This window comes from Lichenostomus cassidix, chromosome 8, assembly GCF_008360975.1.
Source record: "Lichenostomus cassidix isolate B80296 chromosome 8, HeHo_3.0, whole genome shotgun sequence".
Lineage (NCBI taxonomy): Eukaryota > Metazoa > Chordata > Aves > Passeriformes > Meliphagidae > Lichenostomus > Lichenostomus cassidix.
In genome coordinates this window covers 22,085,701-22,157,789 of record NC_139489.1, presented here as the reverse complement: position 1 = coordinate 22,157,789, position 72,089 = coordinate 22,085,701, and the positions used below count along the sequence as shown (strand labels likewise).

General features: G+C 38.1%; 2 protein-coding genes across 17 annotated transcripts in view; one reads left to right on the top strand and one right to left on the bottom strand.

Annotated features, from left to right (window-relative positions):
- The first annotated feature begins 50,230 nt into the window (after positions 1-50,230).
- On the top strand, positions 50,231-65,711 carry LOC146434055 (beta-1,3-galactosyltransferase 2-like). Of its 11 annotated transcripts, none has more exons than XM_085068338.1 (6): positions 50,231-50,335; positions 55,775-55,876; positions 58,460-58,600; positions 62,304-62,358; positions 62,832-62,998; positions 63,948-65,711. In XM_085068338.1, the coding sequence occupies exon 6, from the start codon at positions 64,198-64,200 to the stop codon at positions 65,341-65,343; it is 1,146 nt and encodes a 381-aa protein (XP_084924464.1). In that variant the 5' UTR covers positions 50,231-50,335; positions 55,775-55,876; positions 58,460-58,600; positions 62,304-62,358; positions 62,832-62,998; positions 63,948-64,197; the 3' UTR covers positions 65,344-65,711. The 11 variants fall into 11 exon arrangements, with proteins under 11 accessions (XP_084924464.1, XP_084924461.1, XP_084924463.1 ...); XM_085068335.1 differs by having other exon boundaries at positions 62,234-62,358; XM_085068337.1 differs by lacking the exons at positions 50,231-50,335; positions 55,775-55,876 and having other exon boundaries at positions 58,452-58,600; positions 62,234-62,358.
- A 3,377-nt stretch (positions 65,712-69,088) lies between these two features.
- Positions 69,089-72,089, bottom strand: part of KCNT2 (potassium sodium-activated channel subfamily T member 2) — a 116,131-nt gene continuing 113,130 nt past the window's right edge. For 5 of the 6 annotated variants that reach the window (XM_085068330.1, XM_085068332.1, XM_085068328.1 and 2 more), the window contains one exon: positions 69,089-72,089. This exon is cut by the window's right edge and continues 101 nt beyond it. In XM_085068330.1, the coding sequence (XP_084924456.1) occupies positions 72,079-72,089 (11 nt within the window). In that variant the 3' untranslated portion in view covers positions 69,089-72,078. The other variant, XR_014853821.1, reaches the window with a different exon arrangement.

Sequence of the window (72,089 nt, the reverse complement as noted above, 5' to 3'; positions counted from 1 at the left end):
GATACTTGAATGATCTCAAAACAAACAAAAAAAAAAAATAGAAAAACAAGAAAAAACAGCAATTGAAACAAACAAACAAGAAGACCCCAAAAAATGATTGAATAAGTTTGAAGAAATTATTTGAAAAGTTATAAGAAATTTTGAAAAAGTTATACGAAATTCAAAAAAGTTATAGGAAATCCAGTAATGACAATTGAAAGGCAACAGAGTTGGATGAGATTAATCAAATTCACAGACACAGGGTGGGGAAGAACAACCTAGATAGTTCTGTGGGTTTTTTTAACTCCCATGGCATACAGTGTAACAATAAAAGAAACAATTAGTATGGAATTTAAATGTTCATTTCATTCTGCTGCATGAAAATATGAAGGTACCACTTTTGGGTTTGTTCTGTTTAAAAGGTTGGTTTGGTTAAAGCACAGTGAGACTTCCTGCCTACATTCAGTTACATTTTTTAACCTGAAAATGGAGTTTCAGGGTGAGCTGAAGGTGTCTTTTAGAGGAAGCAAATGGTCCGAGATGGTTGATGCAGTTACACCTTGTACAATGATGTTTATACAGTTTCCCAAATCTTATCTTCACAATACTGGAAAATTGAAATAAATCGGTAGAGTTTGAAAAACAAATCCTCAGTATTTTCATTAGCTTGCAAAAGTAAATTTGCAAAAACACTAGATACGTCACAAAAGCCTTTTTTGAATAGCGCACAGAAATATTAATTCATACATTTAATTTTAGTCCTGCAGATTTTTTTACATCAAAGATCATATCTAGTACTTTGCATGACTGCAGACCATGCTGGGCAACTAGAGGATGTTTTAAGCTGTTATGTGCAGTGCATAATATCTTATTGTGGCAAAAATAATTAAATTCTACTGTAAAAAAAAAAAGGTAAGTGAATGGTCCTAGTGATAAGATTAAACTGACAAAGAAGTGTTATAATTAAAGTAGATGGTTTAAGCTAAATAATATAGTGTTACCCTGTAAAGCACACAATGTATCCTACAAAAACCTAGGAATACTCCTTGAAAGAAGGCAATAATTCTTGAATGATAATCCAGAAACAATTTAAGATTGGGAATGCTTTGTGCTAAGGTTTGAACATGTTACAGTTATAGGTATTTCCTATCTCAATTTTTCTGTATTTCTTCCATAGACAGAAAGCTAGGTTTGCACAAGGCTGTTGGAATACATTTTGAAATCATTAAAGCAGAATTAAAAGTCGCCATGAAGAACTATATAAACATAGACTAAATAGAAGCTTTGCTGTTCACCATATCTGAACCTCAAGCTCTTTCACTGAAGTGTCTGTAGAAGTTTGGAGCATCCAATGTGTAAATTCCTCAGAACTTTCGTAGGGGCAGGTGGAGCTGTGGGACAGTCTGAGCTGAGAGCAGCCTTGTTTGTGTGCTGTGAGCCCTGCTTCATCCCAGCCCCTGGAGATGGAGCCACACTCTTTGGGGGGATCTGATGGGGTCTTTTTCCTTTGTGATCACCCCCTGGATTACTGCACCCTCCTCAGTGAGACCAAGGGGGTGTGTCAGAAAGCTGCATTTTGAAAGGTCTCATCTGTGGATTGTCCATCCTTGCAGGCCAGCAGCATTGAGCAAAAGCAAAATGTTCTACAAGTGCCTTTAACCCAACCAGGAGCAGCCTGGTGTGGAACTGCTGTTCCAGTGCTGCAGCAGCCCTGGAGACAGTGGAGAGGGCAGAGTAGAACCAACTCTTTAGGACGAAATCCTGAGCTTTTTCTTTCCTTGGGTGGTTTTATTTTGTTCATTTGCTTTGGGGGTTTTGTGGTAGTCATTGCTAATGCTGTTGCAGTGCCCTACCCCATTTCTCTCTAACATGTGTTCCTCAGTCTGTCTTGGTAGTTTAGTTCACCTTCTTATTTTTAAAACCAATGTATGTGTGCCCACTGAGATGCAGTCCTCCTCAGGGAATTCTTATAAACTCTTACCTTCACAAATAAAAGTATTATTTTGCTCTTTCCTTGTGCCAGTAAACCTTACCATATTTTTTCACTGAGGGGAAAAAATCTGTATCAATTTTTCCTGGTTTTTCCCTCAGAAGCTTTTTTCATGCTGATTAAGACCTTGAGATTTTAAACTGTGATGCATTTTTTTTTGTGATGAGGAGGTGTATATTCTGTGCTGATCACCTTTCTTTGCTGGCCCTTATCAGTACCTGTGGGCTGTTCCCATGAGACAAGGAGGATTTAGGCTGATTAGAAAAGCTGATGCTGTAATACTTGCTTAGCTCTTGAAAATAAATGAAGAAACATTTCAATCACTCCATGTGGAGGAGATTCTGTACTTATCTCTATTTATAAAATAGAAAATTTAAAAAAATTAAAGCTACAAGCTTTTGTTTTCAGGGAAGAAAAAACTACTTAAAACTGTATTGGCAGCTATGCAAAACTGGTAATTTCTTCAGAATAGCAGACTAATATTAATTTTCTCAAATTTACAACAAATTCTGCGGAGAAAAGCAATGCATGCAATTTCCTGACCAACCAAAATTCAGTTTTGCCATCAAACTTCAGAGGAATAATTCCAAGGTTATTCACTCCTTATCCTCACTGTGGGCAGTGTCATTATCCCTCTGCTCTGCAGTGACCCCATAACCAGGAGGCTGTTCCACACTGAGGAAGGTTCTGGGAGGGATGATGAGCCAGGGGTCATTCCTGAGCCCTGTGAACATCTGGAGCTTGATTGGCTTTGTGGTGACTCTCCCAGCTGGGCTCAGGGCAGGGCTCAGGGCAGCAGCCTGGAAATAGCAATGGCCATGCTTAATTATCCAGAGCTATCAATAACACCTTATTTAAGACAGATGATCTCTCGATCAGTCCATAGAAACTCAGGTGCACTCATATGATTGTGCTTGATTTGTCCTTTAACTGGATTTTTATTGTTCGTTTCCATTTGGGTTTTTCTCATACCACTGCAATAATTTTCAGTTTAACCTTTTAATTGGCAGCTGCTTTGCATTTTCAGAACTTAAGTCACAGTCCATGAATCTTTAAGATTCTTGTTTACATGTCATGAGTGAAAGGTGTATTTTAAGAGCATGTCTTTCCTCAGAATTAAATTGATTATAGATATACTCCTCCCCCTACATACACCAACATTAAAATGCACCATAAACTATTTATGTGATCATTTGTTTTACTGCCTTTAACATAGTGAGAGAGGAAAAAAGCACCGGCACAGTAATTTACAAGGTTTTGTGCTATACTTCTCCCCATTTCAGTAAGCCTGCAAATTGATTAGTGGTGGACACTTGCAAATTGTTAGCATGGTGGTCTCTTCTGCCCCTAAATAAATACCTTTGCTGCCATCCTAGGGAACTGATAGCTACTCCACTGAGCTCCAGGGAACAGAGAAAACAGAGCAGCTGAAGGAGAGATAGATGAATATAACCAGGCAGAATAAGAGGGTTTAGGACATTCAGTGCCCTGGCACTATTTAGTACCTGTTTGGCTTGAACTACACCAGTTTCACCTGAAAATGTGGCTGTAGGTTGGCAGGTTCTGATATTTATTTTTGTCCAGAATAATGTGATTCTGTGTAGTCTCCACAAAAAGTTGCTGGGTGTGCACAGGGCTTTGTGCATCATTTTATTTTATGTGTGTGTGTTCAGAAGTGATTCTCAGTGTTCTCTCAGGATTCTTAGAAGTGACAGATGTCTTTCACAAGCAAAAATGGTTTTCTAATTTTAAAGACCATCTCAAATTCACCTGTGAAATATTTTTTATTATTGCTATTATTGCCTAGTACTCTCAATTGATTTGTTCCGTAGTTTTCCTACTTCAGAAACTGAAATGACTCATACCTTTACATAAATGTTCTTGTTAAAATCAGTGAGGCTTTGAAGATCAAGCTTTTAATTTCTAATGTGCAGAGTAATCAGGTGTATGATTAAAGGTTTGAAAGATGAAATATTGCAATGTAAAAAAGCTTGTATTGAAAGGGCTGAAATTATGAGTTTTCCAAATAAAAGGCAAAATTTTAAAATCCTTTATTTCATCCCTAAAAGCAGAATTCTTCCCTAAAAGCATTGTCTAGAATCATGTAGAGTTTTGGTGTTAGGCATTTGCTTTTAAGCAGTGCTTTGAAAGTTTGTCCCCTTAGAGTGAGATTGGAATAAACCCCAGACTTTGTACTGATCAGAAAACCACTGAGGAAGTCTTTCACAATTTTGTGCTTTAATTCTGAAATGCACTCTAAACCCAGCAGGATGGCATCTGTTTCAGCCAAATTTTCAGAGACATGCACTGTCACCTGAAGCTGACACCTAAAGGAAAGTTTTCTCTTTGAAGGGACTGTAGAAAAGTTACTCTCTTAAGCAGTGTGTTTGGAACTTGTCTGTGAAGTATGAGAGATCAATTGAACCACAGTTTTCATCTCTTATGGCTGTGCACCTTTGAAAAGGGGAAAAAGCCCTCTTTGAGATGGAGAGGAAGGAAATGCACAGTCACATGTTTAATTTAGAGCCTAATGTTTAAGACCATCCCCTGAGAGAGAAGTTTCAGGGCTCTGTCCCTACCCCACCCTATTGTATGTTTTATTTAGTGATTGGTTGAGGTAAAATACATTTTAAAAACTGCTGTTGGAGCAACCAAACCACAGCATCCCCTTCCAGAGGTGAAAGCTCAACCTACTGATGCAGAAAAGTCATGAATGTTTATACTCACTTTCTGTCACCCCTGCTTGAAAATGGAGAATGTTTAGGATACACTCAGTCTTCTCCTTGGACATGTGTGCTTTTCCATGCTGGGGAATATCCATGAATTAAAGTTACTCCGAGTCTTATTTATTTGACAGAGCAGATGTGTGAAACAAACAGCTTTTGCCTTTTTCTTTTTTTTTTTTTTAGTCTTTCCTTCCTATCCCCACACTGTGTATTTCTGAGAACGATTTGAGCAATTCAAGCAAACATTTGGCCAATCAAAGAATTCTAGAGCAGTTCACCATTGCAGGTTGATAGAACCTGGCTGATCTTAAGCACTGAGTTATTTGCTCATGTGAGCTTGTAGAGATTTACAAAAAATACAAGTGGAATTTTAGGTGCCAGCAGATATTTAAGGCACATTTCTCAATTAATTTAGGCATCTCTAAGGCATAAGTGGGAACTTGCAATTTTGGATTTAAGAATTTAGATTCCCTTTTTAATCCCTTTTTAAGTGCTAAAATCCCATTATGGCTTTTAGCAGAATATCTAGATAAGGTCTCCTGTAATGTCTAGTTCTTACATTTATGCATTAACTGTAAAAGCAGTAAAGCAGTAATGACTGCATCCCATTCTACTGTTTGGATGATTTGTCCTCGAGCTAGAAACTATTGGTTTCGTGCTCTAGTAGAAAAAATAATTTGCTTCATTTTTATGGCCCTTTTATTTTTTTCACCAAAGTGTGTTCCATTTGTGGAAGCAGAATTGTTGATAATAAAGAAATCTATATTCAGCATGTCTGATTTAAAATCCAGGGAGGGGGGTTTTCATTTGACTTCTGCTGATTACTTTTGATCTGGTGCCACTCTTAGAAAACGCTAACATTAATCAGGATTACATGTTGGCAGCATTGAATTTGATGGGATTAGCCTGGTAATCCTAAAACATAAAGTGCCTGTTAGGAGCTACAGTATAATGTCCAAATTCTCAGCTGAGGGTGACTGTATCAGTCTAACTGCAGCAGCACAGAGTACAGCAATATAAATTGGCTCATAATGAGTTTCATGTTGCCCTGACCAGTTTACTGTCAGTGCCTGAAGTAAATAATTGAAAATGTGCTTTCACTTAAAGCTTCTCTGTGGTTTGCCTTGGTCCCACTGATAATGTCTAGTATAGAATAACTTGAATTTCTTTAAAAATGCACTCTAAAATACTTTTCCCCCAAACGTTTTGAGTGTGTGATGTTCAATTCTGGGCCATCTCAGGGAGGCCTGAGGCCAGCAGTGTCATTTCAGTCGCTGGCACATAAATGGTTATGGAAATTAGTTGTAGTTAAAATACCCTGTCTTCCTCTTCTGCTCTCTTCACTCCCAAGCTCTTGAAGTCATTATGATTATGAGACATTTCATTTTGTTCTTTTTACTATTTGTTTCACTTGTGATATTTCATATATGATATTCTTATGCCTATGATGACATTTTTGAGGGGACAAAAAAAAAGACAAAAGATTCATGTCTTGAAGTGAATTACTTACATCATTTGTCCTGTTTCTTACCCCTCTTTTTTTTTCTTTTGGCCCCTGGTGGTTACTCCCAGAGTCAGTGACACATGTAATTATTTAACTGACAAAACAAATGTTCCTTGATGGCAAGGAGAAAGCATGTTCTCTGTTGCCACCACTGGAAAGTAAATACATAGCTAAATCAGCGGAGATGAAAACTACAATGCAAAGAATTCTGAAAAAATAAGTAGGACATTAACTATTTGGAACATTAATTATGTGGAAATGCCAGTTTTTGGCTCGCTGAGGTAGTCCCAGCCTGTGATTGCAGTTTGATTTATAGCAGTGTAAATCAGGAGTAACTGCAATGCTGGAGTCAGCGGCACTGCAGGAGTGTAAAACAAATGGAACTCGCATATGCACTTTGGATTTTTCCCAGTTTTCCCATTAGTCAAACACCACCATGAGCCACACCAATAAAACCAGGATTTTTCTCTGCAGCTGAGCCTTACAGCATTGTAGCCACAGCTGCAGTTTCTATTGTGTCATGATGCTGAAGGTGAGAGTTAAAGTGCTCCCAAATTTTAGCTATTAACAAAGTATGACCACAAGAGCAAAAATACCAGAAAAGTATACTTTTGAAAGAAAGCCACATTAGACATGGAGGAATAAACATTAAGGTGTTAAAAGTATGTGTTTGAAAAGGCAGCTGTTTAGAGCTTATGGGCTATTAAGCTTTAAGGGGTTATGGTGAGAGTCGAGCACAGAAAATGGTGAGGGGACAATGATTTGAATACCATTCCCATGAGTGCTTGTAGCAGGTGTAGTAACATCACCTAGAGGAGAAGAGTAAAGGATAAAAGTAACCAATATCAGCTTCACAGAGAAATAGTTATCAAAAACCTAGGGAATTTTCCTTTTGTTTTCTTTAAAATTACTGGGTTTCAGTTTGTAGCTTCTGGAGTTAAACCCCCCTGAAACAGTGCTTTTTCTCACCCTGCTCATTGTCAGTGTTTCCCATCTTGGCAGGCATTTCTGATTTGTGCAAGAGATTCTAGCTTGAATCATTTAAAGTGATTATGAGCTCTCACTGAATTTACATGTCTGTACCCCCCCTCAAGTCTTGGAACTAGAAATATTTTGTTTATGGGCAGTGATGGACATTTTCCTCTTTTGTTAAATATTTTTTTAATTGGAGAAGCTTCTGTCGGTTCAACTGTGTGGATTCACTGGGCACATAAACTGTATATAACTGTTTGCCATTGCCAAACTAAAAAAGATGTGGGCAAAAAAACCTAAAAAACTGTGATATGCTTTCCTTTGAAAGTACATGCAATTGTATTTTTGTGCTTTAGTACAACTTTGTTCTCATTAAATTCAGTAGCAGTACTGAACTCACAATAATCTTTCACTGTACGCAGTATGTGCTCTTGCATGCTCAGTTACTAAGCCTCTAGGCCTCAGTAGTTGTTTTTACCGTAATTTATGACCTGGAGCATTTGCATCAATTGTCTGTTGAGGGCTCTGTTGGATAACATTGCCTATCCCAGCATAGTCACAGTTTAATGCTTTACTGGATCAGATGCAGCAAGAGTAGTGTCATTGCCTGTGCTGAAGCAGATAATTAATTTCTGTTCTAGATACTGCCAGGCTGAGTTGTTATTTTGGTTTTTTTTCCCCCTAAGGTTATGTTCAATATAATTTCCTACAAACAATTTATGGCCTTGACCTTTCATACTTTCTGTTTGCATTTGTTGAAGAGGTGGAAATGTTATTGGAAACTTCTGGATTGGAATTCAGGTTTAGAAGCTGTTCAAACACATTGCACTACAACTGCAATTAAAGTTATAACACTAAATTCAACAAAAGCCATTCCTTTAACCTCAGCCTACCAGCAAAACTTCTCTTTAGGCTGAACCAATTTCCAGCAGGGCTTATTCTGCCAGTTTATGAAGTGTCTTTTTGAAAGAGAACTAAAACTTTTGTGCTCATTCAGTCGTGTCCAGTACTGTAGTAGTCAGAACTTCAAAAGCTTAAACTAATGGAATTCATGTTATCAATTTAAAACCAGAAAATAGAATAAAAACAGAAAAGTGGAGTGATCTGCAGGCATAACTGGCTCTGCCAGTATTTGTCTTGAGCAATATGAACGGGGAGAAAGAGCCTACCTGTATTAAGATTTCCTTTAACTTTTTATCCTCCTCTATCTATCAGACTCATTTCAGGAAGAGAATTAACTAATTCATGGCACAAAATGCCATAGAAGCATGAATAGTCATAGCACTTGACCACAGAAACCACAGAGGATTTTCTAATTCATTCTTTTAATAAACAATGTTGTATGAGATACGTGATATTCAGGATTTAGTGAAAGTCTATCTAATATGCCTGTCTTTGAATACACTCCATTTATCATAGTTTTCAAAAAGTTGGAGCAATATGAGCTTCATCTAAAGTCAGTATTATTATCTAAAAGCTACTATTAAAGTTCTTACTAATCTATCATAGAGAGAGGGGAGGCAGAAAAAAGGTCTCACAAAAGTGTTGGAATTGTGAAGCCACTTGGCCTTCTAAGGTCATTTAATAAGTGTCATCATTCCCCTTATACATCGTCTTTCACAGATGTGGATTAATTTTTAGATAGTTTTTCTTCTTTTCATGTGACTTTGATCTCTATGAATGTTTTGTACATCTTCTGAATAGTGAGAATTACCAATGATTTTAGATACAGCCATTTGATTCAAAATACATTATCATGCTCAATTTCATTTGGTATTGGACTTGTAAAACACTTTAACACTTTTTTTACATTAGATAATAGTCTCAAATATTTGATTTTTATTGGAAGGTTACAGTATTTGATGGCTGTTTTAATGGAGGCTTTGAAAGTCATCTTTAACATGCTTGTGAATTTACCCAGTAAATGACTTGTAAACAGTGAGGATTTTCTTTCTGCTGTTTGGAATGGCTCCAGAGCAAATCAATGCAGTTTATGAGTCAGAAATGTATTTTAACTGCAGAGCCTGTAAAGCTTTCTTGTATGTGAACATGGAGCCCAATTCTCCCCTTGCTATATCTAGAATTTAGAAAATCCTCAGCACCTGAAACCACTGTGAATTTGTCCTTAAGAGGTGCAGTGGAAGCTCAGCTGCCCAGTTGAAAATGATCATATTTGCACAATCCTAAAGACAGAGCTTCCCTTGACAGACCTCGTTGTGAATGCGGTGAAGAAAGAAGCAACCGTTAAAATCTGTTTAATATACAGTTTAAAAAAGAAAGCTTTAAGATAGGAACCAGAGCTGCAAATCCTCGTTGTCTGCTAGCATGGTCCTGATTTGCTAAACTTGCAAGTTCTCAGTCTGTACCAATATCAGATTGCCAAGCAAGCTTTCTTCTTGCCTTTTATTCTTTTGGTGTGTCCAAGCCTGTGAAGATTGTGAAATTCTGGGGGGAATTCTCCCAGTTGAAAAACTTGCTTATTTTGAGAACACTTTTGCAAAGTCCTCCTTGCCCTTTAGTTTTGTAGGATGGGCTCAGTTTCTCTCTGATGTGCTGTAATGCTGCCTGCTGTTCCAAGGGATACATTAAGGCTTTTCTTTCGGTTCATGTTTTGATCTTTGACAACAAACTAAGTGTTTAGTCTCCGTAAGAAATAAGTGGAATTTTGGCCTGTTTACAAGAAGGCAATAAAGCAAGTCTGACAGGATGCATTTTCCACTTTTCCATCTTCCTTGTAAGTGGATCGAGAGAAATTTATACTGCAATGAGAAAAATAATGCCTGGAGCTTTCCACGTGACATGCACAGGAGTCAGTCTGTTTTCAGGTTTATAAAAGATGCTGGGAAATCAGAAACTGAACTGCAGACATTGAGCATCATTAGGAACTGACTTCTCCAGGTGTAAACACTGAACTAAATTCTTATTTATTGCAGCAACACTGTTGGTCAAGCTCTTCACATGGCACTTTGCAGGTTGACACAAGCTGGTGTGTGAAATGTAGAAATGCTGTGATAAACCACTTATCCAGAGGCACAGCTCCCAGAGGTGGCACTTTTTTTTTAATGTAAGTCCAGTAGGAACAAGAAGAAGGCAATTTTTAGTGTTTAGCTGTCCATTTGTGCCAGCTCTCCCTGTTCCACACACAAGGATTTACACCCAGCCAGATCCTGGAGTGTCTGGCCAGGAAATGCTTCCCCAGGAGTGGATTCACCTGCTTCGGTGGAGGAAGCAGAACCGCTGGGCAGCTATACAGAATCTCTGTACTTTATACAAAGAATTTCATTGGAGAGTCTCCCTGGAGCTCCCATCTTTTCTTGTGGGTGCTGGTGTTTTGTTTTTCATGCAGTAACACTGACTTTTTTTGGAGTGTGTCTTGACTGGCTAGAGGGTTTCTACTGGGATCCAGCTGCTTGTGATTTAAAATACTGGTGCTAGGTGCTATAGGGAAGATATTGGGGTGATAATTTTGGAGTAATGATGTGATTTTTTTTTTTTTTTTTTTTTGTGATTTCTGTGTCTGGAGGGTTTTAAACAGAAAATCAAGTAACATCATACATTATTTCTAATTACTGGTTTTGGCAAAGGTGACAATAGGAGGCAAAAGTGAGCAGTGCTCCCTACGTACAAATGCTGAGCCTTTGAGGTCCAGTTTTGTAGAGAAAAACAGTACATTTTGATATTTACCTGTTCACTTTTAGATCCCATGCACTTACCTAATTTTGGAAGCAAATTTTACTTGTGAGTTATTTTTCACTTGTTGATGTTTTCCAATTTTTCACTTTCTTCCTCTGAGTTTTTCTTCACATAGGAGTTTAAAGGAGAAAGCATTTTCAAGTACTTATGTTTTTAAATCCTTTCACTTTCTACTGTGTGGGATGCTGTAGGTCTTTGTTTCCATAATCTCTAAAATCCTGTATGCTTTGATCTCCCATTTCCCTGCAGGAACACATGAAGTGTCTGTTAAGCTCTTTGTGAAGCTCCTGACAAGGGAAGAAAGCACTGAGTCCCACAGCTTCTTCACACAGTTTTTTGTTGGTTTGATTTTTTTAAATTGGTTAAATGTTTAATTTAGTTTTAAAAATTGAAGAGGATGGAATGATGAGCAGTCATCAGAGTAACAAGAGTCCTTTGGCTAAAAGGCAGCTAAGATCTCAGTTTTTGTTTCTTTTAAGATAACAGCTGAGTTTCTAGGAAAATAAGATCTGATCTCAGAGCAGCCAGTTTTATCATTTGATAGAATGACAGATGTGCCACAATCTATAATCTATTAGAGCTGAGATTTTGAAGCTAAAAGTCGATTTTTTTTTTTTCTCTGGGGCAGTTAAAGTTAGACACAATATGTACAATTCCTAGAGCCTGAGGAAGGCAAATCACACTGAAACGAAAACGTTACCACCTTTAAACCTCACAAAACTCCAGGAGTTCAGCCTTAATCTATTTGGTGAGTCACTGTTGCTTCCACACTGCTCATTTCCTAGAATCTCAACATTGGTTTTGCCATCGATGGGGGGATATTGATAATTATGGTGAAATACTGATTTTGACTAGTAGCCAGATCTGCCAGGCCTCCTGAATGCATACACACCCACAGATAATACAGAAAAGGGGTTTTCAGTGTTTTAATCCCTTCAAAAAAAGTATTGTGCTCTCATCTTAGTGCCTGGTGTCCAAAAACCTAGAAAGTAATTTGAAGTGTTGAAATTTATTAAAAGAAGATAAATTCAAACTAAAGAGAAAAAAATTGCTAATTATCAAGTATCAATATCGGCATTGCTTTTTAGGATTTGTACCATAATATTATTATAATGACCATAAGGTAATGGAAATAATTAGGCTGCTGTTTTATAATACTAAATTAGTGTTTGTGGCTAGTTCATTATTTCTCATCTATGGCATAGCAATATGTTTGCTCATTTACCTTCAGAAGAAACCTGCAGAGGACAACATGAAAAAGCTGGATAAACACTGGTTGTGCTGAGTGGTTTTAGATGATCTCAACAGTTGTATATTCTGTGATGCAATAATATTTCATTTTATGCAAAGGTTGCATGGTAGAAGCAACTCCAGGCTGTTATAGTCTACTAGTTCCTGATAAGAGAACTGCTTCCCAGTACTGCAATGTATAGATTTCTTCCAGAAATTCCTTTTTGTTTTAGAGCACAACTATAGTTCAGTCTCGAGCAGCAAATGCTGAGAGGTGTGAAAAGCTGGATACACCAAGTTTGGTTCTCTCTAACAAGTTCGTTGAAGAGAGATGTGCTCTGCTAGGGGCAGTTACATGGTCAGGCTGATACCATTGCAAATCTTTCTTTTTATGGGTGAAACAGCAGGAAATGGACTTGTGAGAGGATTTTTGCCAAACTTAGACTGATACCCAAGTCTGACTTTGCCTGGGCCTTCAGCTTGCTGCTGGTTTAGCACTGTCTCAGGTGTGTGAAGTGTCACAGCTAATCCCATCCCTGCTCCTGCTCCTCTGCAGTGCATTGCCTTGGCAGCAGGGCCAAAACTGCTTTGAACCTCTTCAATCCTAAGGCTGCAAAAGCTTTGCTGCTGCCCCAGGCATGGTGCAGCTGGCTGACAGAAGATCCAGTGGCCTTTTCGAAATGCTGGGCTGCCCTCAGCTCCTGCTGCAGAAGGACACAGTCCTGTCATGTCTGTGAGATGCACACAGCCAGCTCTGATCCCCCAAGCAGCACTCAGGGCTGTGCTGGAGCAGCTGAACCCTGACCCCTGCAGCAGCAGAATTCATCTGACAACACTCTGGGCCTGCTTAAGGTATGCTTGACTCATGTCTGAATGACTGCAAACAGCTCTGCAGTGCCCAGCTGAGGGTCTGAGCAGCCTGGAAAATTCATGGCAGAGCAGAATGCACTGGGATGACATGAGCTTTGACACGAAAATAATATAAACAGACTTATACATGCTGGATCCAAGCCAAAAACAAATGGCTCTCCACTGTGCAGGATGGTTTTAAATTCTTTAGGTAGCTCTTTGTATGGTAGAGAAACACACTTTGAGAAAATCTGTGTGCTTGGTTGTGCTCTGATCCTGCCTGGCAGCAGTGAGGTGCATGAATGTCAGCTCCAGAGGAGTTTCCCAGCATTCATTATTGCCTTATTTCCTACAGCAGAGCAGCAAAACTCTTGCTGGCTTTCCATTACTGGTTTTGGAGCTTCTACTTCCTCCTTTTTTTTTTTCCTCCCTAATTTAATATGATGGCACTGTTAAATATTTTAAGAATGTTACATCAAATTTGTGTTCGTTAACTTGAACAATTAACAGGTTAATATTTGTGTACAGCAAAATCATAGTTTCCTTTCTATTTTATGACATGTTTTTATTCATTTAACCTGAGAACGTTTTCTTCAAACAAAACCAATCAATTTTGTACACTCCATGCCCAATCTAAGGTTATCTTGTCCTTGGTAAAGATTGTATAGATCTTAGAGTGGCTCATTTCTGTAGGGCATTCCAATGTCATGTAATTTAAGATTCTTTTGATTAGCCTATTGATTTGGGAGGACAAAGGGTAAACTACTTTTCATTTTCTTGTCTTTTTTTTTCCCCATGAGTTTTCTTTCTTTTCACAAGTTAAAGAAGAAAAAAGAAATTTCCAACAATTTTTTTGCCACTGCTATTAATATTTGAATAGGGTTTTATGCCCACTAGCTAAAAATTTTTAGCTAATAATGAAGTAGTGAATCCTTTAAAAAACAGCTAATGAATTCAGTTGAAATGTTTTTCATAAATACTGAGAATATGTAATCATTATGCTATATCATATATTTTTAATGATCTGTTGCCAAAAATTATAGATTTTCCTCCAAAAGAGCAAAGTGTTACAGATTTAAGGGGCTTTTAACATGCTGCTGAAAAGCCTCTAATGAAAAGAACTGTTGTGGTCCTTTTTTTCCATGGAGAGCACCTCAGCAGGTGGCATTACTGAAGGGAGCACTTCAAAGATTGGAAGAAACTGTTCAAAACCCTGGCTCAGGCTGCCATAGGATTTGCTGTATTAAAATGGAGTTTGTAGGGCCCAGACTCTCAGAAAATCCATTTGACCTGTAATGACAGCTCTCTGTTTTAAAGACCATCTTCACAGTTTCTGGAGATCGTAACTCTGCTCTGGAGGAGATAAATTGCATTAATATAATAACTGCATGGAGCTTCGAGCTAGGTTACATTTTATTGTTAATTGCTTAATCTGAAGATTGTTTCCAGGTTGTTTGCCACATACAGAAACTTTAATTCAGAATACATCCAGAGTAAATCCCAACCAGAATACAGTTATAGTAGAGTATACATCCATAATGATTAGGAATAAGCAGAATTAATATTTCTCAACATTTTGCCTGATTTTCAACATACCACAGTGTAATTCAACTATCAGTAATCATAAAAAAGCCATAAATGAATATAGAAAACAAATTAATTAAACAAACAAAATTAAAGGGGTTGTTTGGGTTTTTTTTTTAAGTAGGACAGAAATATAAAACAATTTGTCTGTGGGAGATGGGAGCAGGTGTAGCAATGGGCAGCAGTCATTTGTCAACATAAGACAACCATAATGGTAACATCGAGAAGAAAATTATGCTAATAAAGAAGTCATGTCTCATGGTACCATGATTAGCTGCCTGTGATACATGAATGGTAATGAGAATTACATCACTTCTTGAATTTCTAAACTGCTCTGCAACCTGTTTGTTTATATGTAACATTCTTCTTCACAGTTGGCTAATTTTCAGCATTCTCCCAAGATTTTAGATTGTAACATTGTACATCCTTTGCCTTAATTATACATGCAGATATTGTTTCATATTTTCATAAAACTTATGAACCTTTTCCCTGAGACTTATCCCCAGTTGTTCAGCATCAGGGACTAGGAATCCCTAGTTTGTGTGCTTTGGGTTTCATCCTCTGTGAGCTCAGAACTGGCATTTTCTTTCATCTGGGTCGCAACAGAAGTAGTGATAAGAGATATGTAAAATCAACCTTGTGACTCTAAAGCCTCACACAAATTATTTTATTTAATCTGACCCTAATCTGTAAATTCCCCACAGAAGTTTCTCTGGATTGTATCACACAGGATCCAAAATGCTTTTGAAGATGAGCAGAGCAAATACAGCATTTTGAAAACTGACGGATTCTAAATTAAGTGATGACCTGTTTACTTAAATACTGGTAATAATAAACCCTGAAATTTGTTCTATGGCCAAATAATTCAATTTAAACTACTTGACTAAAACTGGGCTAGATTTATTTTAAAATATTTTTCTCGTTTTAATTAATCCTTTCCTTAGCACTTAGAATATATACATAACTGGCACAATTCCAGTGAGGCAGTTCTAATAATTTGCTTTAAATTTAGAGTAGCTGAAGTTCATTTCTGTCCCATCATATGGCATTCCTGGTAATTCCAGAATGAGAGTCTTGAGTTGAATTACTCTTTCTTCTCAGAAACTCATAGTAGGGGCTTTAGGGGGTTAGTTTATTTGGTTGGTTTTTGTTTGTTTCTGTATTTGGAGTTATCTTTGTTTCCTTCCCTCGCTGTTTGCCATACCTGGTAGGTGTAGAGCCCATTGCTCTTTTCCCACCCAAGCTGATTCTGACTTGAAGAAATTCCATTTCTGCAGTTCCACACGACTGTGAAATTCTGCTTTGCTTTGTTAGTACTGTCTCTGAAAAATAACATCACTTCAAACTGAATCAGTGTCAGTTCTCTGGATTACTGGGGCTTTTTCTTGGAGATCCTTAATTTTCATCTTCTGTGGCTTCAGTTTGACCACAAGTCTTCTTCTTCTTTGCTCATTTGGAATTATCTATCTGACAGTCAATTTCAATGTGTGCAAGTGAGGCAAAACCACTTCATCTGCTAAAAATTATAAATTATAATGGAGGACCTGTCAAGAGCATTCACTGGTTTGCTCAGCTTCTGGAGAAGCTCACAATGGAGAGTGCACCTGAATATAAAACCCTGAATATTTGGCTAGAAAGGAAGGGCTTGTGCAAAATTCAACTACTTGGATAAGCTACACTTATCCTGCTAAAATTTGTAGGATAAAAATACTGAAAAATTATTGACCAATCATATTTTAATAGTTTTTTGCACCATAGAGGAAAAATTAAAGCTAGGTTTCAGCACTTCCTTTTCCTTTGTGTCATTTATAACTTTAATTATCTGTAGTTTAAGAGGCTCTCTCAGTGGAAAGCTCTCTCAGTGAAAGCAATCTGTTCTTCTCAAATCCTGACAAAACTAAAAACCTTTCTCACTGAATCTAATCAAATGGTTAATTTAAATTGAATAGCTCATCTTAAACATGTTTAACATGTGCAAACGCTGCCTCAGAACAGGTAAAGTATTTACCAAACTAGAAGCATTAAAATGTTCTTTGTGTAGCTGAGAAATGATGGTAACAAATAAAGAGGTGCCAAGGGAGATTCTTGCCCAGTGTCAGTTGGCACAGCTCCATCCAGAGACAGCACAGTTTGCTGGCATCTCATTACCTGAGCCTGGGGAAAGCCCTGCATTTGAAACACAGTGATTTGGTGACAGGCAGGAAAATACATCTGTGCTAGATGGATGTACTTGGTTAAAATTAAAAAAATCATCTTAATTTTGAGTGTAATTTTCTTTACGTTTTCCAAGGTAAAATATATTCCTGCTAGGGCATGCTGCATGTCATGTGGTGCCACATTTGTTTTCTGTCCTGATGCACAATTCAGAGAGAAACTTTTTGAGTAATTGGAGTGACTTTGGAACTTTAGAACCAGTGAAGATGTGCTTATGAAGAGGTTGTACAGAGGCAATGTGAATTTAGTATTCACTGCGTGCTCCTCAGTGGTCCCTGGCAAATACTCTGAGTTTTCACCAGGAGTGCATTCCTGTGCTGCAGCTGCCTACATGAGTGAGATTAGTGTGTTACTGACTCATAGCCTGGCTTGGCATGTGCTCTCTAGATATGAAGTCCTGGTTTTTATTTTTTCTTTCAAGAATTTTCATCAGTTTCTGGAGTTTGAAAAGAGAAGTCAAACTACTGGACTTTATTGCTTATCATTTTGCAATACACAATGTCCTTTACCAACCTGATTTATTAATATTTGTTGTTCACCTCTGTACAGTCAGGATGGTTCCATAAAACTCAAATATAAAAGATTTGTTCTGAGTCACCCTCATATTAATTGCAGCCAAAAGCTGCATTCAGAAAAAAGTTGGTGTTGAAGGAGCTCACCTGTCTTTACAGTGCATGTGAAGAGCACATGACTGTTCAGTTTAACTTAAGTCATGAATAGCAAATTTATGTCATTATAGCTTCATAAATCCGCAATATCCTCTTAATTATGTTTTATGGCTCTCTTAGGCATTTCATAACCCTTGCTGTGGCACAATATATTTTTCTTTATTACAATATGTAGCTTTGTAATACCCAAGTCTCACTTAAAATGCAGCTGCTTGTGTTTTTAGGGGGTGTCTCCTCGGAGGATGGCAGCAGGGATGTGCTGCCCATCTGAGGGCCATGCTTTCACATCCTGCCTGTCAAAGTTGCCATCAAGAAAAGGATGATTGCTCTCATTATGTCTTTCCAGACACTGGAAATCATGAATTTAAAAAAAGCCCATGCACACAGAGGAAGAGGGGAAGCATTCCCATAATCTGGGAAGTAACAGGAAAAGGGCAGAAGCAGAGGGAAATACAAATTTGTCTTTAATGTTCTGCACCTGGATTGAGCTGCACTTGGAGGCCAAACTGCCATTCCAGGATGCAGTTCCAGGCTGGAGCAAAGCGCTGTGTCTCAGCAAGCCAAACCCATTAGGGGGATGAGAAAGGACTGTTATGGTTTTAAAGCTGAAATGCTCAGTTCATAGTAAGATTTCTATTCAAAAAAGTCCTGTTAAAGAATTTAACTGCTCATGAAAGCATTATGTGAGTTTTGGTTTTTTTTTTTTATGGGCTCCCATGAAAATGTGAAATCACAGGCAATACCATCCACACACAAGCTACTTATGGGAATTTTGGGTGATACTGGTTTTCCATTCAGAACCTTCTTTCTTCAGCATGGTCCTTTGTGCTGACCTGAGCTCTTCCCTGAATGGTCAATCTTATTGTGATTAGCACCTGAATTGATACCTTGTAAGAGAAACACAGTTCTGAGGCACATTGAAACCAACCATTTACAGGTGAGTATCAGAAATGCAGCTGTTGATGATGAGTTTGCATCTTAAAAACAATAATTTATGGCTTAAGAATGGTGTCCCTCTTTGTTCACCTGCTGTCAAATCACACTTAATACCACAAAAAGATGTACTGGAAAATTACTCTGCCCCTAAATAACTCTCAGCTGTTTATTCTAATATTTAGACTTAGAAATTCAGGTTCTAACTGAGAATGAACAAGCCATTGGTGACAAAAAAATTATTCATATTAAAAAGACTCCGTGTTTGAAATTTCACCCAATTTGCAAGGGTGAAGACTGTCCTGTAGATGGTAAACAGTGGGATTACTATTTAGATATTCCTTGAATAAAACTCTGTGAAAAGTTTACATAAAATCTTTTTTTTTCTTTATAGTTTTCTTATTCAGTGGTGAAAATTTAAATGAAAATTAGATAGAATCTGAGGAATTTTTTTCTCTGTTTTTCTTGCAAAAGTGAGTGAGCTGAGTTTATCCCAAAGGAGATAACAGCAAGAATAAATCTTCAATTTTGTATATATTTCTGCAATAGATACCTGTGTTTGACAGTAATCTACTTTTTTGTTCATAGCAGGTCGGACAGGAAATAATAGGCTTAATTGGATAAGTGCAAAAATATCTAAATTAAAATTGTTTAAAACTTTCCAATTATAATAATATTGAAACATTGGAATTGAGAGGATGGAAGAGTAGAAGATAGTTCATTCCTGCCACCTTTAATGATGCATCAGCTTGCTAATTAGAATGAAAGCTCTGAACTGTGTAGGTGGCAGAAATGATTCTCCATGATTCTCTGCACCTGAGCATTTTCTGAAAGTGCACACATCTCAAAAACAAATTAAAATGACAAAATGACATCTGTTTCAGGCTTTCCAACTTTTCATTGTATCAGCTTGTTATTAAAAAGAGAAATTTTAAAATGTCTCTCTTGATAAACCAGTGTTAAGATAGTTTCATCCTTAAGTCCTGATGTCCAGAGAAAGCAAAATCTGGAGGTTTGGTGTTGGAGAGCAGTCAGGGAGGATTTGAGTGTGCATATAACGTGTAATTGTCACAAGAAAATGGGGTTAAGTGTTAGAGGTGAGAGAGAGTCATGTAAGCACCACTATTCTCAGAAAAAAAATGAAACTATTATCTAGAACTCAGAAAATCTTGTTGCCTGTCCTGTAGTTTTATATGAAAATGTGTGCTTTTGTGCAGTAAGACAAACTACCTCAAATTCCTGTTTGGGTTAAAATGTTACTTCAAACCAATTACATGCACTGGTTGGAATGTGTGTCAGGTGCCATATTTAATTTCAACCACATTAACATTATATGTGATTGTTAATAATTAAAACAACCAATAGAAAAGCATTGGCTTTGAAGGTTGAAAAAGCATATTGTCTGCAAGTGATCCACTTTGAAATTATCTCCTGCTATAAGAAAGCACAAAATTAAATCCATCTCTTTTCCCCTTTAAAAGTCAGCATAAAAAAACACGCAAAATACATTTAAATTATGTTTAGACAAATTCACTTTGTAGTTCAGTGCAGGCTACAGGCTAAATTGGTAGAACTACATCAAGTTAATTGCTGTCGAATGAAAGCTTGTTACCTGTTCTCACAGCCTTTGCATTTACCCAGTTTCAATTCATGCAACTCAAATTTAAAAAGACATTATCATAATTATGAACAATATTTTCAGTTTTAAACAATTTTTAATTATTTTTTTTAGAAAACAGTTATATCTCTGGAGTTGAATAACTCTTCAAATTAATGTAATGAAAATTGTTTCTCCTCCTCCTTCATTGTCATGGTATAGAGAAAGTGTTAATAATTTGAGGAAGAGATTCTGTCCTTTTCTGCCCCACACAAATGTTTTATCTGTTTGAATTTTGTAAAACAAAATTTATTGTGGATCTATTTATGCAGTTGTTAATGGATGTGAATCACTCTTAATGGAGTAAATAGATCCAGTGTAAATACTAGAAATATATCCAACAAAATTTGTGGTTTTTTCCCCTTCTCAACTACAAGGGGTTTTTTACCATCTACAAAGGACGTTGCTAAAATGTGTTGATTTTCGTTGTTGTGAATGTGGTTCTGGGTTTTTTTTATCTGCCTGAAAGCTGTCAGAATGACAATTTCTGTCTTGTTTTCACCACAAACCCTCCAGTATCACCTGAACACAGCGGTGAGCTTAAAGCAGCGCTGAGAGAGAACCTGATCAAACTCTGCTGAGATAATTGACTTCCCCCTTGGAAAGACACCTTGGATAAATTGTTACCTAAATCCTTCTTACACTCCTCAGTACTTTCTTGGTGTAGCTCTTTGTTTATGAAGTAATGACAAAAAGTTTCTGACATGAAATCATGCTGTAGGTAGGGAAGGCAGCTCGAATTAAGGTAATAAGGAAAAGGTATTGTATTTCTACACAATTAGAAGTGTTTGTCAACAGAAATACATGAAAAGGGAAGCAATCTCTCTGCTTTGAGAAAATCCCCTCTTGTTTCACTTTTTTCAAGCAGGGCCTTTTAATAGTTTGCCTTTTAAATTTGAGAAAAGTATTATATTAATGTAGGAGTTGGCCAGGGTTCCTTGTCTGTACTTACTGTGCCTATTATGCTTTTTCTCAAGGAGGTGAAATGTTCTCAAATGCATTCTATTTTCTTTTGTTTACTTTTTTTTAAATTCTATTCATACCAAAAGACAACTTCTTAAGATCTCTTTCAAATTCTGGAAATAAGTCATTCTGTTAATGATACGTAATGAAAGTATTCACAGTAGTGCAAATGGTGATTGTTCACTGTGATGAATAGCAGTAAATTAGCAAAAGAGATTAATTATGGGAACAAAGAACTCTTCTGATGGCCCAAAAACTCTGGCTTGTTCTTGTTTGATAGTTCATGTTGAGCAATCTGAAGGATAAAATGCTGACATTAATAAACAGTTATATTCTTACACAAATGTTGATCTGTAATAAAATGAGAATCTTTATTCTAATTATAGATGCCTTGTCTGGCTTTTTAGTATGTCTTGCTGGAGCCAAACTTGTTTAAACTTAAACTTGGCTGTTCAGATTTAGGTACAGCTGATGTAAATCAATATATTTGACAGTCACTCGAACCAAACAAATTTATAGCAGGTGAAACTTTGCTTTTCTGCTGAGCACTGCACCATACACAGCTTTTTCTGCTAAAAAAACCTGCGTGCTGCTGAGTACTCCAGCCATTTGGAAGAATGAATTTTTCAGCTGTTGTGAGCCAAACAAAACAAATTTTTAAAAGAGCAGTTGTGAAGGGAAGGTTCCTGATTTTGGATTTGATTACCTTTATTTTCATCTGTTCAAGAAGTTTAAGATAGCTGTCAGTGCAGCTACCACCACGGAGCCAAATCTTAACTTGAGAGCTTTCTAACTGTGCAGTGTGTCTTCTATATCTGACTCTGGTAGGTTCTTCAAAATGATATAAAGGTGGTCCTCCCTGATCCTAAATGTCCTGTAGCAGTGCTGTCACAAGTAGCTCTAGTCACAAGTTCTTCTAGTGTGCAAGTTTCCTTTTTTGTGAAGTCCATGGGAACTTTGCTACCTGGGAGAGAATTGTTATCTAAAGAGTTGGAAGTGGGGAGATTGAGCTTCTGGAAGAAAAAAGGTAGTCCTTGAGTCCTGAAAGAGTTATGCACTAGGTTGATGGAGGTACAGATTCTGTAGCCCCCTGGCTGATTTTGACATGCTTTCTTGGTTTCAAATGCAGGAGGTTCACTCAGGATGTATTTTGCACCTCCTCCTGCCTCACACAGCCAGTTCAGTCTGTCCTGCACTGTCACAGGGAGGATCCAGGCTGAGGTGCTCAGGTCAGAATCCTCAGCAAGGCTCCAGCTCTTCATGGCAGCACAGGGTCTCCTTTCTAGCATTTCCCCAGTGACAACAGAAAGAAAGGGAGGCAAGGACTCCCCATGAAAAGGATCAGCTTGGCTTTGGAATGTATAAATACCATCTTTCTTAGGACTTTTCCCATGGCAAGTCAGAACAGCAGGAGATTGAACTGTTGAAAATTGCTTCTGATGAGTTCTGGAGAAGGATAAAAAGTAAAAGGAATAGCACATTCACTTTGTTGCTTCCCTTTCCATTACATTCTGTCTTATCCAATATTTTTAGATTTTTCAAAAAATGTTCAAAGTAAACCTGAGATCTTTTACATTACCCTTTGGGGGAAAGCTATTTGTTTTTAACAAGATTCAATATTTCTTATAATTTATTATTAATTTCTTTCAGTGATCATAACTTTTCAAAGTAGCCATAGAGAAATAATTTCAAAAGATGTTGAAACTACTTAGATCGCATCAGAGGAGGTGAGCAAATGGCTGTTAGCCTTTCCTTCTCTTCTCCAGAGAGTAAATATGACTGTACTTCATCAGCTGAACCAAAATATCATTGTTTTCTATCAAAAAATGATTTTATTTTCTTCATAGCATTATGATCTAGGCTAATTTTTTAATGAAAAAACAGTTTTGAATGCTGCTCAGGTCTGTTTTTCTAAGCTCCAAACTATAAATCTTTGGCATGTTTTCTCTATTGCCATTGGTCTCAATAAATAAGGTGCTTTAGGTCCTTGGGAGAGTTTGTGAAGTGTGTGACTAGAAGGGGTCAGGGTTTGCTCCAAAGCTGACTGAAGTCTGGTGGGCAGTTTCTTTTATTTATATTTATTCTTTTTACTTGTGTGAGATTGTTGGAAGCTGCAATGATGACTTGATGGTTAGAAGAAAGTATGTGTTGAGGTATCCTTGCTATCCACTTGTCAGGTACCAGATCTCCTCATTCACACTGATTACAGTGTGGCTGAGTGCTGCAATATCTCAAGTTTGCAAAGCATTTTAGCACATGAAAGGTCAAGTTGTGGAAAACTCAGTAGCTTCTGAAGAAAAAATGCTTCTTAGTCTGGGTGGCTAAAACAGGGTAACACAGTAGCATCATTTCATGTGTGAGGATGGTCGTTTCTGTTTTGTTTTAAAGATTTCTAGAGTATTTATGTTGCAGATGAGATTTCCAGGTTCAAATCTCTGTATTCCACTTTTGTGAGTGCAGATACCTAAACATCTACCCTCCAAGGAAATGCATCTGCCATGTACTCAGTAACGTGGCACACTACAAACGCCTTTGAAATTGAAAATAAAAAGTCACCATGGTGTAACCCGCTATTTGTTGGGAAATGCATATGTAAGTAGCTTTTTGTAATTGTTCTCGAAGCTTTCAGACAGATATCCCCTGGGGTAGCTGTGAATTTCAGGAGGCTGTGTGATGATATTGTTTATTCAAGTTACATTTCAGCATTCTTTACACCACTACTTTCAGCACCTGGGACTTTGTCTAATTGGTTCTGTAAATTTATTTCACTTGCCAGTAAATTAATTTCACTTTCTATGTGGAAATGGTGCAATACATGAAAGAGAACATCTCACTGTGCACCAAAAGAGTTGTACAATTGCAGTTTCCTGTGGCTCACCAAAGTTCACCTTTGCCATTGCCAGCATAGAGAGTCAGCTTGAGATTCAGAGTTCCAGGAGGGAAGTCCAGAGTTATTTTGCTGAGGAAGGTTTTGCTGTTTCACTGATCTGAAAGGTCCAGTTGCTGGTTTCACCTCACCCTCAGGTTTGAACATAGCCAACTTTATCCTTTTATGTGCAATAAGAAAGTATTGCAGTGGTCAAGAGTGATTCCTCATCCTTTATGAAGGTTGATGCTATCGAGTTATTTGTCACCTGTCCTCTGACCCACTTGTGGGTACCAGCTCTGGAATGGTTTTTCTTTTGAAGAAATACATTTGGGATGTTTTCTTAAGAGCAGTTGGAACTCCTCAGTTTTTGACCTCTGGAAAGAAATCCACAGCTGACAGGTTGTTTATTAAGAACTGTACATCCCACATAGAAACCCACCAGGAAAAAAAGTTTACAAGTCTCTCTAAACTCAGAAAGTATCTATTTTAACTTTGAGCATTGTATTTGGAATAAAACTAAATATGGCACCAACTGGCATGATTATCATGAGGTAATTGGACCCAAGGGATTAGAAGCATTTGGCTACAAGGCGTACCTGCAACAACCCAGACTGTAAATTATAATAATTACTTCACAATAAAAGTCTGCAGAGCTGCACTTTATTTCCCAAGTTCCTTGAGGTTAGCAAAATGCTTTTGGATACTTTCAGCAATTTAATTTCCTTCATAGCCTAAGGTTACTTCTATTAACATCAGTTTGATGAAGGAGTGAAATGAACAAATGCAAATATAACTGAATTTGATTCTACAGATTCAGGGCTGATTTTTAAAGAAGATGGTTATGCCCAGTATTGTTTAAATATTTCTCATTTTATTTCCCAGACCGATTCTGCAGATGCTTTGTGCAAGTTTTAGTGGTTATTATCTGTAAAGTCGCATTTCACTGAGAATTTTAAGCAAGCCAAAGAATTTTGATACATTAAGGTCAGAAGCTGAGGAGGGTAGGAGGAATCTATGAGGTAGCTTTAAATACTTAAGCCTTTTACCCTGAGCTTTACATACCTTGGATATTTTCATGTGATTAATATTTCTATGCTTGCTATAACTGTGTAGCCTCAACTGCTGACAGTGACACTTTCTGTGAGAAACTCCTCACATTTAGACTGGAAAATGTGTGGTAACCTGACAAGGGGAAGGGAGAAACCTCCAGGGTTGTAAAAATGAGAAGGGTGGTTTGTAGCTTGTGTGGTGAAGGAGGCAGTTCTGGCACTGCTTCCTTGATCTAGTAGGAGAAAATAACACATTGAAATTTGGCATATGTTGTCTTGCACATATCAGAATTTCCATAGTAGTGAGGTAAGGAGCAAATGTCTTTCACCTGTATGCAGCTCATCATTGGTAAGGACTCTGAGTGTGTTCTCTGCATCTTCGGAGTCTAAAAAGTTCATTTATTGTCCATGAACAAGCAAGCTTTTAACTCTTTGAGTCAAAAAGAACAGGCTGTGCTCTCACAGATTGTATTGCTTTGTGATCTGCACCACAGAGCTGACTTGCCCTTTACTCCATGCATTCCAAGCTTAGTTCGTGTGCAAGTCCCAAGCTTATTTCATCTGCAAGTGGTTTGGTTTTTTGGGGTTTTTTCTGTGATTACCAATTGAAGTATTTGATTTGTAAAGTCTTTTTGGAAATATTAGATGCCTGGATTCATACTTCCCTTAGATTTGAGGCTTTAGTGGAGCAAATTATGCTGTGGCTGTTGGGGAGAGGAGAATGGGGTAGGGAAGAAGGGGAAAACCCCAAACCTTTGATCTTTCTGTTCTCTCTTTCTTTTGGTACCTAAGAATATCTTCATCCAGTTAATCCCCTTCACAGGGTGCTGTTAACTCAGTAGATGATTACACAGTTCTACAGTTCATCTTTTCTCAGAAATTAAATACTTATTTGGCTGCGCTTCTTTATGACTAAAGAAGCAACTGAACCTAATTTTTAAACAAATCTGAAAAGCAAATTTTTTTTTTTTCTACCCAGGTGTAAGGTCTGTGAATATGCAGGAATTTGAGATTATGTTTTCTTTGCTCCTTTCTGAAAATATAGGTTGAATTTGACTTACTCTCTGAAACTTACCTATGTGTAAGAGTTCAGCTGAGCAGGGCTTGCCAGTGCAGCACTGACCAAAGTTGTGCAGTTATTCATTATTTCCACCACAGAAATATATAATGCTATTACGACAAGACCAGAGTATCTTTATAACTCCAGGAAATCAAACATCAGCCACCCAAAACTAATAGCCTGTCATTACATTTCTGTTTATCAGAGAACAAAATTTTGTTCTTGCTGACTTGAAAAAGATCCCTGGAGTAAAGGCTTCTATAATGTGCATAAATCATATTCTCCATCAACTAACTTAATGATGTTTTGGGGGTGGCATCATTAGACTTCCACACTGTATTTTTCCTGACAAGGGATGAAAACTCTGGTCTGATTATCCAGGAACTGAATAACAGGGACAAATAAATAATATTCAATTAGATGTTTTTATTACCTTTTCCTGAAAAACAAGCAAATAACAAATAGCAAACAACACTTCTCTGGGAGCTGATTTTTACTAAAAACCCAGTCTCCAAGAGCATATTCTTGTTTTCAGTAGAACTAGAGCTAGATTTTTTAATTTCATTTTTTGTTTACTATTCTTATTGTCCATTCTCATAGACAGGGTGGATAAAATACTAGGGGTATTGTCATTGTGGGTAGATTGATGATTTGTCTTCATGCTTCTTGAAAAACTCTTCAGGACATTGATGAAAATCGAATTGATTTTGTGTTTACTGCACCTGCAGTGTTGTTTCCCCAAAAGCACTCCTTGTCTCTTGTCTAGGTGGTATGCAGTGCCTTTCCTTTCAAGAAATCTAACAAGAAGCATTCTTTCCATCTTCTGCTTTTATAAATTAAAGCATCAAATCTTAAATGCTTTTAAAACAACTGGAACTGCTGATCGGTATAAATGTATTAATTGCATTTACAGTAACCAACTGGTGTATAAGTAGTGCTACAAGATGACATAAACTAAATTTTGGATGTCCAGAGGATATGGTGCTTCAGTTTGTGCCACAGAACTATGGTTGCCATTTCTGCTCTAGCAAGGAAGAACAGTGAGATGTCTCTTGATCACTTTTAAGCCCCAGTTGCACCAATAAGGGAATATTTCCTTCTAGGAAGGATGACTGTAACTTCCACCTCCTTTAAGATTAATTTCCCTGGAATGTACCTGAAATTTGAATCCAATGTCCTCTGAATACCACGACTGAATCACCCACCTTAAGGAAGGAAAGACATGAACAAGTGCATGCCAGATCCCTCTTGTTCTGACACCACTCTGCACAGGCAGGGGGATCCCCTCATGTGGAGAAGGTGGGGCTCAGGAAAAATGGGAAGTTTGGGCTGCTGATATGAATCTCATGTCTGAATTATTAATCTCTAATGTTAATGAATTAGTTTGTCATTCATAGTCTTCCAAGCTGACCCTAACTGTTCCATTGCTGAAGTGTATTTCTGCTGAACCACACACCATTGTTAATTTTTGACTCATCCTTTTAATGCCTTGAAATGCACACCTTGCTTTCCTTTTAGGGTTTGCACAAAACTGAGCATTCTTGGTTTTTAAAGCAGACATTGGATGAAAGTCCTGCTAAAAGCACATGAGGCATTTGCATTGCTATGATAAATCTTTGTGTCCTATCCATAAACACAGAGTTCAGGCAGCAGAGTCAATAATCACAACATCATGAATCATTTGAGAGTGTTGGTAACTTGTGCACACTCTGCTGAGTTCCTGCGTGTGCCTCAGCAGCTGCTATTATATAGAATTTTATAGGATCAGAACCACCCTAACAGTCCATAATGACAGCCATTCATGCTTTGCTGCCCTCTGCTCTGCCAGCTCTCAATCTTCAGCTAGAAAATTAATGAAATTGCTGACATTTAAATGTCTTCTCATCCATACTCCAGATAATTACCTGTATATACTGTAATGATTTCCCCACACACTTCATGCAATTAAAGACATCAGCAATTTGTCTTTCTTCTACAACATTTGAGGAAGCATACATCTTAGGGCTACTTGTGTCAAAATATTATTGTCCCCTCTAATTTGGAAAGCTTCCTAATATAATATCTTTAGAACATGTTGGGCTAATTTAGCTATTTAAGAAAAACCTAAATGGCTTAAATTTGCCCAAGTTTTCTTTTGAATGCAGTTTTTCAATGAAGCTGCTCATCTATATCAAGCAAGTGCATATCTTTTCAAGCCTAGAAGGGAAATTTTTGGTGCCTGTTGAGAAAAAGTAATCTGATGGGTTTTTAGATACCTTCACCTGGAGTCTAGTATTAAATAGAAGGTATTTAGATATTTTGAGGACTGTAACTTCAGATATGAGTGACTGTTCCGCTAGAAGGCACACATTTTCATACTTTTTTTGTGTGTGGCTCTCTGAGCCTTCTTGACTGACAGATTACTTCATTATAATTTTATAATTTTCTCCATTGAATATCCAGTTTTTTTCATTGCACACCTTATCCGGTTGGTGCTTTTTGTCTGGGTTGTCACTTGCTCCCCTCTCCTGTCATGCAAGAGTGGCCATGCTGAAGCAATGCTCATCATAGCTGACCAGGTGGTTAAACTAAGCCTGAAGTTAGGATGAAGTTTAACTCCCTGTGGTGCTGTTTGTCCTTAATGCCTGGTAGAGGTGGGGCTGGTCTGGACTGTGGGACCTGATATTAGCATTTCTGTAACTATTTGTTTTTCGTTTCTTCTAGAGAGATGAAAGAAACAGTACCTAAGAGCCATTAAACCAGAGATTCATTTATTTCACAGAATTTCTACTCATAGTGGAACATTGTGACTGGGTAGGAAGCCAAGTAGATTACTTTTTTTTTTGCTTCCATGGCAGAAACATTCTTTTTCTACAACTTAAGGCTAATGGTTGATAATGACTGTTACAGGTTTTTTTTTTTTTTCTGGTGAATGTTACGCTGTAAATTTTGTTCCACTACTTCAAATAGATGCTAGGAGTTCTAATTTTACAGTTTCTATTGCATTTTCAGGTCTTATAAATCAAACTATTGCACATGGTTACACATACATATATTTTTATTATTATTATTTCAAGTTTAAAGGTCTTTAAACCTGTGTCAATTCTATTAAAATTCAGAACAGGATCAGTGGTGACCAGGTTGTGATATTTAGCGGTGAAAACTGTCTGTTTTCCATCATAAATCAATAGCTAACACCTATTCATCCCACACAGTCCATCAAAGAGCCCTGCATGTTTGTAATGTTTTTCTCCATGAATTTTAAGCAGTGAGCTGAATACTTTACATTCAAAATACCTTTTCCAGTCCCAGCTTCCTTATAAAAAACAAGTTTTAGTGTCATCCCATGTTTTGTTACCTGTGTTTGAGTGTCAGCTGACAAACTTGTGAAGCTGATCAGTTTTCTCAATCCTTCAGAGGGGAAAGGAAATGTTGAAGGGATTTCCTTATTCAGATATTGGTAGATATAATAGCAAAATCCCTCCCCATTCCCATTTGGTTGGATGAAGTGAATTATGCTAATATTTCTAAAGTACTTTGGAGTTACAGAATGTTCTACAAGTGTGTTCAGACAGCCATTTGATACCGAGGGGCTGTTTGTAGCTTGTTGTAGTGAGGAGAAGGTGCCCCAGGCCAGGCTGGGTGAGTCAGGGTCAGCTGGAGGAAGGTCAGCAAGGCCAAGTGCCAAGTCCTGCACCTGAGTCACCACCAGCCCATGGTTTCCTCTCCTCTCCCAGATTCCTTCACCAAAGGGTTGTCAGATATTGGAACAGGCTGCCCAGGGCAGTGCTGGAGTCCCCATCCTGGAGGGGCTCAGAAGAGGTGCAGATGTGGCACTGAGGGACACAGTTTGCTGGTGAACAGGGCAGTGCTGGGGTCATGATTGACCTCAATGATCTGAAAGGTCTTGTCTGACCTAAATACTCCTATGTTTCTCTGATGGTCTAAGTATCACACTACAGACAGCAACATGGCTTTCAGTCAGGGGACAAAGCCAGTATTGCAGGATTCCACATCAAAATCTTTCCATTAATTTGGGAACCAGCAGGCCCACATAATGCTGTGCAGCTGGAGCATTTCCTAGCCTGGAGATGTAATGAGCTATTAGCATACTACACTGTCTGGAATTTTTCTTTATACTTCAAAAGGGAAATGGAGATGAAAAAGCACAGAGATGAAACACAAATTTTCCCCATTCCTCAGCTGTTGAAAATACAAAAGGTCACAATTGAAAGCTAAACTGCAGGTTTGACTCCTGGTGAAGAAAGGCTGTTTCATCTCTTCTGTCTTGGAGAAGCTTAGATCTTTAGGAAAACACTCTGGTACCATCTGCAGCACCAAGTGGTTGAGTGGCAAGCTGTTAAGAGGAGATGTGGGTTTCTGTTTTGATGTATATGCATCACTATCAAGGTTCAGAGAGCCATGCCAAAAGTATATTGATATAAACATAGTGGATTTTTTTAAACATTAAATCCTAACTTATTTCAAAACCAAGTTTCCTAGCCGTTTGTATAATAAGGTTTATTTCTGAGTTTCAATCTCAACCTTTAAACAGAGGGTTACTCAGTCTCCTGTTACTTTACAGGTTTTAGAAGTATTTGCCGTCCTAAATGAGAACCTTGTCAGAAATTTCCATGGACGCTTCACTCTCAGCTACCTTTTTATTCTATGAAAGTAGATGTAAGTTAGGTATTACTGGGAGACTCTATCAAAGTTCAAAGGCAGAAATCCTCACTTTTCCAGATTAAATCAAACTGGCATTTTAGGCTTTTTTCTGGTTCTGTTCTTATCGTTGCAGTTTTTGGAGACCCCATGGCAAGAAAATTTAAGTGCATGTTCTAAATACAGCTGGTTATCTATTGAGACTTAAATATTTTGTTTTGTCTTTATGTTGCTTAGTTCTTGTATATGGCTCTGACATGAGTGTTTCATGAATATGCAGGTTAGGATTTCGGAAACAACACGTAATGAGAACCTACCCCTGGAAACAGAGGATATCTGCAAGGAAATGGAATTTTTGAATGGTCTCATTATCCTAAGGATTTTTGCCTACACAGGCCTGTGGGAATATGTGCTGTAGCAAATGTAAATGAAGGCACTTACTTTTCATAACCCCATAACTACAAAATAAACGCAAAATGTTGCTGTCTCCTTAGAACAGAAAATCAGGTTTACCTCTCCATAGTTTGCAGGAAACCACTTGATTGCACAGCTGTTTTTCAAGTGAGATGTTATGAGTTATTCTAAAACATCTGAGCCTATGGCTGCTGCTCCTCTGAGGTTTTGACATCCACAGTGTGTAAGTTGTTGAGCATAACTGCACAGCACTGTCCTTAGGTCAGTCCTTGGTTGCAATTAGGGAGAAAGGGTTGTAATGCTGAATTTCAGGTCACCAGAGCTGCTGATTTTAGGGGGAGTTCACTCCCCTGACAGCAGCCAGTAATACTTTAGACACCTCTTCTGTAGCCTCCCAGTGCACAGTGAGGATCAGAAAGGTGTTTATCCTTTCACATTTTATTATTTGATGAGCATATGGAGCAAAACAAAGCCTGACCCTTCACCTCTAGTCTGTTAGCAAAAACCAAGATTCTTACAAAACCAAGCTAAAATATCAGGAGGATGGCATTTGGCAGCTGTGTAGTTAACTGGATCTTGCTCATCCTGGTAACGCAACGTATGGGTTTGCACAAAAATTCTTCCCTCCTATTAGCATGTTGTTTTCAGAATTATTTCTAGTGTTGGCCTGAGTTATAGAATTATCTCATTTAGGAAAGAGTTGGGTAAAGCCTGTTGCAAGCATCCTAAAGTCTTCAGCAGGGTTACAAGTGTAGAGGCTTGCAGGATCAATGCCTTATCATGTGTAAAGCATATAAGATTCAATGTAAAACCCTGGTGACCCTGCTTGAGCAGGAGCTGCTTCCAGCCTCAGCCATTCTCCAGCTCTGTGTCCTCTTACTGTACTGAGCTTTCTTTTCTTTTTTTCAGTAGTTCTGTGTAGGTAGTAAGAACAGGCAGTACCAGACTTCATTAGCCTCTACATTTCTTTCATTTCATTTTTTCTGAATTCTGTAATCTTCATTTATTAACTCAGAACATGCCTGGCTTCTGAGGACAGCTTTTGTAAACAGTCTAGCCACAGCTTAAGCTATTAGAGGTGATGAATGGTAAAGGAGAAGTCACTGCTTCCATTCTGTGTCCTTTGCACTGTGTAGAAAAAGCTGATTTCCTACAGGGGTGTTTCAGCTGTGCTGTTGGAATGTCTAGCTGGAGAGCCTCATATGATCCCTTGGAAAGTGATAGGTTAACATGTTCTGGAGAGGGGATAAAGAGCTCTGAAATGGCAAAAGCTTCCTTAAAAGTGACTGAACTTATTGAGGCCTGATGAAACTGTGATCCAGCTCTCAGCAGTAAAGTAGAAAATCACAGAGTGTCCCAAGCAAAGCATTTTACAGGCAAAACAAGAGCCTGCAGAACTCGAGTGTAAGTGCATGGTGCTGTAAATACTAATAGCAGTGCTATCACTTAGCTATTAGGTCTAATTAACTTGATGTAGACTATTTGGCAATAATAAGTTAATGTTACAATCCTAGGAATTAGAACATGACAACATTACACCCCTGTTGATAAAGATGACGCAATTATGTTCAATTACCTGTGGGGAGATATATTGGTTATTAAATCCTGCTATCTATGAAAAGCAAACTCACATGTTTCCTTAGAAAGAAATTGCTTCATCAATAACAGCTTCACCCCCTTATTACAGCAGGGCTGCTGTGCCTGCTGATGAGTTGGATCTTTGCCTTACTTTGTTTTTAATGTAACAGATGTGCTGCTTTATCTTGCTGTACACTGAACAAATCCAGGAAACACTTGATTTTCCTGCTATCTCTCGAATTTCCACGCCCCTACCATTTTGAGTGGACTGCTAAAAATCTTCCCAAACACCTTTGTCTAAACTAGATGAGATCAAGTTCATAGCAAGAATTTTAAAAGAAAGCATTCTTTGCAAATGCTGTGTTCAGAACATGGATTTGGGTGTGTTGGATGCAGTGACAAGGCAGGATTATGCTGCCTGCCACTAATCAAGTTACAAAATGAATTTGGAAAAATGCAAGATTTTAGGGGCTAAGGTTTAAATGTTCTCCAGGTTGTGAGTCTGCATGTAGTTTACCTTCTCAGTCATAACAGTTTTACTGCACACAGCAGAAACTACTGTGGAAATGACATCCCACAAAATCATTGCCAACTGGCAACTGAGACCTAAATTTGGAAATCCATTCAGCTTTTCTGTTAATCAACTGCACTTGATAAAATGGGCAGTGGTAAATTAAAATTATATATTAGTGAAGTTGCAGTTATCTATTGCTGTATAAAGATAGCACTGGTAAAAATCAATTCTTTCCCCTGTTTAATTAGCCTTCTTCTGTATTATAAATGTAATTAAAATGCCATTAGTGGCATATTTCTAAAGAAATCAATTCTATTCATAAAATATTTCTCACAGGGAAAAAAACCAAAACAAAACCAAAAACCCAAGCTAAAACAACAAACCAAAAAATAACTGCATAAGGTGGATATAAGGAAGTTATGCTTTACAAAACAATCATATTGCTCTCATTTTTGCTCTTTTCCCTCTTACTTTAGAAATGTCAGAAGGCCATCAGAGCAGCTGTTTGCCTAATCAGAGTAGAGCTGAATTTCTACATTAAAAGCAAGATGCAAACTGATTTTCATGGTGTCCTTTATCTTTCTCTCTAAATTCTTGCTCAGTTGGAGTTTTATTGGCTAGTTGGACCTAAACCTTCAGGTTTTCAATGTAGGGCTTTTCTTTTTTATTGGGAGGATTTCATAATAGTAGCACCTAGAAAAACAGGCTCTGATCAGCTGATCTGAATGATTCCCACCTATGCACTTAGAATTCCAATAATGTTCCTGGAACTGCTCGAAGCAAGGCTGCTCAGGGGCACCTGGGAACAGCAGCCTGTGGTTTGTGGGGAGATTAAAAATATCGCTTTGTCAGGATTGCTTAATATGTAAAACATGTTGTGGAAACCTTGGTGCTCAGGGGAAGAGCATACATTTTGCTTTTATATTCCCATTATGCCAGGAGCTTTGCCAACTCATAAGCAAAAATACTATTTTCTATGTTCTCTGAATTTAAAACAGGCAGCACACTTGAAAAAAGTATTCTCTAGGGTTGTGTGACCTATTGGGTTGAGTGTTTAATTTGTGAAAGAACTTGTGAAAGGCAAAAGAATCCTCCATTTCTGGTAATGCTGGGGGTGTTCATTAGGATCTGGCATGTCTGAGACCTTTTTTGCGTTCAGAACTGGTGATTCAGTTGGTTTTTCCTACCCACTTCAGATCTGTGGTGCTGTACTCAGAAATGAAATCTCATTGGAGAAAAATAAGGTGATATTTTCGCAGTCAGATCACTGTGAACTGATTAACAAGAGAGAGAAAATGAATGGGGAAAAAAATCTGGAAAGTAGCATTTCCCACCTCTTTTATCTTCTGAATGTCTAAAAATGCAGATAAAAATGATGCATATCTATGGAGATACATATAGAGTAGTTTACTATCCATAAATCTACTCAAGCCTGATTTACAGTTTGTTGAAACTGATGAGAAGTTTTTCAATTATCTGTGGCTCATTGCTAGAAGATACATTGTTCTGAAGCCAGATTTATGGACTTTGGCTTTTCTATCATCATTTTAAAACATTCTTTAGATAAAGAGATGAAAATCGAGGTACTCGTTGTCTAATAATAATCAATTTCCTTTTACATGGATCTCATTTTCTTTCAACCCTTAATTTTGTGGCACAGTGTGAAGCATCCTCTGTGGATTATGAAAGATCCAAAGAAACTGCATTTGTTTTATTCCACCTGGGGTTTTCTAACAGTCTGCGAGGGCTCAGCTGGACACTTACATGGCCATGGGATAAAACCCCAATATTGAGGGACATGCAATCTAAAGTTTGTTTGCACTCCAGAGTGAAAATAGCAATTCCTACCTAGTGGCTCTCCCTTATCACAGAATTTTTAGTATTACCGTCAGACTTCCTTTTCTATCTCAGTAGTGTCTTTGTGGAGCCATTTGGAGTCTTTGGTTGGTTGGGGTTTTTTGTGACTTTGGGGTTTTGGTTGGTTGGGTTGGGGTTTTTGGTTTGGTTTTGGGGTGGGGGGGATTGTCCTCTTGGCTGGTTGGGGTTTTTGTGGTGGGTGCTTTTTTGTTTTAAAGCAATCCCAAGACACATTTACAGTTGTTTTAAACCAGTAGCTTCATCTCAGGGCTGTCAGATGTGACAATTAGTCAGTGTTGGGGTACTGAGGGACATAGGGCTTGTGGAATTGCCCCACTGCGTTTTGTGGTTAAGCCGAATAAACAGGATGATTTGCAGGCTCTCAGTGCTCATCTCAGTGCAGAAAGTGGCTGTCAGTGCTAGGGCTGGCCTGTCAGGAACACAGAGCAGTTTTCTGCTGTCAACACTTTAAACTCAGTTTGGTCTCTGCTCAGCAAATCCCTTCCCACCCTGGTGTTCTGTTTGTATCTCTGTAGGTGAAAATGGGGGTAAGAACCTCTCCTGTGAAGCCATGGACAGAGGCAGCTGGTCATCACTGAAAGCTCAGCTCCTGAGCTGCTGGCAGGATTCTGTTTGTTTTCTGTCTGTTCTCTCTGTATCTGACAGTAGCACATGGATTAATTGTTATATGTTGTCCAGTGCTTCTGGCAGTGAATGATACTACATGGCAACACATTCAACCCACCCTGAGTTTAGAGGAAGGAAGAAAATCTAAGCCTAACTCAGACATTGCTATGTACCAGATTCTATTACTAAATAATAAAGTCATCATATTTCTGTAATTTATGCTCTCTGTGCTTCCCAAGGCTAGTAAGCACTTCTCTGCATTAAACACTTTTATGTTCATTTTTAAAAGCCAGCACTGTTCTAATGTACAGAAGTACTTCAGCCTCTTCCTTGTTGGGATTTGAAGAGGATGTTCAACCTGCCTGCTGAGATGCTGAAGTCTTAGTGGTGCCTTCACCTTGTAGATGTAGTTGCTACTTTATGGTGATTGTTTCCTTCTCAGCTGCTTTTTTTTCTTCCCTGTGGGTGTCTTTTTCAAAGTACTGTTTCCATTCAACTGTCGTTTAAACCAAAATAACTCAGGTAATTATCAGAGAATCCAGCCCACCGTGCCAGCTAAAGGATCATGAAACTGTGGCATATTTTCCCTCTACTGTCTCATTGATCGTTTCCAATCCTGCATTTTATAATATGGTAGATTACAGAAGTTATTACTAGATACTGTGTGATCCAGTGTGGGGGGGAAATCCTTATAGTCTATAACATTTTTCAAGGAAGGATCCTCAATTATTTGCATCTCAGAAGAGTTAAGCTGGCTCTGCTGGGACCGGGTTGACCTAACTCAACTAGGAAGAATAATATTCCTTCACTTCTGCAGTTTCCACTTGTATGAGATATTAGAGTTAATTACATGGAACCATCACTAAGGATGTGACATTATTTTACAGCTCTCACATTAACTAAATCCAGTGTACATTAGGAAAAAAAATTGTATAAAAAGGCTTTCTTGAACACAGTTTTACATAATGCAATATGTAAATGAATTTTCTGTGGAAGTGGTGATCAGGAAAGCAAACAGCAAAATCATCTCCACTGCTGTAGACAATTAACTCTGTGCCCTCACAATGTGCTAAATATATCCCACAGTTTTAGCTGTGGAGAGACTTTTTATACTAATGAGTTGGTTTGACAGAAAGTTTGGGGCTTTTTTTCAAAGTCAAAAGAGAGTTTACCAAAAGGTTTGATTTCTCAAGTGCCACTCTTGCAAGTATCTGGTATAACAGGAAATAGGGAGGAGAGATAGTGTTTAATGTGTTGTGATTTTACACAATGGTTAGTTTACAAAAAGTACTTCTAAGAAGATGCTGCAACTTCTGCATTTGTTTTCCAAGCCTAAAATTTTTCAAGTTCTCGTTAGATAATAGAAGTGAGGAATGGCTTCTCTGCTGTTTTGGTTCAGCAAAGACAGTTCAGCTGGGAAAAAGAATTGAACTGGAGTCTCCTTTGGCCTGTGTACCAAAGGCTTTTCAGTATGAGATGTAGTTCTGAAGTTCTGGTCAAGGTCATCACCTTTGATATGATTTATCCTGGATATTCTCCAGTTTTGTAGGCACTTGTAAAATAATTAGCCGTGATTACCCTGATAACTCGTGAGTACAGCCTGCTTGAGGCCAAATTGATCTGTAAGCACAGATGAGGTCTCTGCTTGCTAAAGGACTACTGCGTGGAAAAGGGGGAGCTACAGCATTGAACTTCTAATTTTAAACTTGCTAAACCCAGACTTTTTATGACAACAGATAGTTTTAACTATTATTTTTAAAGTAACTTAGGTGAAGTCCAATGACTCAACAGAGTGGTAGAAAATAGTTTTTTCTGTATAACTGCCCATTTGCAGGCAGTGGGAGACAAAGAGTATAAAAGATACAGGAAGTGTCTTTCTGTTGGAATCTGCCATGGATAGTCAGCATTTAATAATATAAATAATGCTGCATCATTCAGACATAACCTTTCCACATCCTGCCTGGACGTGCTCTCTAATTTTAGAACACATTGCTCTTTGTATGTAGTAGGTCAGAGGATAATGTTACACTCTGAATCAGCTTCTTCTCTAATCTTTCTAAACCTTTTGCACAGAAATGCAATTGTCACCCATTCAGTGTCACAATTTGCAGCAACAGGATGAGCAGTATCTTTTCACCCTTTTTGATTATCATCATGGAAGAAGAAATATCTGTTACCATTATTTTTCCATTCTGAGTGGATTATTATACCCAATGAGAAGTGAGGGATGTGTGTTGTGACCTGATTAGCACTACTTGCTGCTGCTTCCATCAGCTGCACATTTCTCAGCACCAGCTTCTTAAGGACAGAGTTTCCTTAGCAGCTTTCATCTGTGGATCTTTAAGAGGTTTAATTACTTAGTAATAGCTGTGCATTAAATTAATTAGTTAACCCATATTATATACCTTTGTGAAAGAACCAAAGCATTTTTAATCTCAGATAGGGAGAACTGCTGCCCCAGAGATTAACACTTATCTCACGAAGCATGTGTGATAAACTGGGATATGGGTGCTTCAGATGACTGACCTGATTTTCATGGATGTTGCATATGTGAAATCTAAATTGGCTGTCTGATTTAATGAGCTGGGGAGGCTGTTTTAAATTATTTGCCCACAGCTGCTCGATGACCCTGATTATTTAACTCTCAGTCCCTTGCTTTAATGATACAGCATGCTTTGCTCTAATGTGGAAAAAATGTGGGTTTTGTTGCCATTAAGACATTTCTGTCACATAGAAAAAAATCCAGCGGTTCTCTTCATAGAGAAGAATCCAGCAATATTTGGATAGAAAACCCAGTGTACCATGCTTCCCTATTTCCCTAAAAATAGGGAAAAATATGGTGTAAATTTAAAAAATATGACATTTTGAGCCCCCGTTTTGGTTCATTAGCTTCCACTCTCTTGGAAGAGAATGAGCTAAGTGAGAGGTAAAGGACCTGCTTTTTGCCAGTCTTTCTCAGCTAAAACAGAGGTGAATGTGGCTGAAGTTTTTCCAGTAAAATCTGCTTTAGAATAAAAGAGTTGCCACTGATACTAATGAGAAAAAATCTCATATTTTTACCAGAGTCAATGAAAAACCCTTTTACTTAAGTCAATGTGCCCTCTATTTTCTCTGTAGTTTTTGCAGTGTTTGCACTACTTTATCTGCAGTTTTTCTGCTTTATTTTACTTTTTTTTCTGAGAAAGGGTTGATAAATGGCTGCTCCTACAAGATCTTGAGTATGTAGCAGATGACACAGAGAAGCATGGCTTATATTGGTGGTGGTATCAGCCCAGAGCAGCTTACTCTGTTAATTATTGGGCCTGGCTAGCAGGAGAAAATCTTACTGTATCTTGTGAGAGGCGTTTTCAGTAATAGATAATGAATTAACTAGAGGGAGGTTAACAAAACAGTACACATCAGAACATAAACCTCTTCCATTAAGCACTAACTGCATGAATTGCCCCCCTCTCTTTTTCTTTTGGAGATAAAAATAGATTCATTAAAGTAGTTCTAAATATTTTATCACCTTTAATGTACTCGTGCAGACAAGTCTTTGCAATACAGTCTCAGACATAATTCCTAAATGAGCTCTCTCCTTCATAAAAACTCTCATTAATCTGTCTAAAAGAAGACGTATGTCTGTCTGCTCAATGCAACTGCTGTCAAACCTGTGATGTGTTGGTTTATGTGTAATAAAATAAAGCAGCCTAAACTCTGTAGATAGAAACATTAATGACAGAATTATAGTTCCTGAAGCCAACAGAACACTTGCCTTGTTTTCTACGGAGAAATAAGGTTCTTGTGGTTTTGAAGCAATGAGTGCCTCTCATAACTGAGATGAGTGGTCATGGAGTGCACTCAGTGTCCTTCTGTAAAAGAGGCCAATTCTCCTCCCAAGTAGTGGAAAACTGGACCTTATTAAAACCATTCTGAATTTGCTTCTAACTCCAGGGATGTGACTGATGAGCCATTCTTTTTGAAGTGCCTAATCGCTATTTAGATTACAGGTGTTACCTTGATAACTGGAAATTATCTTCCCTTTGACAGAATTTGTCACATTGTGACATCTTGTGGAACAAATCATTCCTAGTGCACTTGGTTACATCTTCTGCCCAGCAAAGGGCTGCTGTTTTGGGACAGGCAGAGAGACCTTTTTCAAAAGGTCCTAATTATTCACTTCAGGACAGTAATACGGTATCAGGACTTGTCTTCATGGCATAAGAAAACACCTCGCAAAAATCCAAGACACTTCAGGCAGAATTAATTTCTCTGTCAGGTAGCTGTACATGGAAATGTAGCATCCTCTGTTTCCAGGCTGTTGTGGATAAAGAGGTAAACATTTACTGTGGGGAGCTGTACCTTCACAGACTGTCTGTTCAGTCTCTCTTTAGCGTCCCATTATAAATCCTTACTTGATGTGAATGGTAGTGAAGGAAGGAAAGGCTTTCCTGATTTACAGTAGAATCTCCAAGCCTTTAATGTTTCAAGGATGGATCTTATCCTCTCCTGGTGTAAAGATTTTGCTCTGAGGGGCAGAACAACTGATACTAGCAAAGTTCCAATGGCTTTAAAAAAACAACAGCAAAGCAATGACATAATTAAGTTGGTTCTCCTGCTGGCAATCCATGCATGGGCAGCTATAGATAGACCTGAAGGAGCACACTTGGATCACTGCTGCAATATGGAAGATTTGGTGTGTGGCACAGAGAGAGCTGTGATCTCTGGAGTATTCCCATGGGCAGGTTGCATACAGTTAGTGAGCAGCTCCTGGAAGAAGGATGCTTCACCATCATTTGACAAAAAGGTTTTGTTGTTGTTTTACTCCCAAGTTTGTAACTTTTCACAATTCCCTTCTCTTGTATGATTCTAAAGCAAAAGACAAGTGTGTTTTTGCACAGAACATGCATTCTATTTCTATTCTATTGTGGTTAGGTAAGGGCTCAAGCTGGTGCTTTTGTACAGAACCAGGCTCTCTTTCATACAGTCCTTTATTCTGGACTTTGAGTTTGCACTAGGCTTGCAAATAAATAAAAAGTGCAGCATACCTGAATGCAGTGATGATGGAGCACAGTAAATATAAGTGTATGTGTGGTCCCTGAATAATAGTCAAGAAATCCAAGATGGTTTTTGAAGGAGTACAAGTTGATATTTTTAGAATGTCTAGTTTATACATAAATATTGATAAGTTCCAATAAACAAACCATTAAAAACCCTTTAAATGCATTAAGATGCCTTCTTGAAAGGCCATTCCCACTATCAATACCTTTGTGCTGGTTGTACTTTTGTATTAAGTCAAACAATGAGCACTGTGATGGAGAAAAGACTTGTCACTCAGTAGAGTGTGGAGTGATGTTTGAGACATGAAGGAATTTAAATGATTTCCAGAAGAGAGGAAATTATGGGGAGAAAAAAATCAATGTTATAAATATAAGGTTAAAAGGTCACCTGTTTGGAGCAAAACGAATTGTTCTCAGCTAAATCTATTTGCTTTTTGTAGTTTAAAACCTTTTTTTCATTTAGAATCAGAGCAAACTCATATTTTGAAATCTCAGAATATTAGACAAGTGGAATTCTTGTTCTACAAACAGCTCGGAGGAAAAATCTGGAAATACAAATAGCATTTGGAGAGAAAAACAGGATGCAACTCTTAAGGTAATTGTGAGAGAGGTACTTCTCCAGGAAAAAAAAATGTTTTCTGCTGCCAGCAATTTAAAACTCTTATCCAAAGTCTGAGGCTTTTTAAAAATCTTTGTATTGATTTGGGACTTTTTTTTTTTTGGTTTATCTCTGAATGTCATTCAAAAAAAGAATTGTTGTAAATGTTTAGCAGAAGTGGCTGTTTCAGTGGTGCATTTGAGACTGAGTAATTTCCCTGTTTCAGACAAAATGATGTGTACTGAAGTGGCTGTTGCATTTGTGAGATACAGCGAAAGCTCTTTTCCTCATAAATTATGAGTAAGCTAAGAATGAAGTTATGCACCAGGAGAATGTCTGCTCCTTAAATACCTTTTTTCCATAGGTGCATACTGATGCTTTTATAGAGCTGAACTCACAAGTACTTTTGTCCTAGTTGGAGGAAAATGGGAAAAAATGCAAAGCTACTTTTTATGTGTATTCAAACTTTCAGTTTAATTTCTGTAAAAATAAATCTTTTAATGTCAAAGTGTTACTTGTGATATCTTTATAATGAAGTAAAAAGAGCTTATTGAAAAGCTTACAATATTACAAAAAGAAACTTTAATTTGAGCAGACAGTCTAAGTGGTTGGTTTTTACTTTCCTTTAATTTTACATCTCAGCAAACAAGTGTGACCAAGTGGAAGCCAATCTGAACTGGTTTGGGTAGTTTAATGTAGCAAAAATAGAAAATAAAATAGAAAATAACTTGATTAAAAACATTCCCTTTTCCAGAGGCTTGGGAAATGGGAACCAGGTGTCACTATCAGCCAAGCAGACTGAAGTCTATTTTATAGCCCTGTAGCAGGCCACAGAAGACACCCTTTTTTTAAAGGATTTCTTGGGGACAGAGTCCAAAGTGCCTCCTTTCTTCCTTGGTTGTGTTTCTCACAGCCACAGCTCCAAGTTACTGCAGCCAGAAGTGTCCCTGGAGGGATTTCTGGGGGATATCCCCACCCCTGGATCCCACAGCAGCTGCCTCCTGCCTTGTTTGCAATAAAAAACCCCAAACTTCCAGTGCACTGGGGAGTCCAAGCCATTGACTCCTACAAACCACAGGAACTTTGGGAAGTTCCCCTCAAAGATGATCAGAGAACCAGGCAAGGATTGAATGGATCAGAGGAGATAACAGAGATTTCCACTCACATCCACAGCCCCCTGAAACAGGAGCCCAGATAGAAACTGTGTTATCAGAGGTCCATCTCCCCACCCTAAGACCTCTCAATGGCTCACAGGAAAAATTGAGACCTCCCTGATCCTGCCTCAGAGCACTGCTTTGCTCTTGCAGCAAATCTTTGCGAGATTTCTTCCAGAATGAGACAAGGGATATTTCCCCCCTCATTCTTGCCAAAGCAATAATGAAATGTCTCGAACAGGTTCTCTAACTAGTGAATCTTGAACAGAGAATTTCTCTTTCCTGATTCCTGCACCGTACAAAGCTAATTTCCTTTAGGTATGAAAGGGTTGTGTAGGAATTCATCATTTTCTCTCTTCACAAAAAAAAAAAAAAAGCGCATGCAGGAAAATTGGGTCTCTGGGGGTTTGTGAAGAGCACAATTCCTACTGCATGAAATCTTTATCAGACCATCTCATTAGATGGCTCAATCTACTGAGGAACATCTTTAACCAGCTGCTGCACAGACTAAGGGAACTCCTCCTTGCAGGATTTCAAACACTTTGCTAATCATGCCTCGTAATGAGTGCTTAATGATGGAAGAGGGAAGGAGAGAGGCATTCATATTCTATTTCCTCTTTGAAATAATTTCAGCTGACCTTTTCTAAATGACCCTCAGATTAGGTTCCTAATAACTTCTAATTAATACTTTGCTCATGCTGCTCTACATAGGAAATCTGATGTCTTACTTCTTTCTAGTAGCCAGTTGTGACATGATCTTGACATCAGCAGTTGCTGTGAGGTCACCCCAAATTTATTCTAAGATGTACAATATAACTGCAAAATACAACTCTAGAAGAAATCAGCTTATAAATTGGTCTTAGATGTGCAAAATGTATTCAAAATATTCTTTTCTATGACAGAAGAATTTTTAGCAGACTTTTGTGGAAGAGTATTAAAGGTTATTATGAATGAGTCATGCTGCAAAATATGTAGAGATAAACCTCATGCTGTCTTTCATAATCGTTGATGTTAAGTTTAAGGAAAATGCATTTTTTACATTGGCAAAACCTTTATTATCAGTAGTAATGTTTATTGTACAATCATAATTGTAATTTTGTGTGGATTTTATATCTAAAGGTAGGTAACTGGAATAGCAAACTTCTTTTTCAAGATTTAAGGAAGAGATAGTTGTCTCTGGATATAAAACAGGCTTTCTCCTAAAATTATTCTGTGTGAGTGCAAGAGTCCCCATTATTAACTGGCAAATCTATGATTTCATCTACTTTGACTTTTAGCTATTTCTGATTAATCTTTTATTCTAAAATCCATTATACATGTAGGTAGTGGAGGACTGAGATGTAGTGATTTATCATTTTCCTGAGGTTCAAGCAGCAATGACATGCAAAAGCCCTCTAAGCACAGACTGGGGCTTTGGACACAACTAGACTTAATAAATTTGAAAGTGTGAGCTGCAACAAATTGACACTCATAAAATGGGAATGGAGGAGGATTTGGAAAAGGGATTTTTAGCATAGTGAGAGATTTTACAGAAATGTCTTCCTGTATTTCAGGCATTAGGAGATTATAGTGCGTGACACAGGAAGCTGGCAAATTTGCTGGCTCTGTGATATTTTGTAAATAAACGGTGCTACTAAACAGCACCACTATAATTCACAGTTAGAGTGAGGCAATGGTTCCTTTTTTGGGCAATATTTACATGATGCATTATTTCACCACAACTCTAAAATTTCTATATGCAATTACCAAGTGACCTACAAGTGAGATGTTTCTCCATGTGCTAAAAATACTTTTGAATTTTTTTACATTTATTTTAGAACTGCCTTCACAGCTCTTACCTAAGTGCAGCACTACTTGGAGAGCTCAGAGACCCCCAGTGCCCACAGCACCAGTAACGTTTACAGCCTATTGGAGTATGAATGGCAAATTGCTCAAATGCTTCCTTTTCTATCACAAAATTATCAATATTTTAGCAGCTCTCAAGAGTGTATGTGCCAGGAGCATCACCATTCACACCATTCCAGCAGGAAGCTGCTGTCTTTCTTGCATGACAGCAATGGAACAGATGGCAGATTCTGCAACAAAGTGCTGACTTCAGACTTTGATCAACCAACTCCTTTTCACCACTTGTCAATTGCTGGGAATTTTTGAATCGTGATCAAGACACTTTAGGAGTTGAGTTGAGTCATTTAAACCTTAGACTAAGGCAAGTGTGAATTACTTTCTTGTTCTATGTTCTGTATTGGCACTTTTTTCCCGGAAAGTGTGGAATTAATCTATTGGAAGTCATGATTAGAGTGGGAGGGAGCTGTGCATCCAGGCAAGGAAATATCTCTTTTTATAAGTCTATTCAGAAACTCAGTGACTTAAAATACACAACTGTTGCATGAGCTCACGCTGAAGTGATTATGAAGGATATCTTCTGAATATATTTCAGAGTTCCTATTCTATCCCAAAGATACAATTTATGTTTTCTCATCCCAGGAGTATTAAAGCCCAAGTTGTGGGTTAAGACCATTTGAACAAACAACTAAAACTGTCCTGCAACAGTGACCTGTTAGTAATTTTTTCCAATGTCACCAGTCTCTATAAAATCTTAGGTTGTCACAACAAACATGTCTCATTTACATTGGATATCTTTTCTGCCTTCTCTGGGAGCAGTAATACTTCATTTTGGAAGAAGTTGCCCAATGCCTGTTGCACTGCACCTCACAGAGGTTCCATTCCCACAACTTCCCAGAGGATGTCTGGTTCCTCCTGCTTTTATTTCAAGTGCAGCACACAGAAAAACAGGGACTATTCTTACCTTCGTGGCACTATCATTGCAATTATAATGTCTGCCCTGCCTTGACTTACTTTATCAAACACCTACATGTAATATGCTAGTTTTTATTTCTCCTTTTTTACCCATAGTGATTTGTTGGCTAAGTACTCATTGTTTAGCTCGTTTTTCGTTCTGCTGATTCTGATTCTTGTAGCTTCACATTTCACACAGCTTCAGATGGAACTCTTTGAGCAATAGGTGTGGTTTAACGTCTGTTTTACTAGAAAATCTGAATAGCTTGATATTCTGTGTCCAGTTCAACTTTCTAGGCAATATAAACTTAACTGGTGCACTCTCCTCAATTCTTGAAGTATGGGGATTAAAAATCTGTGTAATTGTGCTGGGATACACATGCACAGGCCTGTGGGAAAAGCAACAGATATGCTTTCTAGAGGAGGATTCCTCCTTAAATTTCATAGCAGATAAGTTATGAAAACACCTTCAAATGTCAAAACACCTTTTGAAGTTATGATCGAACTCAAATGTCTTCAAAACCATTCTGATAATCTTTTTTTAAATATCAGAAAAATCCATTTTTCTCTACCTGTGTTTTGGGAATGGTTCATTAAATGCCAACGTGCAGCTGTTAAGAAGATCTACCAGAAATAGTGTTGTTGAAACATTCACAAAATCTACTTCCAAGGCACAAACCCTAATAGTGGGAATGCCTTTATATTTGACTAGACAGGTCACTGTAAACAAATTCAGTTCCAAATCATGAAAATTTCCAAATTTTCCATTAAACCTGCTTATCATTTTTTGCTAAAGCAGGTCATTTGCAAAATCAAATCTTAAGCATCAGATTAAAAAAACCCCAAATATTTCTGGGTCTGACTCAGAGACAGAAAATCTGTGACCTTTGAAGTCTTCAATTACTTCCTAGAACCTGAATTTTCACCTCCAAATTTCTTTACTGAGCTTACCAAAGAACTTAGAGCAATCCCTCAGCTAAAGGTCACAGTGTTGTGTGGTGTTATCTGGGGTTTTATTATTTCCTCATAAACTATGACATTTATAAAATGTCAGCAGCTGAAGAAATCAGGGCTATATGAACATGGAGGAAGAGTTTAAAAAAAAAAAAACTTGTTTACTTTGGCAATTCCATCAGTGGTGGTTCAGAGTTATGAGTGTAACGAAAACAAATAATCTTGTTTGCAGATATTATTAATTACTGTCCCAGCTTGCCAGACGTTCATGTTAGTACACTTGGGAATAAAAATTAAGTCAAATCATACTTTATTTAGAGTGACTGTGCTATTTTCAGTGACTGTGCTATTTTCAGTGACTATAGAAAGCTCTCTCTTGTCAGAACTAAGAGTACATCTCACTTGCTAATCCCAGCCAGGGGTGATCCACACTCAGGTCATTCATTAGGATAAAAAGATCTCTGGGTTATCTGATTATGAGAAAGATTATTTGTGGGGAAAAGAGGGATAGTCATAGTGACAGATATAAATAATAAAGATAGCCTTTATTATTAAAGATATTTATTAAAGAAAGCCTTTAGAAGGCAGTATGTGAAATTATAAAAAAGGGACAGCAGAGGAGCAAGAGTGAGCAACATCCCTGACTGCAGCTTTAGACCAAATCTACCAGTATAAAGCAGTGGAAATCCTCTGTCTTCAGTTTTCTTTATTGTTTGTTTATTTTGATTTACAGCAAGATTGGGTTCAGCTCAGGTGACTAGCTTGGAACAGGTTTTCTGACTTCCACTTGGTTAAGTTACACTAATGCTTGATTGCCCATCCTCTAACCCCTGATAAACACCTACTGAAATCAGAGGGATAGAGAAAAAGAAAATCTCTATTTATCTCAATTTTTCTTTTTAATTTTTATAATCAATGTTGAGTCACTGCAGTGAGTCAGGGAAAGGAACAGCAGCTGTTACATCCATACTCCTTATTTCTGGATTCTAGGTAGATGCACTGTCTGCAAGCCTGGAGCAAAGCAGGAGGATGAAGGGTTTTGGTTAGAACCAGGCAGAGAGCTGGGCACAGCTGAGGGGGAGATCCTGACAAGAAAGATTTCTGTCTCCCCAGAACTATTGATTTTCGTGTTCTTGTGTTGGAGTTACAAGTGCAATCTGGCAGCCCTGCTGTGTTAGCAGGGACACACCTTCCCTCAGGTGTGCTTCAAGTCAGGCAGGAGGAGACACAATTCTGGGAAAACTGATTGAAATTTTGGAATGAGATTTGTAATCTGATTGAGAATCAAGAGTTTCTCATGGCCTTTACCAGAGGCAAAATCTGATCAGAAATTAGGAGACACAGTGGGGGAAAAAAAGGTGAAGAGGGGGTGAAAAGGTAGCTGACAGTAGGGATGGAGAAGTAAATGGAAAAGCAGAGAAGTGAAAAGAGGGGGTTACAGGTATAAACAGCACAAACCAATACAAAACCTCCTCTATAACTTAGGTATTTAGAGTTAAAATCAAACCTGTTCTTTACGCACAGCAATGGAACTGATATTTCAGTTACATCAGGGCAAATTCACATCTCTGTAGACATTCTTGTTTATTTCTGGGTATCTCCATGTTACATGTAATTAAATTGTTAATTGACATTAAAAAAAAGTGGAAAATATATTTTACCATTTTAGAGCATTGATCAGTTTATACCAAACTGTAGACTTTCTATTACAGTGCAAATAGGAAGCATTAATTATGTGATCACAGTGGAAATGGGTGCTGGCCATAACAAGAGAAAGGAACATGAGCAAGTCATCAGTGAAGATAGGGCTGGGAAGGGATGACATCTATTTAAAATAATATCATAGACACAGTTGTTCACATCCAGACTTGTTCTCTTGCCTCCTTATTGTCAGCAAAGGGAATCATGGCAGAGATTTACTGGTTTTTACTCTTTTTGCTAAAACTGGTATCTAAACTACGATGCTCTTTGTCTTTTTAAAATGTGTTCATAATTCTATTTGCCAGCAAAAATTGGTAACTTGCATTGAGAAGCTGATACAGGCATGTGGTCACTGAAAAGACACATGAACCGGAATAAAATAGACTCAGTTATCTGTTGACAGTGAAAGACTACTAAATATCCTCCAGGAAACATGGGCTTCAGTTCCTTCACACTTTACTAATTCAACAAGTTTGTGGCTGCAATTTGGGGCCCCTTAAATGGCATTTCATGGCTTTCATCACTTTGTATTTTTTGTTTGTTTGTTTGTTTTTTTAGGAAGTGAGATTCTGATCTCATTATCAGTGTAAAATCCTTGGAGTTGGACAAGGAAGGAAATGGGGTGTGAACAGTCGGTATTGGCTTTGAACAACTGGGCTGAGTATGGAGCTGTGCTCTCTGCTACCATGTCATTGTGATGAGATATTGAGACAAGCATGGATTTTGGTAAGATACTGCTGAGGATAGAGTCGTTTTGCACCTTTTCCCAAAGATATATATCTTTCTCTTGTTTAATGCAGTGGACTTACTGGTATTTTTGGTGAGTCTGTCATGGTTTCTGCTAAGTGCATGTGTTCTTTTATTCATTACAGCATTATCACTTTTTATCCTTGAAATGGTAAGGCAACTTCACCTGCAGAGGAAGCAGGGCCTGTAGAGATAATTTGGCTTTTGAAAGGAGAGTCGATTGTCAGCCATTTCTTTACATTAGTAGATGAGTAGGAGAGGAAATTACATCATTTTCAATACAATAGCAAGGTTCAGAAATGTTTCAAATGAAAAGATATGGTCGTTAAACATGGTAGAAATATTTCAGTGCTTATTGCTAATATCTGTGATTACTCTCAGCATTTTTAATTGATCTGGTTGCACTTTTCTTAACCTTTCTATTCAGAGCTCCTCTTTACATGGGGTCCAAAGTCACAGATAATCTATGGGATCAAGTGTTGATTTTGTGTTGTGTTATTGATAGCATACATCATATAGTGCTGGTTTTGCTCTCTGCTTCAGAACTTTTAGAACTGGAAAATAATATCATATTCAGCAGTTCATGATACTTTGAAGATGTGATTTATACCACCAGGTTTAAAGATTCATGACTTGATTCCATAAATCACACTAAAAAGATTGGTTCACCAAGTCAGCCCTTGTCAAATATTCTTTGAACTGAGAATAAAGGGTTAGAAAAATAAAACCTGTATGGCCTCACAAAGAAAAAAATGAATTAATATTAATTCTGTGCCTCCAGCTGTAGTGTCCCTTCACACATAGGACATTGGTACCCCTGCCTCTGTCAGCACTTCCTCATCTGTGTCCCATTCTTCTCATGCTGCTTCACCTGTGAGCTGAATACTCATGAGCACAGTGGAACATGACTGTTCTGCTGCAGCAGCAGCAACTTCTTCAAATCCGTTGGTCCACCTTCTTAAAAAATGTGAATCATTATTAGCAGCTCCCACCCTTTGTCAGGTTTCACTGAAATAATTCATTCTTTCTATGATTCATCTCAAATCTGCTGGAATCTCTTGAGAAAATCATCTCATATAAGTGCAATGTCACAGAAAGACCAGGAAATGACCAAAAAAAATCATATAGAAGTAAAAAGTTCTGGAGTATAAACTCTGTTACGGGCAAAACCATTTTCTCAAGACAAGAAACACACCCTATAAATGATGAAGAATATGAAAATCAATATAATAATATTTCAATTAAAAAAAATCAAATACCACTTGACTGAATTCAAAAGAGGATGCAGGGTGCATCTAAGATGAAGCAGAGTTTGCATAAGCTAACTCTCCATATATCTAGAAGATCTAGCTAAGATTCAGCTGTATCATGAAAGTGGAAGTTTGGAGAAGGAAGTAAAAGTAGGCAGCCAGCTGAATACTTTCAGTCAGACTAATTTTCTCCCACAATATCATGAGCTTGATATGATTAAGGAAAATGAAAGCTGAAGTTTGGCTTTCAACAATGGGCAAAAAGAGGACGTGAATGAAAAGTTTTCTGAATTAATTCCTTCTGTGATGTCTGAAACCTTTTACACAGCCCTGGACTTCCCTCTGCCCTCAGAAAAGGTAAGTTGGGAATATTTTTATTTGATTTTCATACATCAAAGACACAAGCAATCCTACCTGTTTGCCTCTCTTCTAGGATGGTATTGGATCTTGCCGTCTGCCTTGCAGCTACAAAGTGCTCTTACCACAGGCTCAGAAGAGATGCAGAAGAAATCAGCCCAGGTCAAGGTAGTCATGGACTTTGATCCTCTTTCTCTCCCCTCTCCTGCCTCATCACTCCTTGTAGCTTACCCCAAACCTGGGCTGCTGTTCTTTGGGCATAGCCTACATGACTGCAGTCTCGGATTTACAAAACTGTTTCCAACCTCTTTTTTGCTGCTGCATCAGTGTGGCCAGCACAGGTTTTTCCCATGAGAAATTTTCTTGTGTTTTATAAATAAAGATAAAGTTTGGATGTTGTTGGAACAGTGTCCCAGAACTTGGACAGTGCAGGCCTGGCCAATCAGGCCTGGGGGAAGGCTTCTGACTGACCAATCTGGGTGACTTTTGAGAACTCTATATATGTGATGAAATCAAAACAATAAAGGTCATTCCTTCTTGCCACTGAGAACTGGTGCCTTCATTAGGTACCAGTTATTCATTAGGTACCATTCATGTACCTTCATTAGTGCCTTCATTAGGTACCATTCATGATATTATTATATAAATCACTTCAAATATGATTTTTTTCTTTTCCAAACTCATGCAATAGAGACAAATAGAGTGCTTCTCTAAGACAGAGAAGCCCCACTTGACATCATTTCATATCTGTAACCCCCTGCTGACCTGCAGCACATTTAAGCCTGTAAAGAACAAATAACACTGTAACACTGACCACTGTCCCCACAGCAAGGGAAAAATAAACAGCAGCAGAACAACTTCAAACCCAGCGACCTACTATGAATTCAAGTGAAATTGTTTTAGGACTTATGATCCCTCTGTCCTTAGGTGTTCAGAGAGGGATGCCTCTGATATATAGCACTGATAAGAGGCTTATTCCATTAAGCTGTAGTGATTCTCGCTTTCATGCATCATTTGACAGAGAAAATGAGAATTTGCAGAAATAATAGCTAATGTAAAGTATATCATGTCGCAGTGCAGTTAGACAGGTAGGAAATAAAGTTTATGTATTATGTTAGAGAGTGGTTTGCACATTTTATTGTATGTGCACAGAGGAGCACTTTCGGGGTTGGTTTTTTCCCCACCGAATTTAAAATGATGAAAAACATTGGGTTTGGATCAGGGTATATCCTCCTAACAGACGGTAGGATTTCAGTTTCAAATAAATATTCTTACACAAGTCATAAAGGTTAAATTAAAACTGGATGAAGAAAAGGAAAGCTGTAAACAGAAGCAAGAGGAAAATAAAATGGTAGTTGGCTCAAATAACAGTTTTATAGTTCCACAGCCTACCTTATATCTTCAGACACACACCGACACCTTAATGCTTAAGTAATGCTTCTGGGACATTTTTTCAGGGCTATTTCAAAAGCTTCTCAAACTGGCTCTCACCCTGCTTGCTGAAGTTCACACTGAAGAGGGATTTCTTCTCCATGCATTTCTACTTATGGGAAGACGGCATTGCAAACATCAAGAAAATGCATTTTAATTATTGTTTTTGATACCTAAGAATAGATTGGCAATAATTAAATCATTCGTTGAACAGCAAGTTGTGAAAGTCACTTGCAGTGGCAAACTATATCACAGCCTGTTAAAATTTCCAAGATTTTTGGGCACCTCATAAGCTCTAAGATGGTAGATATTTTATTTCTGCTGCGCTTTAATGCATCCATAACTTGATGGCCCTTGTGGGCAATAATCTGAATTTTCTAGCACAAGAACCATTTACTATTATTCACAAAAAAGGGAATAAGTAGCTTAGGATATAACTGTTTCTATAAGGAAATAAAGAGACTATGGCAACTTCTATAATGAAGGAAATCATAAGCACTGTTTTAAATTGTGGTCTTTGCATAGCTGTGCATAAGAAATTAGAGGGGGGATGTTATGAATTTGATTATTTCCCACACTTCAGAAACAAGATATGAAGGAAAGGAGGGACTTTGCTCCATTCCTTCATACAATGCTATTAGAGGAGATTTAGCTTAACAGGATTTCACAAACAGGCCTCAATTATTTTTAATAGTGCTGACAGTTGCCTGGAAACTTTTCCTACACTCAGGAAACAATAAACAATCAAAACCTTTTAAATTTAGTTGAAAATTGATGGTTTTCTCCTCTGCAGCCCTTAAATAGAAGATATAAAGGAGGAAAAACTCTTCCAGAGTGTGTGTATTGGTTCAGTAAGTGAAGCAATGTCCTGGGATGTGTAAAACCTGGGCTCATTTCACTAGTCAGTTTGTTTGCGAGGGAAAAATTGTTTTCTAAGACCATGGAGATAGCAGCAAAACAGACAAGTTAAGGGACTCTCCTACAGGAGAGTGCACAGGCAAATGAGTAACCAGCTTGTAAAAAGCATATTTTCATCAAAATTTAGTTATAAGCTTCCATTTTTTTGCCACATATAAAACAATGTACTTTATTACCTCCGTAAGATTTTCTTTATCTCAATCCTAATCATAAAGGATAAGCAAGTTCATATTAAAATATTGTCAATTTCCTCAAAGTCTTGGTCCTTTGTTTATAATGACCTGCTTATCTCTAAATTTAACACACATTGTGTTGTTTCGGCTTTCAACTCTCTGTTCACCTTCTTACTACCACACTGTTGTATTTCAGACATGCAAAGGCTGAAAATACCTCATTGCTTTCAAACTAAAGAAGAAATTTGCAAGTGGTCACAGTGTTCTAGTGGTGAAGCCTTTGCTTTTTAGATGACTTGACCCTCCGAGGAGGGCAGAGAACATTTGCTCTTTGTTCCTTTGGAAACTTTTGATTAGGAGGGAAATACTCAACAAAGTGCTGTTCGGAGAACTGGGAAATGAAATCACTAATTTTGCTTTCCACTGCTTTTGCTGCTGAGTGTAACTTCCCTTTTGCTGCTATTTCCATGTCATGACAAATAACTACTCCAGTTCAAGACTATGGTTCTCATTATATATGATAGTGTTCTGAAGTACAAAACTGATTTATAGGCCATGTAAACATAATATGGGAGCTCAAGGTGTGGTAGCAAATGGAAGAACATTAGAACTCAGTGAAAAAAGAATGTGCATGTCTAAAGACTTATTTCTGTACTTGCCTTGAGGCAATTTTTAACTATATTTTTTTTTTCAGCTACTATATTTGGTGTAGCAGAAATCACTAAGAGAAATAGGGAGAGTATAACTGAAGAAGAAGGCAAGTCATCACTGAATGTAATAGGTTTTTACCACCTTGTCTACTAATGTTAGAACATGGCAGACATCACTGCTTTCCTAGGTCAGCCATATGCACAAAATATGCTGTAATAAATTTTTCAGAGCTTCCAATTCTGTTGTTCCCCTAAGTTCCCAGCAGCCATCATAATCTTGTCTTTAAAATATAGCAGTGTAATGCAGAACTGTGATGAAAAGGTTCTGAGTCTTTGACAAGGGAATAACAGTTTAATTTCATGTTTGAAAGCTAAATATTTTTAGTGGCTGATCTAATCTTTTGCTTTTCTATTTATTGTCTTCAGGATAAAAGTTCCTGTTTTAGGTGAATGTGTTTCTATTTATCTTGATTTCACAAGTTTTTTTCTTGTGAAAGTATTTTGTAGCACAGAAGCATATCTATTTTCAGGACTGTGATTATTTGAGATTTGGTTTGCTTCAGAAGCACAGAACCCAAGGTATTTACAGAGTACAGGAACAACAGCTGTCATTCCAAAGGCATTGAATCTGACTTCTAGATGCTGAGAGTGACTGTTGCTGTTAGCGTTTTGTGTTTGAAAAAACTGTAGGTTAAGCCCTCTTCACCTGTTCACAAATGATGTGAACTAACTACACTTGTATGAACAAGTTCACACAATTCCTGGGATGTGAATTCCAATCCAGTCAAGAGAATCCCATGAGACAGTGTGCAAAGGACCTACTTCATTGCAAATACCATGGCATGAAGGAAAAGGTACCTTACCCATCATTTCAAAATCCAGTCTGAGAGGTGATCAAAGAACTAAATTGTATCTCATTATTTTAACTACCATGTACTGAGTATGGTGTCATGGTAAAGGTTCTCAGTCTATTACTTTACTATCATTAATGACTAGGAATGTATACTTCCTTCAAGCTTTGTAGAAGTGATTTTGAAAATTGAATTTTGTAACTCAGGAACTCTGTCTATAGGAAATGAAACTTCTTTTGAATCAAAAATAACCATTATGTTGTTTCAATGCAATCAGCTCAGTCATCATAACCCATTGTTCAATATAGAAGACACATAGATTTTTCTTGGCATAATTTATGCATAAATTTCTTCTGAACTGATAATTTTTTATTGGTAAATACACCAAAATTTCTTTCTTGTTCTGCTCTTGGTGTTTAAAGTACTACAGAAGTATGTACTGGAAAGACTGCATGATACATTCTAAGAATTTTTTTTCCCATCGAGGCTACTTTTTTAAAGATTGATGACATAAAAGTAATGTTTGTGTAGGTACCAGACTAAAATGACAATTTTAATTTTCTTTTTCTACAGGAACATAAAAAAATGTTTTTTTTATTATAGTGGAGTGTTTTCAGTGCAATCTGTTCTAAGCAGTAATGATTTGTCTGTCGTGGACAGTAAGAAGGCAAACTCAGACACTGTAAACCAGACAGTTTTCCAATAAAACTTGAGCTGGTACTACCAGCTAGTTTTATGGAGACTGGTAACACGTGGATTTTATGACAACTCTGTAACACGGGCTGGGGATCGGCCGGTGACAGAAGTGAAAATCCTCATATTCCACCACAGAGCTCCCCTGCTCTTATCAATGGTGTTACACCACCATCTACAGGTGCAGCTGAGACTGAGCCATGGTAAAGGAATCCCAGCTACACCCACATCATAGTTACTAGTTCCTCTTTGAGATAATGCATACAAATACTTTAAACTAGTTATGTACAACCACAATACAACTTGAAAGGCATTTCATACCAGTGAAAAATGTTCTCTGTAGTGTGTAACCTGAACGTTTTGCATGAGTGCCAGAAAAGCAAGTCCTGTTTACACTCATCCTTCAGTCCAGTAGGATTAATATCATTTCAGTGCATGCTTGTTTTTGGCCTCACTGAGGATTTAAGACATAGTGAAAAATCTTGTTTCCCCTTAAAATGTAAAGTCAATATATGAGAAAGGTTTTCCTTCCCAGAATTTCTCAAACAATTGGCTCAGAAGGTATTTTGGGTTTAAGAATAATTGTAAGAAGTTCCTGTTTTGAAGCACCTTTTGCAGACCAAGATTTTGCTCTTTTGCAGCCCATTTTGCTAAAAGTTGTCCAAACGTGACAGTGCAACTGCCTGACAGTGACAAATCTATGACAACTTGCTGAATATCTCCTAAAGGAATCCTTCTTGACTGTCAGGACTGTGAGTAAACCCGTGGGGGTCCAGCAGAAAGGTGAAGGGTTTGTCAGGAAGGGTATAGTTCAGATATTCTCACTCAGGAAAGTAAAGGTGGTTTTAAATCTTATTCTAAGAATATGTTCTTTGCATCTTGTTATTTTAGGACCGAAAGGTGAGGATGTAGTTTTGAAAGAGTCATGAGAAAGGACCAAACACCCTCACAGCTGGATTTGCAAATGTCTTTGGCTGAGTTAGTTGATGAGAGGTGAGTAGATCGTTATGTTGATATTTCTTTGGAATTGTCTAAAAATGAGGATTTAATCGGTGTGGAATTCATGGCATAGTTTCCGTGGTGTGATATAATCCTTTATACAGGCAAATTTTTCTTAACAAGCCCTGAATGATTTCTTCCCTCATTTATGGCAGCTTATCTTTAAAGGTTTAGAAAAGAACAACACACCTAAAAATAGATTGTAAAAACTGTGCTTGGATCAGGTAGCTCTCAACGACCCTGGGAACTCCAGTGGTCATCACCACCTTGGGTCTCCTTGTATTCAGTGTGGGTTTGGATAGTGAAATTATTTACCACATACAGCTGAATGTGGACTGCATAAAGATTAGTGTAAAATTCAGATACATACAGTTAAAATGGAAAGTCTCAACCAAACTCCAATCTACCCCCACAGCACTCAAACATCCACTGTGTTTTCACTGGGGGTGTTTCTCAGGGTCTCTGAGTAGTGCCCCTGGACGCACTCACAGCAGCAGCTGGGTAGGCAAGGCTGCCAGCTTCTCTCCATCTGCCCCTAAACTCCCCTCCGAGTCAAACCAGGTCAAATGAGGTGACATTTTGACTCCATGTTTTGGAGACCTGGGGAGCACTCATTGCTCATGTCTGATGCATAAGAGTGCCATTAAAATGTGTGGCAGCAACCACAGGGAGATGAAGGTAGAATCTGTCCAAGAGAGGAGAGAGCTGAGTCAGTGCCTCTCCCAGATGGAGAGGGTTTGGTTTATCCCTCCTGTGTTTTGACTTCCCGTGGTGAATCCATGTAGAAAGAACATGAGACCCACACAGTCACACTGGTGAAGGAACATTCCTGGTCCCTGCAGTGAACAAACCCTTTAATTACAGCCAGGGACAGATGAACGGAAACGCTCAGGACTTTCCATGTGCACATCCCCCTGTGGAGACAGAACTTGGAGCTCATGTTCTAGCAAATAACGAAGCTTTATAAATGTCATTTTTAGCTGAATTAAATTACACAAGTCCATGATTAACCAAGAGATCAGGCAAGAAAGACTTGAACATCCTGCAGCTTTTATAGGACTCCACATAAGGCATTAGGAAACACTAATCCTGCAGACTGGTTGTTTATGAACTACCCACACATACCCATAATTAAATTTATGTTAATTTTTGTTGTAACTGATCTAAGGAACTCCTTATTGTCAGAACTTTTAATTATAAAATATAAATTAGCCAAACATCTCTAATACAAATTGCTATTCTAATTTATTCTAATTCCAATAAAAACCTAGCTGAGTACTAAAGTTAATAAAGAAAAGTGATGTGATATAGTTCTGGTTCTTGTGCCCATGATAAATTTAGTTAAGAATCCACACACAGCTGCAGCAAACAAGCAAATATTGAATTTCATATTTCCAACCTCTGTTTAAGCTACCTTTTTTCTGTTTGTTTTAAAATATAAACCCTCTCCTTGCTGGTTCCAGATCTTAGACTGAATTTCTCACACTGCCGCATCTACATGTTAATTATAGTTAAATACAGATATTTGAGGTGGCTGTGTGAAGAATTCTCCTGCAAAGACTCATCTTTTCCTGTTAAAATGGTACGTTTAATTCCTAAATAAATCTGGATAGAAGGTTCTGTATGGGGTATAGTTTGCAAAGAAAATTCTAGAGCCAGTTCCAAGTATGCAGCAACCCCCAAGTTTTTGGGGTTTTTAGCACTCGTAAACTCTCGGAAGTTGTGTTTGGCACCTTCCATTTGGATTACCTGTTGAAGACCCACCTGATGAAAATCCAGCCATGGGGAAACAGTTTGGGGTGAAAAAAATAAATGGGACAAAGGCTGGTACCTGATGCCATCAGTTTGATGCTGATATTGTGTGTTCACTCACTGCCTGAGCCTCAAGTAACTAAAATGAAACATTTCTGTAGTTGTAGACAGTGCCATTTCGGCCATGATCACAAGATGGCATCGTTACAAAACCCTTCCCTTCGAAAACCCCACACTTCTCTAGGTAGGAAAAGTTTATCTATTTTGCCTTTGCTTAGGCATAGAGGAGTGTTTATAGCTTGAATACAAGCACCTCTTTTTGCCTTTAAATTATTATGTTTCAATAATTTAAGTATTAAATTATTGCATTATTATTTAAATGATGCACTTCTGAATATTCTTAAAGTGTCAAATATCTTCTGTGATGTAGTACGTAGATAAATATTCAACAGGGTGATCAGTGCTTTGTCTGCAGTGATAATGGCTGACACAATGATCACACAGCTTTTTAAAACCAAACTCAGGAAAGGATGTAAAGTGATTTTAATGGAAGTTACAACAGTTCCATAATCTATGTAAAAGCGCTGTGAGCTCACTGAGAGTACTTATTGCTTTGTCAGAAATAAGGGGATCACCACAAAACAGATCATGTGGATCAACACTCTAAGAGTTGTGCAAAAAAAAATTTAAAAAAAAGAAAAGAATTTCTCTCGAAGTGTGTACAAAAGAGGGAAGAAGCCTGGCAGACACATGAAGTAATCCTTCTGTTCTCTTCCCCCAGGAGAAGGCTTCACCTGAGGTAATGAGCTCCCTTTGTCCTTTCAGGGAGATATGGATCCACTGGAGAGAACTCAGGAGGAGGAATGAAAGTGGTTGGAAGTTCAGAAAGAATGTCAAGTAGTCTGAGAAAGAACAAGGGAAAAGTTATCACAGAGAAAAAGAGATGTTTTTTCAATGCTTCAAGAGGTAATGAATACATGTAGCAAGGGAATATCAGTTTGAATTAAGAAAATAGAGTAATGAGGCATTCCTTACATTAAATACATGCTTTAGAAGGTTACAGGGTTTAAATTATCTAAATACAGATTAGAAAGGTTCAGGCAGACATTTGTCCAAAATTGCATGGTTAAAACTGATACTGGTTTGGAGTGACTTGTGGTCTAAAAGCCATGCTAAGGTCTCTGTTTAGTTTTCCATGCATATCTGTAGACTGACAGTTCAACAAACTCTCATTCTCAACATCACACTTTGTTCAGTTAACAGGACAGGGACTGGACCCCTCTTCTGGCTTTTGAAAGCTGGGACAGCGAATTGTGTAGTGACTTAGTTCTGTCACTCAGTTACTTTGGCTTTCCACAACCATGTGGCCCAGCACCTACTAGTTATTTGTCTTTATTTCTGCAGCAAGTAGCTTTTCTGTATTGAGTACCTGTTTATGGCCCTGAAATGGAATTACAGGGTAAATACAGGGAATTACAGTGTAATGTAGATACAGGAAGATAGCGAAGGAAAAGTGTGACCAGTAGCTAGTGACATATTGCTATCAGAATGCACCGTTGGCAGCTGGATAAAGCTAGACTTAGTCATAGCAAGGAGCACAAGGAGAAATACGCAAAGTCAACACAATAAAATCAGGTTTCACAGGCAACTGAGAACCAAGGGAGACAGAGGGAAGTGTCTTGAAAAGCACATGGAAATGAGCACTACTGGATTCCTGGGTAGCAAAGACACTGCCATGAACATCAGGATGTTCCTTCTGGTGCAGAATGTGAGGCACTGGCAATTTGCCATAAACTCCTCTCCTTGTCATCTCTTCCTTGAGAAGATCTGGTGTCACTGACTCATAGGACTCCACAAGAGGAGCATTAAACAAGGTGTGACATGAGAGAAGAGAGGGAGATACCAGGGACTGTATGCAGAACCATTTTACCCCATCTTCTTCACTCTCCCTTTTGCTGATAACAGTTAAATTCAACTAGTAGCTATTTTCTGATAGGACATTTTTGTTAGACTAACAAGAAATTCTTGGCTCATTGCAGACTCCCTTTTTGTCCTATGACAAATTTTATTACACTTCACTTGCATAAAAACAGGGAGGGAATTGTGCTGTTTATATGTGATTAAGTATTTAGTAGCTATATGTCTGAGTGTACTTTAAGAAAAAATTATATAGCAGCTAACAAGAGACAAGTAAATTCTAGGATAACTGTTGCTGTTCAATTCTCTTTGGAGACTATTTTTAAATCCAAAGTGCACTTATGTAAAGAAAAAAAGAATTTAAAATTCTTCTTCAGTTTTCCACATATTTCACATATTAAAAAAAAATTCCAGTGGGAAAAAAGTCTTATTCTTGTGTAGAAGTGGGATTTTGATGAGATTAACTCATTTTAGGCATAATTTAAATCAGAAAAGTACATCTACAAAGATTTTACAGTACACTAGCAGATACGTACTTTATACATTTCCTAAATATGTGCAATTGTTATTAATATATTTCTGCAGTGCTTTATGTAAAGTGCTTAATTCTCTTCACAGTTAATTAAACCATTTGCTGTTCAAATTGCTGTAATCATTGTAACAGAGAGTGGGTTTTTGGATCACATGCTACACCTTTTACTCAAAACCTATTTCAAATTTTGAAAAACTGAAGATAGATCTCTCCAACAATAATTCCTATTTATTCTTTCTACCACTGATCCATGTCACACCTCAGCAGTACCTGTTTAGATGAGTTTAAATGTGTAAAGCATAGAAGTGCTGCCTGGGTTCTCTGGGAAGCCAAGTGGTGCAGGTCAGAGGAAGTACAAGCACCTCTCTGCTCCCTGTGTGGTTTTAAGCCAGCTTTTTTTCACCTGCAACCCAAAAATAAAGTAGTGCAGGCAGAAACTGCAATATTTCTGCTTCTCTTTATAACCACCCAGTGTCACTGAGATGCCCAAGTTAATCCTCCAAACACTGTGGTTCGTGCGTTTGGAATGAAATACAAGCTCCAAAAAACCAGGGGTTGAACAGTTACTGGTTCACCTCACTGCCTCCAGGGCCATCCCTGGGAGCTCCTGGAGAGCCAGCAGGAGGTGGGGCTGGGATTCTGCCCAGCCTGCTGCTCCCAAGGGCTGGGAGTCTGTGCTGAGCCACAAGGGACACAGCAGCACCCTGACAGAGCCTCTCTGGGAGACACTGCCTCTGGGTTAGGTGGGTGCATCTCCTGCTATTTCCTCTCTTCCAGCTCAACCTTCTATGTCTGTTTATCAATATGCCTGAAAGCTGCCTTAACTAAGCCCAGACTAAGTAGTTGAGATGCTGTGATCTGTTTGCCAGCTGGCAGTTTGAGATTAAATCAGCTCGACCTCGTGCTTGCTGGCAGCCTTCTGTTTGCACCTTCAAACACACCTAGCATTTCCTCGAAAGATTTCTTTGAAATTTGCCATTTGGGGGAGCACCTTGAAAGGCCTGCACTCCAAAACTCATTGCTTCAAGAAGATGGGAAAATATCAAAGCATTGCTAGAACAAGAGGGGTTGGTTTTCCTTATTTTTAAATCCTTCCAAAAGTCTGTGATGAGATAGAGTAGAATTAGAACCCAGTGAGGTAGATTTTCACTCATGAGCTCTCAAATCTGTCTTTTTTTAATAAATAAGAAAAAGATAACATAAACAGGAGTGCAAAGAAACAGTACCAGATTAATTTTCCTTTTTTTCTAATTCCTTTCCTGCTTTTCTGTACTCCTTTTCAGTCATTTTCTTCCTTTTTATTATTTTAATAAGGCCTAATTATGGGGGGGGGGGTTTAGTACATCTGAAGTAATTTTAAAATCTGAATGTAGTTAAATGCGTGTGCATCTGAATAATAAGTGTATCCCAAGGCAACCTAATATACACTGCATTTTGCTACGCAGTTGGGTTTAGAAAAATAATTTTCATGATTACAATTGTTTTGGTTTAATGGTATGGGTAATTATTGTGGGTAAGCATTTATTTCAAAAGTATTTTTCTTTTTTCTGTGAAAAGATTTAATAGAAAAGGAGTATTGAATTTTGAGAGCTTCTTGGCATTTTAAAAAGTCATAAGCAAGATAAACTATAATTATTTTTGAAGACATAGGTACTGTTTGCTCTTTTGCAGCATGAATTATCTACTAATCTTGTAATAACTCAATCAAACTTGAAACAATAAATATTCTAGCTGCCTCTTACAAAAGTCTTCTTAGAAGTTTCTGTTCTTTCCACAATGGAACAGGATTTCATCTAATGGAATTGCACTGTCAAAACAAACAGAAGTCAAAGGCTTTAACAAAATAATTTTAGCTTAATCAAGAAAACTGCAGTGAAGAAGTACACTTAGAAGATTGAAAATCACCTTTTGCTCTTTCATTTTCATTTGCCAAAGTTCTTATAGTTCAGATAACAGGCAATTAATGGGTACAAAAATGCCTCTCAATTTCTGATGTCATTCTGACCATGTTCTTTCTTAGATTACTTTGTTTTTTGAATCCTGGATGTTGAATATGTTATGATGCCAAAATACAGTTTCTGAAGAGCTAAAAATACAAGGAAGATAGCTAGAGCTAAGCCATTACTTGTTGTGTTGTTAATGTTTTATAGGTGAGCTGCATTAAACTGCCGACCAGTTGATCACAGACTATCCTTATGCCCTTCTTCTCTCTACCTACAGCAGCTGGAGATTCCCTGAAGACACTGTGGCCCTTGGAGATCTCTCACTGGAGCAGGTTTGTCTGAGGAGGAAGAGCAGGGAGGGACCTTAATCCCCAACCTACTTCTGCTGCTGAAGGGGCAGGAGAAGTAGTTGAGTTGAGCCCAGGAAAAGATGGGGAGGAGGTATTGGATTTTATTTTCATCTGTTTCTCATTATCCAAATGTATTTTAGATAGCAATACATTCAAATCCATCTTGCCCAAGTTTGTTCTGTCCTAGATGGGATCCAGTAAGTGATCTTCCTGTCCTTGACCCATGACCTCTTCCATCCTCTTTTGTCCCCTTGCCCTCCTGAGGAGGAGCAAAGTGGGGTGAGCACGTGGGTGAGTGTTTGGATGCTGGTCAAGGATTATCCACCACACATTTACATTCAGGTTATATAATTTCTATTTTATCCAGATTAAATTATATTTGAGCATAAATTAATTTCTTATTTTGTATTTATATTGCATAGTCTAAATTTATTGCATCCAATCTCATTTGATAGACTCTCTTGATTGCTACAAGTGACAGAGTATTTTTACCTTATCAGATAGAAAGGTGAATGTCCTGCTGCATTTTCCTCTGTGTTAATACACACTTCCTCTGGAAAAGAGTTAGAACAGAAATTCAAGGACCTGTAAGGTTGTCCTCAGATTCTCTGTGGGAATAGAGGTAGGATTCCTGATTATTTCAGTCCTTCTAAATCTGTTATTTCTTTGTGGAGCAGCCAGAAATGACTAAAGAAACTGTCAAAAATTACCATGGTTGTATGACTGCGATGAATCTACTCTGTTCCAGAGATAATGATAAGAAGTGTTGAATTTTGCTGGTTTTTTGATTGTAAGCTACACGTTGCATCTGTTAAATAGTGTTTTGGCATAAAAAACATGAAAAAAACTGATTTAATATATTTTTGTAGCACCCTTTCAAATAAATGTAGTGAACCCTTCAGAGACCAGAAAATCATGTTAATACAGTTAACTTGCACTTCTCTCCAGGAAGCACTCTTGGGGTTTACCAGTTCATGGTGTGAGGGACACATGGGATTGTCTCCTTTTCCCTGGAAAATGTAGAGCATCTCCAAGGCTTAGACAATTTTCTGTATTGTTTCACTGAAGGAAGCCAGAATTTAAAACTAGCTATTATGGAAATCACAAAGAACTACCCAAAGCTACAGTATTTGCACAGTTCCAGTATTCATACTTTACCTGTCCGTGCAGTCTGGGAGGATGGGATTCTTCAGCTGAAGCCATTTAAAATGTCTGGCTCTAGCCTGAGTTGTTTTCTGTGCTGTTTACAGAGGTAGCTGCTGGCAGGGGGCACTTGAACACAAAGTCTGTCTGCATGTGTCAAGTTTTTGATTAATCATGATAGCCTCCAATGCTGTGAATCCATAATAAATCATAATATTTCATTAACTCTGGATGATTCAATTACTTTATAACTTTTTGTAAAGCCTACAGGAAGTTAAGCTGTCTTTCTTTATATTTTTCATATATTTCAATATTTAAATATAAATCTGAATAATTTCTGTTCTAGCTGATGAAACTATTACTTTTAATAGTGTATTTATTTAGTTTCATTTATTTCTTAATGTTTTATCATACTGTATTTCTCCTAGGAAGAAAAGCCTTAAAATTTAATAATGAAATTTTAAACTCTTTTTTGGTCTTCGATGAACATTTTTACAATTTATTCTAAAATTAAATAATAGGATACTTTTACCAATAACAAAATAAAAGGAATCCTGAAGATTCAGAAGCCTGAAGGTGACTTTTATCTTCCTGTGTCACTGAGGAAAACAATTACAAATTAGCTGCTCTTCTGACACAATATACGTGCTTTTTGTACATCCTCTCGTGGCTGCCAATATGAGCTACTGTAGTGGACTCTTCTCTCCTACGGAATGCACCAAGAGGAATCTTTTTCTGGCTTTTGTCATCTCTTTTACAGCAATATATTCCATTTCCTATTTTTATACTTCTGATGGCCTTGCTGCTCTAGCTAAAAGTGAAGTTCAAAGCAATGATGACAGAGGAAAAAAAGACATACTTTTTGCCAAAAAAAGTGATGATCTTCACGTGGAGAGTGAAAAGAGTTTACTTAATAAAACGTTTAGAAATTTCAAACAAATCTTGGGGAAAGAAAATGGAGAGCTACCACCTGAAAACAAGAAATCTGAGAATAAAACCACATCCATTTGGACACAGTCATTTACATTCATTATTAATGAAGAAGAGAAGTGTAAAGACAAAACACCTTTCTTGGTATTGCTGATCTCAACAACAGCAGCTGAAATTGAGCACAGGAATTCCATCCGCAGTTCCTGGGGGAATGAAGCTGCAGTTCCAGGTGTTGACATTGTCCGGCTCTTCATGCTTGGCATGGAGACCAAGGGTGCAGATGAGGATCTGCTGCTGAGGGAAAGTGAGCAACACCATGATATTATCCAACAGGACTTCCTGGACACTTACAACAACTTAACTCTTAAAACCCTGATGGGCATGAGGTGGGTGGCCTCTTACTGCAACGGCACGAGGTTTGCCATGAAGACAGACACTGATGTTTTTGTCAATACAATGCACCTGATTGAAAAGCTCCTCAGGCCTCTCCCGCCTCCCACCTACAATTATTTCACAGGCTGTTTGATGAAAGGGCACCATCCTATTCGGGATAAAGGCAGTAAATGGTACATATCAGAAGAAGAATTCCCAGGTAACAGATATCACACTTTTTGTTCAGGAACTGGCTACGTCTTTTCTGGAGACCTGGCTGCAAAAATTGTCAACGCTTCTTTAACTGTTAAATACATACATTTGGAAGATGTTTACGTAGGGTTTTGTCTTAATGCAAAGGGAGTAGAAATAGTACCTCCACCTCATTATTCACTGTTTAACATACACAGGGTCTCATTTGCTCCTTGTGTGTACAATAACATAATTACATCTCATCACATTCAGCCATATGAGCACATAGACTATTGGAAAACACTGCAAGAGAAGAAACACATGTGTTAGAAGAGGAAGGTCCATACTGGAGCATCCTAGGAACTTTCCATGACAACGGAAAACGCAGGGGATGTTTTCTTAGTAGGAACAGAATATCTGTGTAGTGATCACCTTCGAGGTCCAGGTACATCATGAATCAGATGCCTAGGTTTTGTCTTAGGTTGCATTTAAAGAATTTTTCCTTCATAAAGAAGCCTTTCTCTGTTGAATGAATGCTGATTGGTATGTTACTTAGTTTGGGATGAAGCATCAATTAATTTTTATGCCACTTTAAAATGCAGCAAGACACCATATCAACACTACTGAAGAAGAAGCAATGAAGATGCAATGAAACTTGTTTTTTCATTAACAAGTAATAAGTGAATGTGTAAATTTTATATTGCTCAGATGTAATTTGTCCACATACCATTAAATGTACTTGTGTGGCATTCCAGTGTGACTAAAGAAGAAAGCATGCATGATAACCTGTGCTGGGCAATTAGTGCCAGAAATGTGGACAGAAACTGCTGCTTCAGAAAATCTAATATTAGCATTTCCCAGATCTCAATGAGTGCACAAAGTGGCTGCTTCTCTCTGTAGTTGTATATACAAAGAGCACCTCACACACAAGATACCACTTGTTAGTTATCACAGAGATATAATAAAAAGAGGAAAATTAAATGCTGATAGACCGTCTTGGTAGAAATATATTAAATTACATTTTAGGGCATTCAGCTGTGTACAAAATATCCTCATAGTTAAGTAAAAAACAAAATGATGCTTAGCAACCTCAGAAGATAAAAGTTTCAGGCCAAATCCCTATCAGATGCACATGGGAATCCAAATGTCAGTGACATAAATACCAAATACTGGAGGTAAAGTGAGGATACATTATATGCATCCCCACTGACATTTCCTATACATACATTATGGTATTTAATAAAGAAACCCCTGAATCCTGCAGTGCAATCCTTCTGTGCTCTGTGCAACATGTGGAGCTCCATTCCACCCAGGACTGACAGATGGTGGGAATCTGTCCTGCAGCCACTGAATGCAACTCATTTCCCCCTTACGGGAATTTGGTCTTAAACCTTTTGATTAAGGAATATTATTACTTATCTAATACATACACAGGACACCTTTTCTATCTCAAATCAGTACTTGTTCATCTGGACATTTGAGACCTTTTTGCATCAGGAAAGATACAGATAACAAGGACAACGTTCCCTCAGGGCTTTCCTGGATCTTCCACTATTTTCTAAAATTTTAGTAGAAGTTTTACAGGATGTTTAAAAAATGGGCCCTTTTTTGACACAATACATTGCTGACCTGACAGCAGCCACGATATCTTGTGTAGCTGACACCTTTACCTTCCATTAAACAATGTGCTGCGCTGAGCTCTGATGTGTCTCCCCTGACCTGGGTGGGGAGCACCACGGCATGGTCATGCTATAACAACCCATAAAGGTGAGCAAAACCAAAGAAACCTAACCTTCACATGTTCTCCTACTACCTAAATGGTAATAAAGTTCTCCAGGTTATTCACTAACTCCTGAAGATAGTGGCCCAGCAGAAAAGGGCCTGGGGGTGTTGGTTGACAGCAGCTGACCAAGAGCCAGCATGTGCCCAGGTGGCCAAGAAGGCCAAGGGCATCCTGGCTTTTAGCAGGGATGGTGTAGCAGCAGGACCAGGGAAGGGATTGTCCCTCTGCATCAGGCACTCGTGAGGCCTTACCTCAAATCCTGTGTTCAGTTCTGGGCCACTCACTCCAAGGATGACTTTGAGATGCTGCAGTGAGTCCATAGAAGGACAACCAGAGCTGGTGAAGTGCCTGGAGCACAGGTGTGATGAGGAGCCTAGAGAAAAGGAGGCTCAGGGGAGACCTTATCACTCTCCACAACTCTCTGACAGAAGGCTGTAGCCAGGCGGGGGTCAGTGTCTTCTCCCAGGCAACCACTGACAGGACAAGAGAGAATGGCCTCACACTCCACCAGAGGAGATTCAGGTTGGACATCAGGAAGAATTTCTTAATGGAAAGAGTTAAACATTCAAACAGGCTGCTCAGGGAAGTGGTGAAGTCACCATCGCTGGACATGTTCAAGAAATGATGGGACATGGCACTCAGTGCTGTGCTTTAGTTGGCATGGAGGTGCTTGGTGAAAGGTTGGGCTCGATGATCTTGGAGGTCTTTTCCAACTCAAATGATTCCATGATCATATAAGAAAAGGTAACAGAGGCTTCTTCATAGCCTGAAGCTGATTGCACAAGCAGCACAATTGATTGCATAACTAGTGACTTGCCAGCTGTCCAAATAAAAGGCTATAAAGATTTTATTTGGAGTCTGTGGAGTCTGCCACACCACTGTACAGTTACGGAAGCAGTGAGAGTTTATAACTCCTAGCAGGAATAAATACGAAACTGTTAAAAGCTATAGAATTGCCAGTAAAATGAACCAGTTCATCAGCCAGCCCCTACTGGTGAAAGGATAAAAGACACAGGAAGTGATCTAGAGAAGTTTTCCTACGCTCAGAATTGGTGGTGTGGGTGTTAGTGATTAGTCCAATCGCTAATGTTGTACCTGTGTGCTGTAAAGGTACAAGAGCCTCAGGCAGAACCACAGCCAGGGTGCCCCAATCTGTCTGAGATACCCCATGCACATGAAGCACTATTTACTCTATCATTTCTATACCTTGCCTTCTAGGCTCTCTCCTGGTTGACTTGCTGCAAATCATAACAGTTTAAAGTCTAGATTTTGCAGAATGTTCAGTTCACAGAAACATCAAATGCTTGTTTTTAACTTAATTAAGTAGAAATATTTACCTTTTTAAGCTTCTTGGGAGTTTCTGTTTGTTTTGAGTTCCCATTACTGGCATACTTGCATTGGCAGTGGAGGCAATAATAAAGTATATAACAATATTATCATTAATATTTTCAATTAACTTCAGAAGATGAAAAGAAGCAAAGTCTGGGTCATCTCTCACCACTTAGTATGAATTAATAACTCTTTTCATGTATCCCTGCAGTGCATATTCTGTACCAAGCAAAAGGAACAGTGGCTGAAAAGTTGAAGTACTGCTCTTCAGACATTTATTCAATGCACATCTGTTTCAAGGTGGGTAGAGTTGCTTCTAAAAGAACACCAAGAATATGCAACCATATTTTATGCATCTTGCTTTGTTTTAGAAATTCTACATTTATAGCCCTGCCTTGAAGAAGTATTTTTATAACCTTTATGTACAATTTTATGCACCTGCATAGAGCTGTTTCATGTAGTTCATTCATTTCCAGATTTTAGTGACTGGTTTCCACTGGATATCAAGTGGAATTTGATGCTGTGTGTCAGTGTTCCAAAATTACAGAATAGCTGCTGTCAGTCCCAATTCTCTAGAAATGACAGAATTGTGTGTTAGTTCTGCTGAATTGGATGTCATTTCAGTTTTCTGCCACTGTTTAAGTTTGAAATTAATTTGTTCTTTAGCTTTTTTGATACATTGGCAAATAAAAACATGTAAGAAGTATTCAGTAATAGGTATCTGTATACTTGGAAATTGTTAAAGTGTAGTCGTAGTACAAAGTTTTTTGTGGGAGAGAAAATACCTATGCTGGGAAATAACTGCTCTTTTAATTTCCAAGACAAAATGTGACGACGTCACTAATTCATTCCACTGCAGGTTTTAAAAACTCAAAAACTTCATGCTTTTTACTTTGTAGGTGAATTCACATGTGTTGTGGAACTGGAGTGAAATAGTTAAGGAAACACACTGCATGCCATAGAAACAGTTGTGAGTTTTTTATTGCAGACTATGTAACACATTTTCAAAGGTAGCTCTGGCTTTGCTGGACATTCCCTTGAGAATGAAGCAATTATTATCAGCTAGCACTTCCCTCTCTGGGTCTGTGACTCTGGGTACCAAACTGTGCTAAGGCAGTGTTGGGGAAGAGGGGCGTCTTTGAGTTGTTGATAGAAGTGAGCCAGGAGGAAAAATACATACAGTTAAGCACAGATAGAAATAATGTTCATCATCCCTTCTCCAGCACTGAGCCTTGAGATTTCTGTTCTTCAGTCTGGTCTCCAGTGCAGTTAGGCTTGTGTTACACTTCTGATAATCATGATGAGAAAAAAGTGTGTGAATGTGAGATTGCCTGTAGGATGACCATTAAAGAATCACCTCCCTGGCCACTGAGGGACTGTGAATACTCTCTCATTCAGTGTTAATATAATGGTGCTTAGGGTGGTCTTGGAAGATCTAAATCCCACTAGAATGGAGTCTGTCTGTGAAGATATTCTAGAGGAAGCAAACCTTTTCTGCTTTCAACATGAAAGCCAGTATTACTCTGAATAGATAAACTTTGTGGTGTATTATTCATGGGTTATTAGAACTTCTGCTTCATCAGAAGCTGTTGTTGGTTTTTATTACCTCGCTTGTCTTCCAGCAGATTTTGAAGAGAACTAAGTGTTTTGTTCATAAAGATTGCCTTGCATTCATTTTAGGGACTGCAAGTGTCTCCAGCTGTCTTTGTGTTTGCTTTAGCAAATCTTCTGGGGCTAATGAGCAATTAGAAATCCATTAAGCCTGGAGAAATACCAGGTCACATTAGATGCCGCTATTCCACTCTAGCTGAGCAGCAATTCTGCTGAGTTAAGTGGGGAAATGGACACACCTGACTGCGTTTCTGCTGCTTTATGGGCTGTTAAATGTGAGGACTCAAGCCCTCGCTGTGGATCCTTTTGGCAGAGAGTTCTTAAATCAGTGGTGTGTGCTGCAGACACACGCAGGGAATTCCTGTGAACTGTGACTCACACTAAAAGCAAAGTATCCAGCTTGCCTGCTGAAGGCTAGCCATGGTTCTGGAATCCTCTCTGCCTCCTTGAGACTCCGTTGGAGAAGCCCTCGGTATGAAACAACGGGTCCTCCTAATATTATGGAGTGAACGTTTTTAAGAAACTTGTATTTTTAAAAAAAATATTCCAATGGAATAGAGTCTTCTCCCTGAAGGTATTAAAAATAGAAAAGTTATTCCCACTGCACATGCAAACTCTACTGGGTAACTTCTATGACAGATCTTGGACAAGATCCTTTACCATATACTGTTTCTTAAAAAAAGTCTTCATTTTTTTCTTTTAGTTCATTACTTCAGTCTGTGCAGCTGCTTCAATTGTGGCTTTGTCTCCCACAGTGCCCATTTGAAATACTTTACCTGTGAATAATCTGATGAATGACTAGTGTGTGAAAAAGCACTGAACAATGATGGACTCTAAGCAGAACTACTGAATTGTTAAACTTTGGAATCCTTAAGAAGAAAGCAGGAAATAATAGCAGATTTGCTGTCATTCCTAATATGAATGAGACTTGATTTTAATATCCTTAGAACGCTGATAAACACACTTAAAACCATGAGGGCCTCACTGGATAACTTGGTTGGGTTTTCTGTTTCAGAAATAGAACATACTTCTACCAATTAAGATAGAAGAGAATATAAAGAGTTTTGACTGGTGGCTTTTTTTTTCCCATTTGTTTTTTTTTTCCAAGTAGGACATCAAGGTAGTGCAGAGAATAAACACTCTTTCTATATTAGACTACCTGCCAAACTTCTTGTACCAGTTTTACGTGGATAATTGTATCAGTAGGGGGTTTAAAACCTTGAGTTGTTCTTCCCCAGTTGTGACAGTTATCTTGGAAGATCATGGGCAGACACGCTTAATCCTGTAGAATGCTCGACCAATTGTGGTTGCTTCTTACACAATGAGATGCCTTCTTGTGTACTTCATGCCAAAGCAGAGTTTTTAGATCCATAGATCCATAATGCTTTTTCACACTATGTGGAATTACATTCATTTTGTGGAATGGGTTATAAATTTCTTTAATTTTCAGTGAGATAAATAATTCCATGTGAAAATGTATCACTCTAGGGTAGTCTGGATGACTGGCCATGTAATGCTCATATTCCTGAAGATAAGGGCTTGATGTAGAGGGATGCTCTCACTTTTGTATTACTATCTACTCAGGTTTCTATAGAGAAACTCACCAAGGTTCAAAGGGCTGTGTTTCACCTGAGCTACCACTGTATGCAGCTTCACACAGTAACTTCCCAGTTTTTGGCAAATGTGCGATGTGAGAGGACTTTCCTGCAGCTGGGCTCCTCTTTCATTGATGTGCCTCAGTCTCAACCTTTCTGGTTGTAACTAGATTGTGTCATTCAACCTGATCTGTGTACACCCAAGGAATGAAAACTCAGGTCCTGGAGGCTAAAATGAGACTGAAACTAATCTGTACTAATTCAAACAGGTGACAGGCTGAGATTGAAAAATTATTTCAAAGACTGAATACTTGACACGCAAAGCCCTGTTGGCAGCTTTAGGTATTAACATATTTGCTACTACAGATCAGGCATTGTCTCTCTATGGGCATAAGATAATCTGATGGAGGTGAGAAGCTCAGTCACGGACATGCTGCCACCTGCATAAATAGGCTTAGGAGCATCTAAGCAAAACATGTGGTGGGGTCTGACATTTGTTCATATGGGTTAAATAGCAACAGGGCTATATTGTCATCATTCTGTTAGGCTCACTAAGTCCAGCTACCATACTGAGCCTGCCAGTCCCTGAAATCAGAGTTTCTAGGCACCACATTTCTGCATTTGGTCACTTACCCACTGTCATTTTGTTTCCAAGATCTGAATAAAATATACTGCTCAGTTTGCAAAATGATTAGTGGAAACAACATGTGTATAAAATTGTCTCTGAGTTTTCTGGTGAGTTCCATATCAAAGCTGTG

Bases quoted from the DNA above. Each gene is read 5' to 3' on its own strand.
- LOC146434055 (XM_085068338.1), top strand. From the start codon at position 64,198: ATGAGCTACTGTAGTGGACTCTTCTCTCCTACGGAATGCACCAAGAGG.